Source organism: Vigna umbellata, chromosome 1 (genome assembly GCF_029865625.1).
Source record: "Vigna umbellata cultivar VRB3 chromosome 1, Vumbellata_1.0, whole genome shotgun sequence".
NCBI classification, from domain to species: Eukaryota; Viridiplantae; Streptophyta; class Magnoliopsida; order Fabales; family Fabaceae; genus Vigna; species Vigna umbellata.
In genome coordinates this window covers 59,221,386-59,286,826 of record NC_142165.1, presented here as the reverse complement: position 1 = coordinate 59,286,826, position 65,441 = coordinate 59,221,386, and the positions used below count along the sequence as shown (strand labels likewise).

The following is a 65,441-nucleotide window of genomic DNA, read 5'->3' as shown; positions in this document are numbered from 1 at the left end:
TTTCTTATAAGTTACCATTAGACGATACTAGTTTAAATGTACCATAAAAAAAATAAGACGATTCATCCATAAGCATAATAAGATTGAAGCTTTGAACAATAAAGATATCTACGATTGACTCTCGCAGCATATTGGATGCTCAAAAAGATTGTTTATAGGTTTTAAAAAATTAAAGTCACAAACTCCAAAGAAGATCTTGACACACCGACAACCTAACTGTTAAATAATATACGCTCATTCCTATGAAATCATCATAGCTGCTCAAACAAAACATTAGTATAATGGTGAATTTGAGCCAAATGTTTAGCATATATTCTAAATATCTTTACTAACAACAATGCACAATGGGCCACAATGGATCTTTTTATTTTTTATCAACAAAGACTTAACTAGATATTCACACAAAACTCATTCTACATAAATAAGTTATCACTCTTTTGTTCTTTGAAACTTCTAGTGTTTGAGAAACATTGTTTGTTAAATGGCTTGTAATTGAATGATTTTTCATTATCTATCATTCACATATTTGTAAAGTTGGATCTAGACGTGGATTGATTGCATTTCATATCCACTAGTTGAAGTGTTGAATGTGAAATCTTGTAAAAATAACTTTAATGTCGTGTAATGTGGAAACTTTGTGTATTTACGAGAGATGATATGTACTCATTATTTCTAGCTAACTTGTTGAACATGAATAATTGATTTGATGACTTCCACCTCTTTAGATAAATGTCATGATAAAGACTTTAGGGTTTATCCTTATTATTTTTATTATTAAGTTATAATTCTTACACTTTTCAAGTGATTAAATAATGTTTCAGTATGTCTTATTTTATTTTTTTTTTCAAATTGATTGAATTTATTTAAATTAATTTCAACTAATTTCAATCAATTATAACTTCATTTTAATTAGTTCGTAACCTTGTGAAAATCCAAACTTAAATATTTCAAGATAAAAATCTTCATGGGAAATCCATTTTAATCTTTGCAACCAATTGAAACAAGAATCAATCTATTGAAAATACTAAAAAGACTGTTGTAAATAATTTCAACCAATTAAAATAGTCTTTTGAAATTTTAATATTTTATAGTTCGACTTGCTAAATTATATTTCAATAAGTCGATTATATTAGTTCAACTTCTCTAAGTTTACATGTTTTTATATAAATACAAAAGCACAATATGATTAACTTACATTTGTTAAATGGCAAAAAAAAATATCCTACTTCTAAATCGAATATACTTCTTAGAACTACTTTTGTAAAAAAAATTTCTAAATCAAGATTCAAGAAGTGTCCTACTCATCTATTTGGTGAAGCTCACCTTGAACTATTTTTTACTGAGAGTTGATTCCTAGGCATATTGAACCTAAAAGGTTTTATTCTAATCTTTACTTTTGTTTATTTACTATATTGTAGCTCTCTTGACAAGGATGATAAAGGTTGGCTTGTGGAAGTGTTTCACAATTGTGTAAAGATCTTGTAGGGTTCAAGACCTAGTGCTTGTTTTATTTTTCTCGTAGAGTGCATGTAAAATCTTGAATTTTGTAGATTGCCTTTATCAGTGTGGTTAGGCTATTGGACATAATCATAATTAGAAATGAACCAGTATAATTCTTTTTTTTTTCTTCTTGAACTCTTTATATCTCTCGTATTTCAATACTTGGTCATATTGCTTGTTTATTAAGAACATAAAGAAATTGGTAATACATCTTATAACCTTGATCAAGAGTTTCTTCTTGAGTTAATTGATTCAAAGAAAATTTGAATTTTTTTTTTTAAAGATTGATTAAAAGTTTTGAAAGTTCAACTCACCCTTTCTTGAACTTAGCTCATTTTTCTAACATAACCTACAAACTTTATATACCCGTGTAAGTCAAAACATTTAATGGTTAGTAAAATTCTTTGTAGTTTACATTAGAGAACTACATGTAACACAAGTTAAAGATGAATCATTATAAAACTAAAACGTTCATTATCTCTTTTTATTACTCAAATGGTTCTTCTCTTAATTGTCTATAAAATCTTTTAGAAAACCTTTATAAACATTTTTATAAAATCGTTAAACGACTTCATTTAAATGTTTAAATAAATTACTTGTCAAATTATTCTCTGTCATGTTTTTAGCTTTATTAAAATTCTTATCTCTAAAGCTAACATTTTAACTATGTGTTTCACTCAAAATCACAATGAAAAAATAAAACTCAAAAAGGTTTGAAATCATTACCATAATTTATTCTAAAAAAAACTATGAAAAAAAAATCAAAGCTAAGAGTATAATTTATGAAAACCGAATTCAGGTTTCAGAAGTCAATTATGTGTAAGATAGATGTCAGCATCCTACAACCTCCCATGATAATATATTTAATTAAATACACAAAACAAAAGTGATTTTTCTAAATATTTATTTACCTAAAAAAAATAAAAATTGTATTGAAAATTTTGAACTGACCCTCTAAAGACTAATCTTGCTCTTATATTTCCATTCACAATAAAAAAAAAATTAGGGGATACGTAGTTCTTGAAAACTACTTGAGAAATCTTTTTGGATAAAAGATTAGCCTGTTCGTGCATATTTTCATGCACAGTTAAAAATCATGGATAATGTAGTTCTTACAAAGAATAAATTTGTTTGAGAGTTAATTTTTTTGTTTTTGAAAGTTTTATATTTTTTTATTTTTTAATTGTTTGAAAAAGGTATCAAACTATGCAAACAACGTGCAAACACCAAAAATAACAATGCCAAAAAACTATTTTTAATCATTTTCATTTTTTATATTTTTATGACTTTTGTTTGTTTTTATTTTTTTTTCTTTAAATGAGTATATATGGAAATGTTGTGTGTCAAATAGTAAAGATGTATAAGGTATGAAAGGTGAAACAAGAATTTTAAGAAGTAAAATAGAAGCCCAAAACCTTAAAATGTGAGACAATAGAAAATATGAGTGTATGGGTAAAACATGGTGCGTAATCAACAAAAGGCCAAAAAATAGGATACAAGGGGCAGCGGTGCAGGAATAAACGCGTGGCTGCATACAGAAAAAGTGCAAAAATAAAATAAACAAATAAGGGGTATAGTCAGAAGATCATCAGGGTGCAACCAGAACGATGTAAAACAAAAAAGTAGGGTTGCAAAAGTGAATAGCGTAGCGTTGGATATGTGAGACAGTCCTGACCCAAAACAAAATAAATAACTTTAAAAATATAAATAACTTTTAATTTTTAAGTATAAGTTTATTAAAAATATAAATAACTTAAAAATTTATTTAAACAATGTGAATGAGAAAACTATTTTTGAAAAAAAAAACTATCTAATCTTAAAGAGAAAAAATGTAAAACAATGTATGCCAATTTGAGTTGGTAAAACGGGTCACTTAACCTGATCCAACTTGACTCATTTTGGATTGACTACTTAGTTAGTCAATCTAATCCAGCTCATTATGAGTGGGGTTGTCATTCACTTAATTATGAATTTTTCTTTTTTTATTAAAAAAAATAACAAATTTTTTTTAATTCAAATCTAAGTAAAGGAAAAATATCTTAAATTAGATTTATAATCAATCAAACATAAGATTTATTCACACAAAGATATCACAAAATCTCCTTAACAAAAATTTTAATGACTTCATATAGATTTATAGATTTTTCATGTTACCTAATTATTTCATACAAAAGTAATTTCACTCAGAGTCTTATTTTAATATTTTTGTAAAATAACTAACTCAACAAAAAATAGTTATTAAAAAAATTAGGTGGATTGGTAAGTCAATCCAGATGAATTAGATTCAAAATTATCTTATATTAAAATTTCAAAAAAAAAAATTCAACCCAACTCTACTCAAACTGATCAGGTTAATTCATAAATTCAAAAATATTTTCGACAACATTAATGTCAATTCATTCTGCACTCAATAAATTATCAAAGACCAATTTTATCCGTCAGTCATTAGTCAAAATCCTAACCCTAATTTCCCATTCACGTTTTCCCTAAGCCCATATGATTCTCCAAGGCTAAAAGCCCACAAAAGTGTACACTCTTTAATTATATATAGAATTATATAATTAAGGTTTAAACTCTCGGATGGTCATCGTATTTATATGAGAATCTCAAATGGGTCATCGTTTTTTTTTCGGTCTCAATTGGGTCCATAGACTTGTAAATTTGAGTCGATTAAGTCATCTCCGTTAACTTTTCACTGACGCCGTTTAACTGTGCTGAGGTGTATTTTTTTTTACATGAAGTGGCATTCTATATTAAATTGAATGGGTGATTTGTTGTACAATCAACAATTCGATGCAGCGGCTTCTTCTCCTACTTCTTCTACGGCCACCAGAAACCTTCCCATAATTGCCCCACCGGCCGCAGCGACCAGCCGCTGATACCCGCCGACCTCGACTGCAAAAAGATTTCAATAGGGGTAGCGTGAAACAGGGGTTTGAGATGTTGGAGGGGATGGTTGGGTAGGGTTGGAAGCCAAATGTGTACACGCACACGACTTTGATTAATGGCCTGTGCAAGAAAGGTTGGACTGAGAAGGCGTTTAAACTCTTTCTCAAGCTTGTTCGAAGCGAGAATCACAAGCCTAATGTAGCGACAATAATGGCCTGTATGTCACACCTTCATCTCTTCTCTGTCACGATATCGTTTTGGGGAAAAAGACTAATGCTTTCTTTGTTGGGGGTGCAGGAATTGAAGGTGGGGTGGAGAGTTGCGTTGGCCACGGTTATTGGGTTTCTTGGATCAGCTTTTGGGACCGTTGGAGGGGTAGGTGGGGGTGGCATTTTCGTTCCCATGCTCATTCTTATTGTGGGTTTTGATACCAAGTCTGCTGCTGCTCTCTCTAAATGTAATTAGGCTCTCTGCTAAAATTGATTAAATGATAAAATTGAGGAATTCTCTGCTAAAATTTTCGTTCGACTCCACTGCAGGTTTTCCAATTCAAAGACAATTCTCTGCTAAAATTGATTAAATGATAGAAATAAAAAAAACTATTGTAACATTTATAGTAGCTAAAAGATGGAGAAATTGTGGAGGTCATTGGATGAGATAAGTTTAGTGTTGCCTCCGTGCAGTGTCTCACGGTGGTGTTTAATGGCGAAGGCATGGCGTCCTGATAAGGAGAAACGTGATTAGGTTTATGTGCTTTGATGGAGGTGCGGAGCGTTCTGGTTGTGGTCATGGAAGCACGACTTAGGATTTTTTAGTGGCGCGATTCGACCGTGGTAGCGTCTTTGCGGCGGCTTTTCGGGACTAGAGTTTTGCAAAGGAGATGACGACAAGCATGATAAGGGCAGTGGCGAGGGTTCAAAGGGTTTTTCAAATTGGGTCTATGTGATTTTTCTGAATGCAAGCTATTTTCCCCCTTTTTTTCTGTTTGTATAATTTTTCTACTTTTTTTTAATTCATTAAATTCCACGTCATCACTGTCAGCATATTTTTTTTAATAAAATATCCACCTCACTATATCCATCTCAACACATTTTAACACTGTTTGTGACAATTTAACGGTTATGGCAAAATTGGCTCAATTTTACAAATATTTGGACCCAATTGAGATATTTTACAGATATATGGACCTAATTGAGACAGTTGAAAATATGATGACTCATTTGAGATTCTCATATAAATACGATGATGTTCCGAGAGTTTAAACCTATAACTAAATATCAACTATTACATAAAATGAAATAGATTAAAATAATAAATCAAAGATAAATTATTGATGTTGTGAAGTGAAAGAAAGAGGAATGAAAATAAAGGTACGATTGATTAAAATGTTTTGATGAATGTTTTTCTCCATTCAAGTGCTTCCTTATTACCCCATTTCCGTGCTCCGTTGTCTTCCAACATTGTGTGTACAATGGCCTGCACATCATTCACTTTACACTTTAATCTTCATCAAATTCATCTTAAACAACACTTCTACTAACTTTCAATGACTTTGTTTATCTTCTCAACTTTTTTTTCTGATTCAAAATTTAAAATTTAAAATTCAAAATTCAAAATTCATGACTAACCTTGTAAAGAATCCATTTAGCTATCACCACTCTCCTTGACCCAGATTCAAAATCATTGTAAAGGTTTAATAGTTCATCACATTTCTGAGATTTACACAAAAATAAATCTTAATTACTATTTTTCCTTATGTATTTATTTTCTTCTATTTTGTCTTTATATAGAGTCAGAAAAATAACTATAGATTAGGTAAAATTAAATTATAAAATTGTAAACTTAAGTTTATTAAAAAAATACATTTAAACTATCATTAATTTAATTTTTAAGTAATATGAGACTATTTGATATGTTAAAATAATAAATATTTTAATTTTAATTATTTATGCATAATTTGATATATCTCTTTCTTTTACGAATATCATGCATATCAAGATTTAAGTCTTCACTCCGACATGTGAACATATGCTAAGAAAAACCATACTAATTACAAGTTAGCATTTTCTTTATCAATTCATAATGATTTTAACTGCAATTCACTTTATGCATTTCTAATAAAAGTATTCATTAATTCTTTAGCTAATATAATTAATTACTTAATTAATAGGATACAATTTAACATCAGCAATAAAATGGTAGAGGGAGTATTTTGAATGTCCTATTATAAAATCCCAATTTTGAATCTTACAAATAAAAAAAAAGTATTTTACTAAAATTAATTGATTAATTTTTTTCAATATTAAGAGATTCTTCATGAATAAATTATAAAAGAAAAATCATATAAACCATCACAACACTATCTTTAGTAAAATAAATCTTAAGAGTATATTCTTTTCTTATATATTTTTCATTTTATTTGCTTATATATATATATATAAATAAATAAATTAGGGATAAAATTCACTAACCTCTTTTGGGGTTACCTTATTTTTAGGCTCGGATTGAAGCTCTTGGTTGATTTGGGCGTCAAGTATTTTACGGGCCTCCTCCAAATTTTCCTACAATCAAGTACGATTCCAACTATTTTATAACTGCACACTCTTTTTTTCTTCTTAATATTTGCTTTTCTATCCAAATATTTTTATTTTATGTATCGTATAACATATATGATAAAACATAAACATATAAACTATAACGGTAAACTTAAGTAAATTTATGTATAAATTAATTTTAATTAATTAAAAAATTATTTTATTTTATCCTTTTTCTCTTAATCAGTCAAATTCTTTATCTTACTAATTTATTTTTTTATTTCATTTGACTATTCAAAAAATTTATATTTTTTAATTGAATTTTTATCTTTTTAATGTTTTTGTTAATTGACCTTTTCATCTTATTTTCTTATATCCATATGTTATTAATACAAAATAATAGGAACAATAATAAATTAAGAGATTCAATGTTGATTAATTATAAAAACCTTCTTTTTAATATACAGAGACAACTAAAGAAAATGACTGACAATTAAAGAAAAAAATTAAATAATGAAAATTCATTAAAGAATATAAAAAATTTTAATACTCAATTAAAAATACATAAATTTATGAGAGATACTTAATATTCTTTCTTAAGATACTTTTTACGTTTATTTTTGTCTATCTATAAAATATTTTTAAAAAAAGTAAATGTAAAATATAATTGGAATATAAAATTAACACTAACAAATATTTATAAATATATAAATAAAAAAATTGAGGGAGTATAATATTTCATAAAGGTGGCTTTTATTTTAATAAACTTTTCATTTAATTATAAACAAAATGAGTAAATAATCGGTTTACTATAACAATTCGTAACATATTTTGTGATTAGTACAATAGAAAAAAAAATATAGTCAAAATTTAATTTTATTAATTTTGTTTGAATTGGTTAATACGAGATGTGTTTGATGTTTTTGGTGTTTAGTAATAATCACATCGATTTATTAAAATAAATAATGTTAATATACAATTAACATCTAATCATTTAAAATTTTAATTTAAAAAATATTAATAAAAATAATTAGTAAGAATCAAATAAATGTTGAATTACTTTAATCATGGTTCTTACCTGGAACTTGAGCTGCTTCAAGAAAGAAAAATACATTTATAAAAGATTATTCGATACTCAAGTCAATAAAAGAGTTAAAATATTTATGTATATCAAAGTTTATCACAGTATGTGAGTATTTAGGAAATAAATATTTCTTAAAAAATATTAGTTATGTTTATAAAATCAAAATAAATCATGAGTATGTGTTCCTATTATAATATTTACCTAAAAAATATAATAAATAATAAATAATAAACAATAATAAAAAATATTAAACAATTGAAATATAGTTATAATATAATAATACAGCCCAAATAGATATAAGTTATTTCTTAAAAGAGACTTAAAATAGTTTTATTAGACCACAAGAACAGACACTCATATTTCGGGATTGGACCGCACTTTTTAATATGTCTAGATCAAGTAGAAATAATTACCTAAAACATTAAAAAAATTAATGAAATTAAAAAATTTATTCTTTATTTATATCAAGATTTATCATAATATATATGAGTATTTATAAAATAAATATTTCTTGAAAAATACTAGTGTTTATAAAATCAACATAAATAATGAGTTTACGTACCTATTACAATAATATTTACATAAAAATATAATAACAATATAATATATAATAAATAATAAACAATAATAAAAAAAATATTAAACTACCAAAATATAGTTATAATATAGTCCAAATATATATAAGTTATTTCTTAATAAAGAAATTTAAAATATTCTTATTTAGACCACTGCACTCTTTAACATGGGGTCTATCGGATCGAGTAGAAATAATTACTTAAAAAGGCAAAATTAATGAAATTAAAAACTTTATAACTAATTTGTATAATATCAAAAATATAAGGTAAATTATGTTTTCTGTTCATACCTGGAGAAGGAGGAAAACTTCTACCAAAGCCGCTCCAAGGTACTCTCGTGCCTCTGGAATATTCTTGCACTTTTCGTATTGTTCTTGCAGTTTCTTCAGTGCTTCACGTCCCTTCTGAGATTTGCTTTCACGAATAGCAATACACTGAAAATCAGAAAGAAGCAAGACACATTGAACAAAAAGAGATTATCAGGTAATAATTAACAAATTAGTTTTGACGTTATTGCTCTTCATTGTTTTAAATAAAGCAGCATCAAGCTTCAGTGTTTCACTTCATTCACAACAAAATCTAGAAGCAGTACTATATTACAGCAAAAGAAGAAAACCTTAAGGGTGTTAACTTCTTGTTGGCTAGGTCCAAGCTTGCTAAACTGGGAAGGTATCTCATTCTCATTTTTAACTTGTGCATCTTTCATTATTTTCAACAATGACTTAAGAGCATCTCTTCCTTTGCCCTCAAGGTGAGATGGATCAACTTCATTCTCAGACATGGATGAATTAAAATAATCTTCATACCGAGAAGCATGAGCAGTGGTGAGTTTTGGATTCATCTTAAAGTTAAACAATCCAAGAACACATGCCAGCAAAAGAGAAGCTCCTGTAACCCCTCTCAGAATTTTGCTGCCTCTTCCCTCCTTCTGGGTGGGCTGGGAGAATCTTTCAAACGTGCAATTCGCATGCCAAACTGAACGTGTAACTGGGTGTCTGGTGGCAGAAAATTGAGGAGCACAAAGAGGTGTGGCATGGTTTAACCTGAGATGAAATCTGATAGAACTTGCACTTTGAAATCCTTTGGAGCTGTAGGGAAAGGGACAGTAACGTAGGGAGATAGCAGATTCCATCTGATGGAAATTATTCAAGGACAAATAATGTGTAAGCAGAAGCAGTGTATTACTACTAGTATTTATCATGCAAATCTAAAATGCTTCGGAATGAAATTTGTACATCTTTGAAGGAAAGTTTGAAGGGAGGTATCTATTTTGTGCTTTGAAAGAAAGCTGAAAAAAAGAAGGTGGGCATAATTTCTTTGCTTCTTTTTTACACATTAGCCTTTCGTTAACTTCACTATAGCCTCACCTTGCTAATCACGTGTTGGAATAAATCTTTGCTTAAAACAAGGGAATGGTTGGACACAAAAAATTGAATTTCTTTGCCTATCTACCAGGACTAGAATAGAATCATGAGTATGTTTGTGTGACACTTCAGAAACCTTTTTATATCTTTTAGTTTTTTGTTTATGCTCTTAACTCGTGAGGAATACTCATTTAAATTAACCTTGTTCTTTGTCATGGACCAACTCGCAGAAAAGCTAGCTTCTGTATGTGGAAAATTTGGTGAAAGAATTGCAGGAATATGGATCAAAGTGAAGCTTCAAGCTCAAATAGGGTTACTACTATATATATATTATATATATGGAGCTTTTCCTAGGTTTACTGCAAAGATAAACGAAATCAAACAACGTTATAGATGTTGAGATTCTTGTAGGATTTACTTTATTAGGATTATATTGATCTAAGGCTTTCATCACAATGCTGAGAGATTCATTGATACCCAGAGACAACTTTAAATTAGAAGCCCCCACCTTCTTTGCAAAAGAGTAAAGAAATATTAGCAACACTAGCTAAAGCAACATATACCTAACAAAAAAATCATGTTCGAACCTTGGTAGGGAAAAAGTTGGGATTGTACAAGTTTTTTTAATTTTGGCCTTTGACTCTTTGGTAGAAGATTACTTATTTTATATTTTTATTATCAGTTAAAATATCTTAAAGGTGACTCAACTCTTATATTTCATCAAAATATTGACCAGTGAAATACTACCTTCTGGTCTAAATCACCTACAAGTCCTACCTCTACAATAGAATTCCTATTGTGCTAACTATGTTGTTATACAAAACGTTAGTAGCCATTTAGCAGTATTAAATGCTAGTTCTTAACACGTTGATATCTCATTTTCTTACCACATTAGCTTATCAATTGCAAATGGCTCTAGTGTATTTCATATACCTATAGTAGAGGTCTTTGAATGTAGATATTGGTGACGAACAAATTATCATGGCTACTTCTTAAATGTTTGTGGTTTTTTTTTTTTTTTGTAAATGTTTTGGTGTCTCTCCATGTGGATCTACTAATAGCTAATCATATAATAATTTCAAATGTTCCCATCTCAGCTTTATATCAAATTCAAAGTCACCTAAAGTGTCACACCACCGAAAATCATTGAAACCGCATTTGAGCTTGATTTACACCAGCCGAATCCTGTGAAATTTTTGGAGTCTGAGAAACTAAAGATGGTGGCTGAGTAGCCGGAGCCTCGACCGTGACGAGGAATCAGAAGACCTAAATAGAGAAACCATTATAGATTGCAACAATGGTAATAAAGTTAGAGACTTTACGATTATTATGGTTTTTTTTTTTAACGAGCACCGAAACATTTGCCTTTATCAACAAGAAAAACTATACTAAATAATGGGACAATTGGGTTATCACAAAACTTTTTACAAGCAATATTTACATTAACTCTGGGTTTGGAAGATGGATTCAACCAAAACTAAAATATACAGTATCTATAAATTATTTAAAATTAAATTTTCTTCATTTTTTAAATAGTTGATGTAGATGAGTAATTCAAAATATTTTAGATTTTAATTTTTTAGATAAAATAATTTATTTTCTTTTTTAAAAAAAACTCTATTTTAAAGAAATTTTAATAACTTATCTTATTTTTTGGTTTAAGTTGACTTAGTTCAATTTAACCTTCAACCTATGTTAATTTATCTTGACCTTTAACATACGCTGATTCATTTCAATCTTCAATCCAATCCACTCGTCCCAATTTTTGTTGTAAGAAAAATTCTCTCAAACTTTGGTCCAAGTTCGACTCGACTTGACTTTCGACTTGAACTTGAAATCCTTATCTTGCTACATGCTTAACTTGGCTTAACCTTTGGTCTTGGCCGACTCGACTTAACCTTTTTCTTAGTCCAACTCAAGCTCAACCTTTAGCTCGAGACAACTTGGCTTTACTTTCGGCTGAGTCCACTTGACTCCATATTCAATATGGGCCACTCGATACGAGCTTCGACCCGAGTTTACTCGGCTCGATCTTCGATCCGGACCACTCGGTACGACCTTCGATTAGATTCTAACTTGACTCAACCTTCCCCCAGACTCAACTTGGTTTACCTTCAACCCGGGCCTTACTTGACTTGACATCTGGTTCAAATCCGACTTAGCTCAACCTTCAATCTTGTAGGAACAATCGGTACCGATTTTTGTGCAGCGAAAATATCAAAAACAGAGTACGATACTAATTGTTATAAAATAAGAGCTTGTTCGGTCAATTTTAAAAATGGTTCCTTTAATTTTCTCTTAAAAGTTTTATCAAACAGTTGATGTACAGAAAATATAAAGAGTGCAGGGAGTAGAAAAAATCACACAAATGATTTTTATCCTGGTTCGAATCAAAAGATTCTACGTTTAGTTGTTAATCACTATGAATAGTGATTAACTTTTTCACTAAAAACAATTTTACAGATTACAATATAGTAAATGAAATAAGAATGATAAAACATTCCTTCGACAGACGAACCGGAAGGAAACTTCCTTTGACAAACGAACTGGAAGCAAGCAGCGAACATTTTCCTTCGACAAACGAACCGGAACAGTGCAGCAAATATCTTCCTTCGACCAACGAACCAGAAGAAAACAACTCTGCCAACTTGAAGAGAACTGCTCCGACCTTTGACACACAAAACGTGAGCTTCTCCTATTCACAAGACTTGACAAGAGCAATGAACTAACACTTGAGAACTTCCTCAGATCATACTGTATTCTCAAATGACTTAGATACCTTTCTAAAGTGTTTGGCAAAGGTATATATAGCCTACTGGTCCGAAACTGAAGAGCATTACAACTACTAGTGATAAACGATTATTATAAGTGATAATCGATTATCTGTGAGACTTGAAATAATTTAGAATATTTATTATTCAACCGATCGGTTCCAGTTCTTCACCCCCTTCTATCGTTCGGTTTGAGCCCTGATTACCTTCTATCGTTCGGTCTTCAACTTGTGTTCGGCCAGTGTTAGTGACCGTTCGGTATTACTCAGTTTCACCAATGTTCAACTTCGTTCGGTCCTGAACTGTGTTCGGCCAGTGTTCACCCTGTGTTCGGTCTTGAACTATTATACATTGTCAAGCCTTCAACTACTACATACCGTTCGGTCTTTGATTGATAGTGATCGTTCGGCTGTTGACATATAGGTACCGTTCGATCTTCTAACTGTGTTCGGCCATGAACAATATTCGGTCTTTATCGACAATTTGGTCTTCTAGCTGTATTCGGCCATGAACAATGTTCGGTCTTCAACTGCGTAGTGACCGTTCAACCTTAATCTGATATGACCGTTAGGTCACGGTCATGCCTTCCACTGCTTGGTTTTGGTCATGAAGTCTACCGTTCGGTCTTGATGTCTTCTCTTGTGCAGAAATGCTTTTAAAATCTCATACAATAGAAGTCTTCTTATTCTTCACTTTGTAACATCATCAAAATCATTATCTTCAAGATACCAATGCTCCTCATTGTAACAATCTCCCCCTTTTTTATGATGATAAAAAATTCCTTGTATAAAAGCATCTTTGTGTATCTGCATAGAATACAAACTTACAAACAGGTTAGTAGTAATTGTCCTAGGAGTTTGTTCAATTTGTTCTTCTCCCCCTTTTTTATCATAAGCAAAAAGCAAGTAGAAGTACTCCCCTTCAAAATGTTCTCCCCCTTAAAAAATCAATTTATGCAAGAAAATATAACAAGAGAAACTAAATCTACCAAATGAACCGTCCGGTTTAATTAAAAGAAAGAAAAACCAATTACTGTGTAATTCATAAAAATCGTTCGGTAACTAACGTACTTCTCCCTGTGTACCATATGAACCGTTCGGCTGCCTAGGTTGTCGTTCAGTCACTATTCTAGACCTCATCTAGCCTATCCTCTATATTTTAAAAAAAATCAGTTTTGATTGAACTCGAGGATAATCGATTATTCGATGTAATAATCGATTAAATACGCTAGACTTACGAAAAATTAAAACTCTTATGAATTTGTTTTTACTTCTAAGACAGTTATTTCTCCCAATTCTCTTCAAAAGTCATAAAGTAAAGACACCCCCTTAAATATGCAATTAAAATTCAGTTTTCAGCATACTCAGTTAACCCATGAAATCGACAATCACTTTTCAAACAATTAAGATATTAATGATTCAACAACCAATTTATAAACTACAATGAATGCAATAGTAGCTCAAATGAATATGATCACATCACAGCTCCTTCAAGTTTAACATGAAGCATTACAGCTAGCACAATTAGTTCAAAACTAGCTTTGACATCACAATTTACAACTTCCCAAATAACAAATATGATTCATGCACTCTCATATCCCAATTTGTTCAACCTCATGAATTCAGCTCTGCAAATCAAAACATCATATACGAAAATTAAAACAACAATATGCAGTAATCAGATTTAATTCAATAAAATTATTTATCTTGGTTTAAAGGATTTTATCCCCCATCTTAATCAACTACACTCAAGCTTTTCTTGAGAAACTGAGGATACATTAATGAAAAGTTTTGAATGGAAATTCTTCTTGGCAGTTTAAGGCTGAAGAATCTTTCAAACCACCACCACCTCCAATGCTACCAAGCACATAAACCTTTCTTTCAGATTTCAGAAACCAGAATGAAGCAGCTTCTTAAACAAGATTGGCATGTCTAAGCAATCAAACATTAGATACAAAACAGGACAACCACAAATTGATAAATAAGAAACAAAAATGCCAATTCAATCGTCAAATGACTTAATCATTCAAAAATGCCAATGGAAATCTGTCAGCCAGCTCATCCAAATGAATCTTTCATTGCTTTTGAAGCTTGACAGATATTACACCAAGGCTAACTTCAAAGTTCTCGTGAAATTGAATACTAAACCAGTTAAACACATATTCAATTTTATAATTAAAAACAAAGCACTAAAATAACAATTCACATGACATAACAAAAATGAAATTCAGTACATGAATGTCTCAAATAAAAGAACTTCACTGGTTAAAATGTGTAAACAGACAAGAACACACAACAGGATGAATGAACCAGTGATGGACATATCATTTGCCCAAATAGAAATGAATATAACAATAATCAAATAATGGAAGATCAAAAAGATAAGCCGAACAAAGTGCAACAACACAGTTCAAACAACACTTAGCTCAAACACATGGAGCTCGAACCAAGGCTTTGAAGGCCATTTGATGGAGTCACTTTCTGGCCTAGAGCATCAATTCCAAAAGCAAAATACCATGGAGCTCTCCTCTCCTTTTGAGAACTTAACCTGCAAAACCAACCAAGAGAGGTTTGGTCCCCACAATCTCATTTGGGTCCTTGGGGTTAGTACATGCAAGCAAACATCATTTGACAACTTTAACCCATGCATATTTTTCATTTGAAATTCCATAATGTTTTATTCTACATTTGTTTGAAGTATGTCCCTTTTTCATACAATAGAAGCAACAAACACCATGCAGTTTGGTTTTTACAATTGTTCCTTTTTTAACCCAAACTCTATGTGTTCTCCTATTTTGTGGTTTCTTATGTTGATGCATGCTTTTGTTTCTAAAATTATTTCTTTTAAAGCTAGTTGGAGCATATGAGTTAGACTTGGTTGCTTTAGCAAGTAAGTTCTTAAGTATGTCAATGTCAAACATATAAGTCTTACAAGATAAACATTCAACAAGTTGTTCATTTGCAATAGACTCAAACAATTTAATTTCAAGATTAATAACTTTATTTCTTAGTATGACTTCTTCATCTAATGCTTTTCATATTTAATTTTTAATTCCTTAAACTCATTTTTCAAATTTTTATGAGCAGCATCCAATTTTTCAGATTCATTTAGCAATTCAAGAAAAGCTTTTTGCAAATCAAACTCACTAGTTTCAAAGCTAGAGGAACTTACTTGGCTTGCAGTGTTGATAACGATTGAAAAAATGTTATTTTTATACTTAATTTTGATATTAAAAACACCCTTTTTATGACTTAGAAACTAGCTTGAAATCATGTTTTTGATTAAGTTATGATAATAAGAGAGTTGAATGGGTTTTATACTTATTTTTCCTTATTCTGACAGAAATTAAAATGAATTGGATGAAGAAGTTGAAGTAGCAAGGAGCTGGAGTCATGAAAGGTTGGAAAAATGGCAGATAGAAGAACCATTGTTTCACGCCTAGGCGCCAGCGCTAGCGCCAGTCTGGAAGTGCAACCACTGTTTCACGCCTGGGCGCCACCTCTGAGCGCCAACTTAGTTCTGAAAGCACTGTTTCACACTTGGGCTCCACCGCTGAGCGCTAGTTTGGTTTTGAAAGCACTGTTTCACGCTTGGGAGCCATCATTGAGGCTCAAAAGAGTGTCGCAACTACCTCTAAGCGCCCTTTTGGGGCGCTGACGACGTGGGCTTAGGCTTATTTTTTGTATTTTTAATGAACTATTTAAGGTTTTGGATGTTCTAGGGTTCATATCTTTGGACAAAAAGAGGCAAAAATACACTCCTTTCACCCCTTGGAGGCGGATTTTGGATGCGGAAGCTCCCATCTTCAACTTTTAGGGTTTTATATTCCATTATTTTCATCTAGTTTACCATGTCTATGGTGAACTAAACCTCCATTGTTGTTGGAGAAACAATGTAATCTTTTGAAACTCTTATGTATTGAATTGATTCTTATTATAAAATGCTTTACTTCATTAATTGTTAGGTTTTTCCTCTTTACTTTATGCATACTTTGTTTAACTCATTCAATTGCATGATTATTCATTTTGTCGCTATGGACACATACGAGAAAATCTAGAATTGGGGAAATTCTTTCAAAAGCAATATTACCTAGACATAGGGATAGGAGTGTTGGTTGCCTTTAAGCTTCTGTGCGAATGTAATGCATGATTAATTGCTAGGGATACAAGACATTATGAACTAGTAATTAGGAGTAGGCTTTCTTCACCAAGACATCAGGTTTAAGGTAAATTAGAAAGAGGCATTAACATTAATGAAGAAGATGAATTCGTTAATACATGAGAGTGGATAGGATAAGTTGGAAACCCCAACAACATAATCATTCCATATTTTATATCAATCATTTTTTCATCTTTCAATCCAATTGATCAACACTTGCATTCATATTTATTTTCCTTACTATAAACACAATGACTTCGGTTACAAGTCCTAATTAATCAAGAAACCATATGAATGTTTAGGTCGTGAGTCTCTAGGGAAACGATACTTGGTCTTACCAATTATTATTACTTGATACGATTCGGTACACTTGCCGAAGTGTTAACAAGTGTCATCAGTAATAATCGTCAAACACAAGTTTGCTTCTTCATCTGAAACACTTGAGCTAAATGAGTCATTATCATTCCAAGCAATGTAAGCCTTCTTCTCTTTGTGAGTTTTCTTTTTCTCTCTTTCTTTACTTTTCTTGATGTTTGGACAATCAACTTTCACATGGCCTCTTTCACCACATCAATAACATTTAAAGCTTGATGGGGAGCCTTGATTGTCCTTCTTTTTCTTCAAGAATTTGCTTCTAGATGATTCATCGTTGGCCATCAAGCACAAATTTTTGTGCTCATTAGAATTGCTTGAGCTTGAGGAGTTTGATGTAGAGCTTGAATTTGAACAGGTCAACTTAGCCACATTTGACACTTCATCATGAGTGACTTCTAAAAATTCCCATATTTCCTGAGCACTTTTATAAATAGAAACCTTAAAGAATTCCTCAAGGGTTAGTGTAGATAAGATTATATTTTTGGCCTTAACATCATATTGTACCATTTTGTTTTCATCCACAGTCCACAAAAAATATGGTTTTTCTACTTCCACACTATCAACTGAATTTTTAGGAATATAAGGACCATTTAGTACAGCTTCCCAGATGCCTCTGTCAACAGACCCCATAATAATTTCCATTCTGACTTTCTAGAAGGCATAGTTATCACTAGTAAAAAGAGGTGGTATGTTGATGGAAGCACCCTCAACATATACTTGATTCACTACTGGAAAAATAATTATTTCCGAGGGGTAATTACCGAAGGCCTTGTGGCCTTCGGTAAATGTATTTTACCGAAGGCTTTTCCGAAGGCTTGTGTAGTATCACTTTTCCAAAGGGTAATGGCCGTCTGTAATGCACAGGAGTGATTACCGAAGGTAAATGACCGCCGGTAAGTGAATGATGTATATGAAATTAGAAAGTGAAATATTTCCCTCCCCTCATTTCGCGAAAACCCCTTCTTCCCCAATATTGAGATTGTGTGCCCTTCCTCCCTCGACGAACTGAGTGTGTCGCGTGTGCAGACTGATTCCCACCCTAACCATCATTGGGATACGATTCTTCCCCAGTCCTCCATTATAGGTGAAGTCTCCCATTCTCCCATCTCATTTTCTTTCCCTGTTACTGTTTTCGAGAAGGCGTCAGTGGTGGAACCTTTCTTCTTGTAGCGTTTTGCAGTGTTCTGAGCTGAGGAAGGTGGTGGGTGGTTCAGTTGAAGGCTACCATTGTGGAGGGAAGATATTGGAGGAGGCGGCGTAGACGAGGCGGCGCAACCAGGGGAGTGTCGCTCTGTGAGAAGGTCTTCCACTACCGCTTCAGAGGCTATTGAAGGGGCTACTGTCGAGGTAAGTTGTCATTTTCATTGATGAACTATGAAAGCTAAGAAGAATGTGTTCTGACTTTGTTCAATGTATGCTCAGAATTAGTGTGTGCAATACGAATTTTTATAGAAAATATTGTTCAAAGTAGTCATTTTGATTGCTAATGTATGTTGATTATGAAACTGTTATCTCCATTTCCTGAAGCTTCTTCTCCACTGCTCCCATTCTTTCACACTGTTTTCATTCATCACAAAAACCAAACAAACCATGTCAGTTTCCTTTTGTTCAGTCATTTTGTCAAACACTAATTAATTTCAAGTAATGCTATGAAACAAATTTCATTTCACACTGAAACCTTGCCTGGAATGGTATGTGATTATCTTTCGGATTAATTTCTTTCTTTCTTTGAATGTTGCTGGGGTCCTCTACTTGAAGCAAGTGAATTCCAATTCCATATCCGAATAGCCTGTACAACAATGACTAAGAAGGAACAGAGTGAGGAGAATTTACCCCAGAAGAAAATAACATAAAAAAGTTTGATTCATTTTTTTGACATTTTTGTTCAACTGTGTTGATGTGTCCCTTTCTAGCTAGGGTGAGACAGGAAGGATAATGAGAGTTTGTTTTCTTGGGATTCAAAAAATGAACCCACTATTCCTGCTTGGATATGGACACTCTGCCCTCTTAAATTATGATGTCAGGTTCTGCTGACATTATTTTCCTATCAAACTGCAAAATATTTTGGTTTCATTTTAAACCCTGAATGCTATTGTTTCTTTAGGTTTTCGTACATATGAGTTCTTGGCTTGCATTTTTATCTCCATGTATCTTTCTTCCTTAAGGATTATTCAGCATGCTGGATTTAACAATCATCAACATTAATCACCTTGTTCTGTTGTTGGATACATATAATATGCTCAAAATTTGTTCAAAAGTGAATTATTTAATGTCATTTGATTAACATATTACTAATTTCCATTAACTTGTTCTGGTTTAACATCTGACTTTTTTTACTGATATAAATAGTTAGCATCCCTTCTTCATAACATGTTTTATCTCATTTGATACATCTCATCTTTTACAACAGTTACTGTCTATATTAATGGTTGTTTCTGCATAAAAAACATAATAAATTTAAACATTAATGGGTTTTTCTGCATAAAAAAAAACAAAGGGCTGTGTTGGGGACCAGTAAATGTTTACCGTGGGTGTAGTACTGAGACACTGACCAATTTTGGATTTCTGGAGTAGTGTCTAAACAGTGTGGGGTATTTTAATTCCCAAACTCAGTGCTCTAACTCATAACCTTTTGCTGCCTGATTCCAAAGCTCGTGAAGTCATCATGAAATTTTAACGCCATGCCTCATGGTGGAAGTAACTTTACATGTTCGGATTGGTTATTGATTTGAGTTAAGTTCATATGTATGTGTTTTTGTGAATTGGTTATGAAAATAATTGTATGTTCTTTATGGTGCTATAATGTTGAGATTGATTTCTAAGAGAAGAGTACCGTGTGAATTCCATTGTTAGATATATAGTACCAATTTGATCATTTGATGTAAAAGACAATTTTTTGTGTTAGTGTAAGGATAATTCAATTACAAAATATCATTATATATACATCTAAGTTAAACACTAGACACTGTAACTTGTCACAGTCAAGGACTTTGTTTTCTTATTTGGATTTAGTGAAACTAGACATATGTATTCATAAGTAAAAATGTATGCAACCAGAGGAAGAGAAGTGATAACAACTTGTCTGGTTTCATTGCTTTGGCAGAGATTAATTGATGCTACTGTTTGATTAACTTCTTTGGATATTGAGTTGTCAAATATCAAAGAATTTGGTTTGTTGAATTATGGTGAAGTATGATAACCTTAAGTACACTTCTATTTGATGTCTTAGGTCAGTTTTTAAAGGATTTGGGGGCAGAAGGGGAGGAAGACAGTGTAGAAAGAAGACTTGATCAGGAAAGGATAACAAAGGCCAAGGTATGCTCACCTAAACTGAAATTGCATGATTATATGTGATATGTTAAGTTATGTTGAATGGAGGTTACGATGTTGTATACATTGAGTTTTGTGAAACTTTGTTTTGTATTGTTTGAATTTGATTGTCAAATATGTAAGAGTATTTAGACTTAGAACCTAGAACCCAAAAATTGACTATAGGAGTTGTCAATTTTGACAATCTTGGTTGCTGGACAGCCCCTATGAATTGAGTAAGACCATATACGTTTACATAATCCAAATCATAAGACATACCTAATTTATGTATAAAATCATGATATAGTTATAAACTATATAGATTAAAGAAGTCAGTAAAGAAAAAAGAGTTCTATTATGGAACATAAGCCTCCTATTATGCCTTGTTTAGTTATACAAATTACTTTTATCAACAAAAGAAGAGTAGAGTTTCTACTTTTCCATTCTAATGTCGCCTGTTTCATTTGTCTTGGTAATTTACCAAAATAAAAAAGAGATAACAGAGAAATTGTTTAGATCAGATATGAGATACCAATAAAGGAGAAAGTAGATGATACATTTATTTTATCCAAATTCATGTTATCTAAGATGGAAAAGTACATGAATTGCCATTATTTTAGTCCCCAAGAACAGAGACACATACAACAGTACACAAAAGTATTCCTATTGATGAGAGTAACTAAACAGAAACAAATTGAATACTAGAGCCCATCCAATTTGAATCTGTTCCTGGAATCTTGAAGTGGTTTTTTGTTCCTAATTAAGCTGCACCATGAATTGACAATTTGTGCTCCTTCTCCACTTCCTAAGATGCCACCTATTGAATGAACACAGAAATCATGAACACATATTATTGAATGAGAAGGCTTGCTTCTCCTCTTACATTAGCATTACATTTATAAGGGAAATAAAGTAACTACCCATTTCCTTTCCAACTCAGTTTGGCTGGAACACAACTCACACACACAGCCCATACTGACAGCACACACACAACTCACACTAATCATTCTAACAATAATTCTAACACCACCGTAGTTGGAGGATGTTTATAAAACTGGACTGCACATTATAGAGGCCTTTTTGTATCATGTTTGATCTGTGAAGGATATAAAAGACAAAGAAAGTGAATACAATTGAATTGTATTCTGGTTTCATATTGTTAAATTTGTTTCAGTTATTGTCCTCTGATTCTGAACCTTTGTACAACATTTTATAGTGTTGTTGAAGGTTGCTTAAGGTGTAGCCAACCATAATAAGCAATGTAATGCAATCTGCATACTTTGGTTGCTCAAAATCCTTTCCATTTGACTGTTTCAGAATTTCATTGTACCTTTTCACCTTGCTGAACTTGTTTGAATTGTTTATTCTGCACTATACTAGCCTAAGAAACTTCACACAAACTGTCCTAACAAGTTTAAGATGGTAAATCAATGCTAATTACAAAGTCACACTACAAAAACAACTTAGAACTCAAAATATGACACCCTAGAACCTAAAACTAGTTAGTAGAATACACTAAAAGTGTTCATAATGCAAACTGTATTAAAGTAGTAACCAAAACAGTAAAAGAACTATGTACACAAGTTTTAAAACATAAAAGAAAGATAGAAATGAGTGGACAATTCGAAAACACAAAGAAATAGAAGATTTGACTATTTAGTGACCTAAAATTACACTACACCATGGTAAATTTGGTAAGAATGATGATGAGCAATCTGTTAAACAGGCCTAAAAGTCTGTACACAAGTTGTTACCTCCTAGAAATGACTAAGAATGGACTGAAGAACTGATTCCTATTACAGTATCTTGAAATCACCAGTAAAACCTCAAAAAGGCTACTACAAATGCACTACAATGGTCAAATTTTGATGCCTGCACTAAACTAGCCTACGAAACTTGAAACAAACTGTCCTAACAAGTTTAGGATGGTAAATCAATGGTAATGAGAAAGTCACACTACAAAAACAACTTAGAACTCAAAATATGACACCCTAGAACCTAAAACTAGTTAGTAGAATACACTAAAAGTGGTCATAATATTAAAGCATTAACCAAAACAGTAAAACAACTATATACACAAGTTTTAAAACATAAAAGAAAGATAGATATGAGGGCACAATTCGAAAGGGGTAAAGTATACAAAATCAAACAGCACTAAGAATGTATGCTGCACCAGAAAATGGACTTTAAAAGTGTGCTTTCAAACCCAAAAATGATTGGCAGTGTTTGTAAAGCTTAAGTGATGATGATAGCAACTTTATATCATCAATTTAAAGGTGTTTAAACATTGAAACAACAAGGAATCATAGTAAACTCGAAAATCACTAATTCACTTCCAAATTTAAGCAAAATTAACGGATTTGGAATTGATTTTGCCCTTGATGGCTAAAATGTGACCAAATGAACAGTGCACACAAGTTTAAAATGGTCAAATAAACTTTTTCAAACATTCACAATGCACACAAAGGAGCAGATGCTTCAAGTCACTGCTGCTATAGCCAATTATGCAGCATTTTTAAACCAAAATTAGCACTAGAAGTTTCATTTTTTAGTACCTATAAAAGTGTACTTATAAGGTGAGAAATTGTCATTTCACCTAATGTAGACTCATTCTAAGGTATGTAAACATCCTAACAAGTATAACTTAGTGAAATCAAGGTAGGAAAGTACTGAAAAACAAATAATAACCTAAAACTAAAAGTTTTAGTATTTAGCACCTAATAAGTGTGTTCAAAGGGTGAACAATTGGAAATACAACTAACGTAGACTAAATTTAAGTAATGTGAACATCCTAACATGTCTAAAGTAGTGAAATAAACCTAGGAAACTATTTAAAAGCAAAGAATTAGGTATAACTAAAATTTTGAGTAGTTGGAAGGTATAAAAGTGTGCTTAAAAGGTGAGAATTTGCAACCACACCTAATGTACACTTATTTGAAGTAATGTGAACATCCTACCATGTGTAAAGTAGTAGTGGAATGAAGCTAGGAAACATGTCAAAAGCAAAGAATTACCTTAAACTCAAACTTTGAGTTTTTAGAACATAAATACTTTGGGTATTTTAACTAATGTGATTGTCAGTACATACTTTTAATAGCTATTTCATTGCCTCAATTATGTTTATATGTATTATATATCCATGCTTCTATAGATATTTGATTGCCTAAATTATGTTCATCTTTATATTGTATGTTCATGTATATTGTCTTTCATTCATTAGGCTACAACTTGATTAAGTTAAGTAGTCATTTAAAATCCTATGGTACTACCAACTTTCTCAATGAAATGAGAAGGGTAAAAATAATATAAACACTTAGAACGTACAAAATATGTGGAAGTACTCTAGACAAGAGAACTTCAGGTGTAATAAGTTGTCTCCTCCAACTTTAATACACAACCCCTTAGGATGTTTAATGCATTTCAATACTGAGGACTTGTCTTTGCATGCCCTTATTGAATGCCTATGACCATAGTGTTGAAATTGCCTTCCATGTTCGACTTCAGTAGTAATAGGTTTATTACTTATGTCACATGGAGTGTTGCTGTTTTGGCTAAGTTTATATTTGTTTGGCTTGTCACAGAACATGGCCCATTTTCCCAACCATCGTGGATGGATGTACGACCGTTGTTATAGTGGAAGGAGAGGTTTGAAAGAATCTTTTGTCATGGGAGTTGAAGAGTTCGTGGAGACGGCACGACGATATCAATATTATGCCCTTGATGGAGGGATTCGATGTCCATGCATCAAGTGCGAATGTACAAGCATTCTGAAAGATGAAGTCGTCAAAGTTCACCTTTACCAAAAAGGGTTCATGCCTAATTACACGGTCTGGACATTTCATGGTGAAGAAATTCCTTCGACCTCCACTGCAGCTGAAAAACGGCTTGCATCAGGTTCGAATACTGTTGTACATACATGTGAGATAGATCAATTTGCCTACATGCAAGAGATGGTCGACCATGCTCTTCGTCACCATGCTGCAGAAGCAGACGATAGTCATGATGAAGAGCCTCCCAATGAAACGACGCAGAGGTTTTACAATTTACTGACAGAGGCAAATCTACCTGTATTTGAAGGTTCATCTGAGTCAAAATTGTCAGTGTGCATTAGACTCATGGCTGGCAAATCTAATTGGAACGTTCCCATTCAAGCAGTGGACTTCTATACAAAACTGATGTTAGATTTGACACCACAAAACAATTTGATGCCAAAGAATTATTACCAAGCCAAACAATGTGTTTCAAAGTTGGGATTGGATGTGAAGAAGATTGATTGTTGTGTTAATGGATGTATGTTATTCTATGACAATGACAGTGGCAAAAATGATGCCACATTGGTGGAATGCAAGTTTTGTGGCTCACCTCGATATCAGACAATGCATGCTGGACGGAGGCAAAAAAAACCAATTCCATTAAAGTCCATGTTCTACTTACCTATAATTCCAAGATTACAAAGATTGTTTACTTCAATGCAAACAGCAGAACACATGACATGGCATGATGGTAACAAAACTCCGGGACTTTTGCGTCATCCTTCTGATGGTGAAGCTTGGAAGCACTTCAATCGTAAACATGCATCCTTTGCTAGTGAACCGCGTAACGTCAGACTTGGTCTATGCTCTGATGGGTTTACCCCGTACATTCAGGCGTCTGCATCACCGTATTCATGTTGGCCCGTGATAGTTACACCATACAATCTACCACCTGAGATGTGCATGACAAAGCCTTACATGTTTTTATCGTGTATAATACCAGGTCCATCTAATCCCAAATCATTGATTGATGTTTACTTGGAGCCTTTGATTGATGATTTGAAGAAGTTATGGAATGGTGTTTGGACGTATGACGTTTCAAGGAGGCAAAATTTCCTTATGAGGGCAGCCTTGATGTGGACTATTAACGACTTCCCAGCGTACGGCATGTTATCTGGTTGGAGCACACATGGTCGATTAGCTTGTCCACATTGCATGGAACATACAAAGTCATTCCAATTGAGTCATGGCCGGAAAAGTAGTTGGTTTGACTGCCATCGACGGTTCTTGCCCATTGACCACCCCTTTAGAAGAAACAAAAAGGCATTTCGAAAAGGAAAAGTTGAAACGGATATGCCCCCGCCAAAGTTGACTGGATCACACGTGTGGAGAAGAGTGAAAGACTATCCAAAAGTCACTGAATCTGGTCAGAATAGGCTAGAAGGGTTTGGGGAATGGCATAATTGGACTAAAAGAAGCATATTCTGAGAACTTCCGTATTGGAAGGACAACTTGCTAAGACACAACATCGATGTGATGCACACAGAAAAAAATTTCTTTGACAATGTCTTCAACACAGTCATGGATGTTAAAGGTAAGACAAAAGATAATGAGAAAGCAAGAAAAGATTTACCTTTGTATTGTGGACGAAAAGACTTAGAGTTGAAGGCACAAGGTAACGGCCGATTATTTAAACCAAAAGCAAATTACACCATGTCAAAAGACGAGACAAGAATAGTGTGTGCATGGATCAAGGAGCTTAGAATGCCAGATGGATATGCTTCTAACTTGTCCAGATGTGCCAATGTTCAGAACGGTACTATTCAAGGGTTGAAGAGTCATGATTGTCATGTATTCATGGAGACTTTCATCCCTCTTGCGTTCAGTTGTTTGCCAACACACGTGTTACATCCACTGATAGAAATCAGTAACTTCTTTAAAGATTTGTGTTGCACGACACTAAAGGAAGATTCCCTTAAAAAGATGGATGAAAATATCCCGATTATTCTCTGCAAATTGGAAAGAATATTCCCTCCTGCATTCTTTGATTCAATGGAGCACATTCCAATTCATCTTGCATATGAAGCTTGGCTTGGGGGACCCGTGCAGTACAGGTGGATGTATCCCTTTGAAAGGTTTATGGGAGAATCCAAACGGTCAGTTAAAAATAAAGCTAGAGTGGAAGGCTCAATTGGTGCAGCTTACTTGCACAGAGAGACAACTTATTTTTGTTCACATTATTTCAAGAACTTCATGTTGTCTCCCACTCATGTCAGAAATGAAATGCAATGGCAAGTTCAACCACGTGAAGGTGCATTATCAGTTTTCCGACAATCAGGCCGTCACGCAGGGAAAGAATTCACTCATTGGTTAACTGATGCTGAATTCAACTCCGCTCATGTCCATGTCTTGATCAATTGCAGTGAAGTCAAGCCGTACCTTGAGTATGTCATCATCCATCTCTAATCTATCAAAAGGTTTAATTGTTATACACTAATTAATTTCATTTCTACCAGCTCATTTGTTGTGGCTGAGCAAGTCACAGAAGGAAATACTTCTGCTAGAATACACTCTGAGTTTCCCCATTGGTTTAGAAATCAGGTCCGTAGTTTTGTCCTTCGTTTAGAGCAAGGTTAATTTGACTGTTGTAGGTACTAATTTTGTTAGTACCTTTGTAGGTTTTTAATCAGGCATTAACTCCCACGGTTCAAGAGTTAAGACATCTCTCCAATTGGCCAATGAGATGTGTCAAAGAATGGCACACTTACTTCATCAATGGTTACAAATTCCATACACATGAATGGTCTAAAGGAAAGAAAACATCAAATTGTGGTGTGTATGTCAAGGGCCTAACAGAGGGGTCTTATGATGATTTCTACGGCATCATTCATAAAATATATGAGTTAGAGTACAACAGCACTACTTCTCCAAACAGAGTGGTACTGTTTTATTGTGAATGGTTTGATCCTTCTAGAGCTGGTACTAGAGTCGATCCACGCTTTAATATTGTCGAACTGAACCAGAGATTAAGATATGGGCCTTTTGATCCTTTCATTCTACCATCTAATGTCAGACAGGTTTATTATGTGCCATATCCACCATTTCGCAATATTGACAAGCGTGGTTGGGCCGTAGCAATACAAACGAAGCCTAGAGGTCGCATAGACTCAAATGAAGTTGAGGAAGATGTAGCCTACCAACTTGACCAAATGTCACAATCACAAGAAATTATCGAAGTTGAACGTATAACCGCATTGGTCGACCCTGATGGTGATGGAGATGAATTAGAAGCAACAATACAAGGTGATGAAGAACAAGAGGAAGAAGAAGAAGAAGAAGAAGAAGATGAAGAAGAACAAGAAGAAGAAGATGATGGTGATGATGACGATGAAGAAGAAGAACAAGAAGAAGAAGACGATGCTGAAGATGAAGATGAAGATGATGATGATGATGACGATGATTGAATGTTGAACATCTATTGTAGCAAATTGGACTATCATTTCATTACCATTATCTAAAATACCATCTTTAACTTGTTTGCAATTACGTATACATTGACTTTGAAAACAATTCATCCTTTATTTGTTTATATTTTTTTCGCTTTATTTGTAACCATTTGAGTGCAGTAATGACAGGACAAGGTTCAGAGCGTCCTGATAAAGGAAAAGGGGTAGCAAGGCCTACAAAGAGGCAACGGCAGGCACCAAAGTATGTACTTAGGGTGCCTGCTAGACTACCTACCCCTGCTCCCGGTACTACATCATCTGTGGGGCCTTCTCCTACCCCTAGTATACAGACTCCTACACCTGCAGTAGCCCCTACTCCTCCTCCTGCAGTAGCCCCTACTCCTCCTCCTGCAGTACACCCTTCTACTACCACTGCAGTAGACCCTTCTCCTCCTCCTGCAGCACACCCTTCTACAACCCCCACTCCTCCCCCTATTGTTATTACCCCCACTCCTCTCTCTGACCCTACTTCTATACCTTCCTCATCTTCTGTACCTCCTTCTGAGACTGTCACACCACTTGGTCATCCAGATTCAAGTGGTGATGCTGAAGATCTTGATCCGCCCCTCCATGATCGACCATGGATTGAGCCCTATGGTAAAGGGTAAGTTTATAATCTGTTGATATCATTTGATGTTTAAACCATATTGTAATTGAAATGAGTTTTGTTATGCAGGTTTATTCCATCTAGGGTTGCTTCCCAGGCCATCACACGTTCAATAAAGCAACAGTTTTTAAGTCCATGGCCTACTTGGGGAGCAATACCTGACGACGACAGAAAGGCATTCTGGGAGCGTTTTCAGGTCAACAATCCACTAAACTAATTGTCGCTCTTATTTTAGTATGTTGCCTAATCAATGTTTGTTCTCTTTAATGTTACAGATGAAGGTGCAGTGGAAACCTGAACATGAAACTCAGATACACAGAAATTTCCACATGAAAGCATCTCATCGGCTGTCAGAGATGTTTAGGGATGCCCGGAATGCAGCACAGCGCCCTAACTGGCTGGGTGAGCACATTTGGAACTCTTTACTGGCCCATTGGAATACAGTAGAGTTCCGCAATAAGTGTGCTAAAGCCCAGCGGAACAGAGCGTCTGAAAGGGGTGGCACCCTGCATACTGGTGGGTCGATCACCATTCATGAGCATGCCATTCGTATGGTATAATCTCATTACATAACTTTTTCCTTCATACACAAGTTATGTATATTGTATTTCATATGTACGCTTGTAATTCTTAATTATGTTACAGGCACAGGCTCTAGGACGGGCGGTCCATGTTGATGAGGTCTTTGCACAGACTCATGTTCGGAAGGGAACTAATGAATTTGTTGATGAAAGATCTCGGAAGACTCATGTAAGCAAATAATTACTAATTTTTTATTTCTGTTATACTATCGTTATCTGACATTGCTTTTAATGTTTCAACAGGAAGACTTTTCTACGAGACTTTCACAGGTTAGATCTGAACATGAGTCAGCTCCTACACCGGATGATGCCAGTAATGCAGATGATGACATCCGTAGGACACAGTGCTGGATCGACATCGTTGGTGGGAAGAAAAAGGGACGAGTATATGGTGCGGGACAGCTTGCTGCAAACTATACGGCATCCAGAGGAGGTACTCTGAAGCACCAGCCTTCTTCTTCCACCACTACTCCTGAGGAGGTTGTTCGCCTGAGGCAGGAACTCCATCAACGTGACCAGGAGATCACTGATCTCAGAACAGAGTTTACGAACTTCAAGGCCCTGATCATGAGAGTCTTGCCTGAAACCTCACAGGAAGTACAAAATCTCCCTCTGACCCAGCCACGAGCCTCCTCATCACCTGCTGCCACTCAGCAGCCCACTTCAGTCCAACCCTCATCAGTCCAACCCACACCAGTCCAGCCATCAATAGAGGAGCAGGATGATGAAAATCATTCTGATGATAGTTATGTACATTATTAGGTTTCATTTTGTTATTACTTGTTAGACAAACATTTGGATATTAGAATATTTTCAGTTGATATCATTTCAATGTTAGATGTACTTACAAACTTTGGATGTTACAACATCCTTGTCTTACATTGTTTTATATTTGAACTACCCCATACATTATTTATACATTGATGGATGTCTTGTAGATTATTTGATGTGCATTGGATATTGATCATTGATTGGATCTTTGAGATGCACATTATGCATGTTTGTATATGTTTGAAAACTGTTATGCAGGTCTGTTTGTAATTGAAATTTGTTATACAGGTCTGGGTTGCACAAGAAAAACAATTTTGCTGAAACCTGCCCTGCATTTTACCGAAGGCTTTTGCCCTTCGGTAAATGCCCTCGTATGGCCATTACCGAAGGCTTTCGCCCTTCGGTAAATACCATCGTATGCTCATTACCGAGGGCTCCTGCCCTTCGGAACTTACCGAGGGCTTTCGCCCTTCGGTAATTACCGAAGGCTTTTGCCCTTCGGTATTTACCGAGGGCTTTTGCCCTTCGGTAATTACCGAAGGCTTAAAGCCTTCGGTAATTACCGAAGGGCAAAAGCCCTCGGTAATGGTTAGCGACAGGGGATTTACCGAAGGATTTTTGGCCGTCGATAGGCCTTCGGTAAACACCCATTATCGACGGCTTTTGGCATTTTCCGAGGGCTTCTGGCCTTCGGTAATGCCCTACTTTTTTGTAGTGATTTTGATGACCGGTCATTTTCGAAAAAATTGAAATAATATCAAATCAAGCTCTCATACCAATTGTTGGAACAACTGGTACCGATGTTTGCGCAGCAGAAATATCAAAAATAGAGTACGATACAGATTGTTAAAAGGAAAGAGCTTATTCGATCAATTTTAAAAATGGTTCCTTTAATTTTCTCTTAAACGTTTTATCAAACAATTGAAGTGCAGAAAATGTAAAGAGTGTAGGGAGTCGAAAAAATCACACAAAATGATTTTTATCCTGGTTCGAATCAAAAGATTCTACGTCCAGTCGTTAATCACTATGAATAGTGATTAACTTTTTCACTAAAAACAATTTTACAGATTACAATATAGTGAATGAAATAAGAATGATAAAATCTTCCTTCGACGAACGAACCAGAAGGAAACTTCTTTCGACAAATGAACTAGAAGCAAGCACCGAACACTTTCCTTCGACAGACGAACAGGAACAATGCAGCAAATATCTTCCTTCGACCAACGAACCAGAAGAAAACAATTCTGTCAACTTGAAGAGAACCGCTCCGACCTTTGACACACAAAGCGCGAGCTTCTCCTATTCACAAGACTTGACAAGAGCAATGAACTAACACTTGAGAACTTCCTCAGATCACACTGTATACTCAAATGACTTAGATACCTTTCTAAAGTATTTGGCAAAGGTATATATAGCCTACTGGTCCGAAACTGAAGAGATGCATTACAAATGCCAGTGATAATATTTTTAACACCGAAAACGATGCCAAAAACTTGTTAAACCTCAACAAGTGTGACCGTATCGTATCAAGTAATAAACTTGGTAAGACCAAAGGACTCACGGCCTAGTTAGTTATATGATTGTTTGATTATTTAAGACTTGTAAAACAATTACTTTGGGGTTTCTAATGCAAAATACAAAAAGTAAACATGTATGCATGAATTTGATCAATGGAAAAGAAGAACAAAACACTTGGAACGAATTATATGGATGAGTATGTTGTTGGGGTTTATCAATTTCATCTTATCCACTCTCATATATTTAGGAATTCATCATTTTTTTCATCAATGTTAATGCAACTCTCTAAATTACCTTAAACCCGATGTCTCGGTGAAGAAAGGCTAATCATAATCACTAGTTTCCAATGTCTTGTCTCCTTAGCAATTAATCATGCATTATAATGAACAGAAGCTTAAAGGCAACCAACCATCATACTCCTATGTCTAGGTTTATACTACTGTTGGGAGAGTTTCCCCGGATCTAGATACCCCCGTATTTGTCCATATCGACAAAACCAATAATCATGACATTGAATGAGTTAAACAATGAATGCTTTGAGTAAAGAGGAAAAACCCTAACTATTAATGAAAGAAAGCATGTATCTCAAATAAGATGTTTAAACACAAATTCCATATATGAGAGCTTCAAAAGATTACATTGATTCCCCAACAACAATACAAGTTTAGTTCACCATATTCATGGTGAAACTAGATGAAAAATAATGAAAGAGTGAAGGATAAAACCCTAGAAAGTTGAGTAGGTAGCCTTAGCATTCAAAATCTTCCTCCAAGGGGTGAAGAGGTGTGTGTTTGCTTCGTTCTCTACCAAAATTACTAACCCTATGTCACCTAAAACCTTATATAGAGTTCTAAAAATTACAGAAAAGTAGGCCCAGGCCCAAAATAATGGTGCTCAGCGGCACCAGCGCGTCATCAATTCTTCCCCTCAGCTGCATTTTTACCCCTCAGCGGTGCCAACGGGTCTTCAGAAGTGTCGCTTAGCGGTAATTGGCGTTGAGCGATACTCGCGGCTTCTCTTCTTTTGCACTTTTTGAGTTCTTTTCTGATTCCATCTCTGTCCTACTTCACTTCTTTCCTCAAAATCATCCTAAAACCTGCATAAAACAAGGAAATCAAGCATAAATCTGTCCAACTCTCTTATTTCCAAAAATATAAGCAGAAGCATGATTCCAAGCTAGTTTCTAAGTCTTAAAGGTTGCTTTTGGTATCAATTTTAAGCATAAAAATAACAGTTTTTCAACTGTTATCACCTATTCACAAGACTTGACAAGAGCAATGAACTAACACTTGAGAACTTCCTCAGATCACATTATATTCTCAAATGACTTAGATACCTTTCTAAAGTGTTTGGCAAAGGTATATATAGCTTACTGGTCCGAAACTGAAGAAATGCATTACAACTGCCAGTGATAATCGATTATTATAAGTGATAATCGATTATCTGCGAGACTTGGAATAATTTAGAATATTTATTATTCAACTGATCGGTTCTAGTTCTTCACCTCCTTCTACCTCGGTTTGAGCCCTGATTGCCTTCTGTCATTCGGTCTTCAACTTGTGTTTGGCCAGTGTTAGTGATCGTTCGGTATTACTCAGTTTCACCAATGTTCAACTTCGTTCGGTCATGAAGTGTGTTCGGTCTTTAACTGCTATACACTGCCAAGCCTTCAACTACTACATACCGTTCGGTCTTTGACTGATAGTGACCGTTCAGTTGTTGACATATAGGTATCGTTCGGTCTTCTAACTGTGTTCGACAATGAACAATATTCGGTCTTTATCGACCACTCGGTCTTCTAGCTGTATTCAGCCATGAAAAGTGTTCGACCTTTATCTATTATATGTCGTTCGGCCTTCAACTGCTTAGTGATCGTTCAACCTTAATTTGATACGACCGTTCATTCACGGTCATGCCTTCCACTGCTTGGTCTTGATCATAACTTTACCGCTCGGTCATGAAGTCTATCGTTTGATCTTGATGTCTTCTCTTATGCATAAATGCTTTTAAACTCTCATACAAGAGAAGTCTTCTTATTCTTCACTTTGTAACATCATCAAAATCATTATCTTCAAGATATCAATGCTCCTCATTAGTAACAAGTTTGAGCTGACTTAATATGACCTTCAGCTCAAGCCAACTCAACACAAGCTAAATTAGCCTAAATGAAAGGTCAATATGAATCAACTTTATTGAACTTTTTTCATTTTGACCAATAAAAAATTTCATAATTTATGGAATTTCAATTTTCTTTTTTTTAGTCAATTTCAAATTCTATTTTAATTATTTAAAATAATTTTCTAAAATTTCTCAATTTCAATTTTTTCTAATTTTCTCATCCAAACAAATCATTTTATTCCAAAAAAAAATCAAATTCTATGAATAAATTAATTACTCTATCAAATTTTCTCGACCAAACACAATAAACTGAGTGACAACATAAATACAGTTTAGTTTAGTTCAAGTCACATTACTTTAAAGTTAATTATTAACCAATATTTGATGATTGGAAGGTCCTTTAAATTATGATAAAATTGTGTATAGAAATGATAAAAATGGAGTGTTGGATTAGACTATAAGAGTGTATATGGGTTTGTTATGAATGGAATCTGGTTGATATTGACAGATATAAAGTTATTCAAAAGCACCAAGGAACACTCACCCGACCATAATCCGCATAACTGGCTTGGCTACGTATGATTGAGGGCTAGCGAATGAACAATCATGGAATTGAAATCAGCAAACTTGATTCTCAGTAAAAGCTAGTTCCTTTCAGCAATCAGATAGCAGTTCTAAAAACCTGTTCAAACTGGTAAGTAAACTAATTTTTAATTCTACATTTAAAACTTTAAGCTATGTCACTTCTTTTAGTTTTTAAAAGGTTTTATCTTCTTGTATAGTATGGTGAATGTATAATTTTGGTTGCTATAAAAAAAAAGTTAATTTTACATATGACTTCTTTTTTTACAGTAAGTAATTTTGTTATACTATAATACTCTTCTTCTTTTCTTTTTTTTGCTTAAATCCACTTTTTGGTTTTTGTAATTTTATAAATACATGATTTTTCTTCTGTGTCTAAAATTTAATTATTAGTTTTTATTAAATTAAGCAATTTAAGTCCATTATTAATATTTTTCAATTTGATGACAATTTTAATTACTTATTTACATAAAATATTTATGTCAAATTTTAATGACAAGCTTTAATATTGTTATTACAAAAGTATGTTATGGTAGCATTAAATCATATATTATGCTGCACCAAAAAAAAATTAATTTTGCGAACCTAGAAGATCAAGTGAACTTAAGTCCACATTTTTTCTAAATTTCTAACAACAAAAATGTTAACATATCTATAAATTATAACAATACTAGTTATTCAAATAAAATATTAGCAATAATGCTTATTGATAAGTTTTAATATCGTGATCATGAAAAATGTGTTAGTATTTTTTGTAATTAGATTATATATTACACTACACTAAAATTGCTTAATTTTGAAAACTTTTACTATTTTTAAAAAAAAATTATAGGCACCAAAATTACAAATTGACAAGACTGTGTGATCAAAAGTAATTTTAAACCTTTTTATAATTTAAAGAATAAAAAGTACAACATCTCTAAATAATTTTTATTTCCTTCCTTTTAGTTGCACTTTTTTTTTCAACTCTATTATCTAAAACATGGTTTTTATAAACTAGAAAAAGAAAACAAAATTAAGCACTTTTAAGTCAAACATATAAATTACATTTCAATTAAATTAATAAAGTGTATATGTGCTTTTACTAATTTACATCATTATTTCAATTGAGAACATTCTTGGGTGATAAAAGTTGGTGATGAAGTACAACTACCTTACAAAGAAGGTCCCATAGCCCATGAATGAATGTGTGTGGGTCTTAAGTTAATGGAACAATGAATATCTTATCATCACATCACTCCTTTATCAAGTTCCATAAATCAAAGCAAAAACTCAAAGCAATCCATGGAAAACCTAATAACATTAACAACTACCAAACATCTCTTCCTTTGTTTCTCTTTGTTCTATCTCTTCTTCACCTATCTTTTCCTTGCTCTTTACGTCATTTCCTCTCAATCCAAATGCCTTTTCAGATCAGAACCTTTTCATCTGATTAAATCTTCTTCTCTCTTCTCCTACCCTTCTTCCTATGGACAGCACAAGTATGCCATTTCAACCTCACGTTCTACCTGCTCTTCTCCTCTCAATTTTTCAGGTACTATATATGGACCAATGCCAAGGCTTGTAATGACCCTACAAAATTTTGGCGACTATTTTTTTGTTTTAGGATGAAGATAGCATCTTTTTGCTAAAGGGTGTTGGTTTCTGTGTTCAGATTACTGGGATGTATTGAAGGAGATTCAGAATTTGAGCAGGAACGCTGAATGTTCCACAAGAAATGTGAGGTACATGCAGATGCAGGGTGGTGGTGATAGTTTCGGTGGGAATCTGAGTAGCCATTTAAGGTTTTCTTTTTTTGATCACCAAAACGATAGCAGTGAAGTGCCTTGTGGATTCTTGAAGAAATTTCCAATAAGTGATTCTGGTCAGTTCCTCTCCCTCCCTTTTCATGTATGCATGAGTTGAGTGAAAGATAAGTGTATGCAATTGAGCTGGCAAATATTAAGACTTGGTTTGGATTTATGTTCTTTAGTAGGAGGAAATCTTAAGTTCAAAATATTTACTTTTAACTTTTCTTTATGTAAATTTTATTTTGGATATGGATCAAGACAATTTCATTATCCTCATTTAATTTATTTGTTTTTACTGGAAAAAAATGAATGAAAAATGGTGAAGGCTCTTAAGCATTAGTAAAGTATTAAGAAAAATGTTATGAGATAGATTGAAGAAAAAATAAAGTATTTATGCAACTTATGCTGAAGTTATATGGAATATGTATGATACAATAATGATTAAATGAGAAATTCTAACAAAAGTAAAAGAAAAAAAAAAATCTTTTAAGACTAGGTGTACATAGTCTTGTGTCCTTTTTAATAAAATCTTGAATTAGTTTATTAAAGATATAATAAATATTATTTTTATGAAATATTTTTTTAATGAACAAAAAAATAAGAAACTAGTATTAAACAAAGATTAATTTCTGACCAATAAACCGAAAAACAAAGTGAGCTTTGGATTTGAAAATATAATGGATAAAAAAGCATTTGAAATGAAGGACTTTGTTCTCTTAGAAATGAAACAAAAATGCGCGCATTCGAATTTTAACAATATATAAGGGAAGCCAAATATATACGAATGACTTGAAAGTATAAATTAGAGAAGATGGCTAAACATATGTTTACAATATAAGTATATATGACCAAAATTATAAAGTAACGAGAAAATTAATAATAAAAAAATGCATGATAATTAAAACGAAGGAAATAACAGAGAGTAATTTGTTGTTATAAAGTATTTAAACTTCTATTACTATCCAATTAAACATATTTTTAGGTGGTGAATATTGAAGTTTAAAAGAAATATTTAAACTTGAAAAAAGAAAGTAAGAATTATTTATATAAATGAGTATGATAAGATGAATTCATAATAAAGATAACAAATATGAAAGAATTATCCACCAGAACATATTAATGTGACACTTGGGGAGAAGAAAGAGAAAAAAAATTTGATTTAAGTTTAACTAAAAGAGATGGTCTAGTAAATAATTTCATGAGAACTATGTTTTTAACTAAGTTTAAGGATGTATATGATAAATAAATGTATCAATTCCAATTATATAAATAAACATTATCAATTATATAAATAAACATTATCAATTATATGAATATGATTATGTCAAACTTAAAAATGTTTTCGTTAAATTATTATGTTAGGTATTTATATGTTATTAGTATTGTGTTTATGTGAATCTTCTCAAAAGGTGTATCATAATTCATGTTGTATCCTTTTTTTCTTTCTCTGGATGCAGATAAAATAGCCATGGAAAAGTGTGAAAGTGTAGTTGTAGTTTCAGCAATATTCAATGACCACGACAAGATCCGACAACCTAGGGGTCTTGGGTCCCAAACACTAGAAAATGTCTGCTTCTTCATGTTCATAGATGATGTTACCCTGAAAGGGCTTCAATATCATGGCTTAATCTCAACATATTCCAGTGGATACAAGATAGGTGTGTGGAGAATTGTGAAGGTTACGAAAGAGGATTTGTATTATAACCCAGCGATGAATGGTGTTATACCAAAATATTTAGTTCATAGGCTTTTTCCAAATTCCCAATTCAGTGTTTGGATAGATGCAAAACTGCAACTGATGGTTGATCCGTTGCTGCTCATTCATTCACTCGTTATATCTGAGAATGCAGACATGGCTATATCAAAACACCCACATTTTGTTCATACCATGGAAGAAGCAATGGCCACTGCCAGATGGAAGAAATGGTGGGATCTGAATGCCTTGAAGATGCAGATGGAGACCTACTGTGAAAATGGATTGCAGCCATGGAGTCCCACCAAAATGCCATATTCCTCAGGTTGATTGCATCTTATTTTTAAATATCTTTATTCTTTTGTTTAACAACTATTATTGACATGTTCAACATGTAAAAAAACATTATAAATCTCCAAACTTATAAAAAAAATTGATAATTTCATATATATTAAGAAATACATTTTAAGTGTAACTCAACTGTATAAAATTGACTTATACATGAAAATTTATATATATATATATATATATATATATATATATATATATTAAATTCATTCTATTTTTAGTTATTATGGATTTTTAATACATTTCTCTTATCAAACCATAATTTTATAGACTACAGGATTAGACATTAATTGATCTTCTAATGATCTTAACACAAACAATGAATTTTACTATAATAAATTTCGGATAATTTTGATATTATTTTACAAATTGAACTTTAAATCTATCCCAATTTTATAAAATCGTAAGATAAAATTTATATCAACACGTAAAAATGCACTTATTTACTCATTAAACTATTTGTTAGGAGAATTAAGCTAATTGTATGACCCACAGTGTCATGAACTTTAGAAAAGAATGTACTTTTTCATTTATGTTTGGAACCTTCATAAAAATAATTATTAAGGAATGAATATAATTGGCAGATGTACCAGACAGTGCACTGATCCTGAGGAAGCATGGACTAAGAAGTAATCTATTCTCATGTCTTATATTCAATGAGTTGGAGGCTTTCAACCCAAGAGATCAATTAGCTTTTGCATTTGTTAGAGATCACATGAACCCCAAGTTGAAGCTGAACATGTTTCAGGTTGAAGTTCTTGAACAAGTGACTGTGGAGTACAGGCACAATCTCAAGCCAAGTGATGTGTCCTTTGCCAAAAAATCATCTATGACAACAAAAACTATAAGGGCACGACCACATTTGTTGCATCAAAATGGAAGCTGTAGCAGTAAGTGCCAGCAGTATCTTGCCACCATGTGGGGGTCTCACCAATAATGCCCCAAAAGCAAATAATGAATAATTATTTGATAAAGGAGGTTCAAGCAACAAATCAAAGAAAAAATAGAACTTCATAATTTGATTTGTCTTCTAACACAATGTTGTCGACAAAAAAAAAAGGAAAAGAAAAATTCTTCAATTATGAAAGAAAAACTGATAATTTGTTACAGTTTAACGAGGACCATTGTGCTCCTTCTGCTTCCCTTCCTTTTAGAAATAAATCCATTTGATTAATGTCTTTTACTTAATGATGTTATTGTTTGAAAATTTGTGAAACTTAAGAACAGTGGTGATATTTTTAGAAAATCCAAAACTAGCTAAGAAGGAAGGGAAGAAAAAGATTCTAACACTTAGCAGCAATATAATTAATCGGGAACTTTTTTTTGGAATACGGATTTATCGAGAAAAATTAATATAAGTTGGGGACAATTTTGATCCTATTCCTCATAAGTTTTATACGTTCTCATATGAACAATGTGGATGAAAAAGATATTACTCTTGTCTAGAAGATCAGCAGGAAGCTTCAAAATTGTTATTTGAAACCTGAAATTGTCTTCCTCAATGCATAAAATAACAAAATAATTACTAAGATCCACATTTTGGTTCTATATGATAATTTCAGTTATTATTGAAGCTTTCAAGCTTAGTTCTACTTATGATTTATTTTTTAAAATAGTTTGTCATCTTATCTGTTTAAAATATACAAGATAGTTTAATTTCTCTTAATATTAAAATCCATACATAAGTAGTCAATAAATTTCAATAAATAACATCATAAGGATTTTGGATCAAATAGAAATTAAAATTAAGTCATTTGATCCCCTATAAATACTCAACCGCAATCAACAGAAACTCAAACCATTAATTAAATTTTAACGTAAATTAAAATAACATTCTCTATATTTTAGAGAGAAAAAATCGAATTCCCTATGATAATTCTATTTTATTAACTTACAACAATGTTTTTGTAAGGATATAAGTAAGAGTATTATTCAAAAAATTAATGTTTGGTACGATATATGAAAAAGCGTCAATACAATGCTAAAATAATTAACAAAGTTTTCTGTAAATCACAGAAACAAAAATCGAGCAAAATTTGAAATAAAAATAAAAATGCAATTTCCTCTATATTTGAAGCTATTACACACACCTAAAATTACTTGTGGAGTTGAATATTAATTCTGGAACCAAAATTTAACGACTTGGTACTTTTAACAGTCGACTAATACAACACAATATTGTTGGAGGATTCAAGGTGGGAAAACCCAAGTCATGTAAACTATATACAATAAAAGAGTACAGAAAGGGGTATTTAAACTGTTGCAGGGTCGTTGATCACACCCAAGAAATCATCTTTTATGGTACCTATGCAGAACTGCCAAAAGAAGACGCATTATATCAGATAAGTGAGTTGAAAAAAAACACATTCAAATTTAAAACCACATAAATATTCAATATGCGAAGAAAAAGTGATTTGTGTCTGAACAGTTGCAAAGTTCATATCTATAGCACTACAATTGAAGGGAAGGAAAACATGGACCAACACGTGCAGGAGTAATAAAACTTAAGAGCGTTCAACCTAGTATCATACGCTTTCTAAAATGATATTAGTTTTACAAGGCCATCAGCATCATTAGTTCTTTCACACAAGGCGTACAAATAAACATGGCGGGAACAATACAGGCAACAAGTGACATCAAGGTGGTTAAAATAATATCATTCTGATTGCATTCAGTAACTGGAAAATATCTCTACTCATAATTTTCTCCCGACATTCAAGAGTTTACTTTGCAGCGTGGAGTGCCAATGCTTATTTGCATACCACAAATATGGGCGTAAATTTATAAGACCATCCTGGTAGCTAGAAACATTGCTTAGTAAAATTCCTCGTTTGATTACTTTGGACAAGGGTTAAGTTTACCAGCAAACAGAGCATAAATTAGCATTCCAGAGACGTAAAATATCACCAGTTTCATGATATTGACAGACTAATGCAAAGATAGTGGTCATGAGATGAACTATGCATTAAAATTAGCAAAAACTGAAAGGCTCTTCTCAAAGGCATTTGTAATTGTGAAAAATTATGTGGGAAAAACAAAAGCTATATCCTTTACAGAGCTAAAAATCTTTCTATTATTTTAAATTTCTCAAAACAGAATTTAGTATAAAACTGATGGAGCTTAAGTTAACAGCAATCAACAAAATAAAGTATAATGCATAATATATGTACATACAATTTCAGTAGCATCCACTCGAGTCCCAATTATCTTTAGTCTAACTTCACTATCTTTTTGAATCTTAACCTGCAAAAGACCAATTTACTAAAATAAATACATAACCCATAATCATCAAATAAGGCATGACAACAAACAGAATATAAATAATTTGCTCTCTTCTTTTCCATTGGGGAAGCAATAAATGATACATACAGATCCATCTGAAGTAGTGTAATTTGGCATGTCTCCAGACTGGAACTCCATATCATCCGGAATCAACTAAAAAGGGGACAAAAAGGGTCTCAAAAAACAGATCTATGTATAAAAAACTACAATTACATTTTGTAACTTTTCAGTTTCAAAGTAATGCCGTAATTTATTTTAATTTGATGAAAAACAGGGAAAGTTTTAATGGGTTGAGATGTATGGTAAAACTAAAGCATACCCATTATGATTTAAAATTATAGATGCCACCAGCGATCCCATTATAAACTGATGTTAGTTAGTGTTAGGTTCCTGGGTTTGGAACCTAACAAGAAAACACTCAAAAGATAGAAACAGAAATAAAAGAATGAGTTTTGCTATTATTCACCGTAAACGAATCTCTTTACAAGGACTGGGTTTGGGAGCATAACCTCCCTCCTCAGGATGACAAACCCTGATAAACTACAATCAAACAATCGACCCCCCACTACAATTGATTATTTGCTATTTATACAACCAATAACCCCGCTCTTCCTAACTGCTAAGGCAGTTAAGGCAGTTGGGCATTTAATGTTTTATTCCCTCACTCGTAAACTCTCCATCCCTAACATTACACCCCGCTGCCGAACAACCTTGTCCTCAAGGTTGGAAACGGGAAGCTTGATCTCATGGCTCCTCTTCATCCTCGTGTACTCATATGAATGGAACCCTCTGGCAACTGCCCTCCAACTCAAGTCTGGAGGTTTGGGTGGTGGCAATTCCTCCTCCAATGACTTCCATTCTTCTTGGATTTTATTAGCTTCCAACATTCTGGTCACCTCTTTTCCAGAATTATAAGCTTCCAACATTCTGGTCACCTCTTTTCCAGAATTATAATCCCTGAAGAAATGGTCTTCGATGTCTTTCAAAGCTTCAAAAAGTTCTCTCCCCTCTGCAGGTGCCTCACGAACGGCAAGGCCCTTCTTTCGTTCGCTGGTCCACCTCTTCACAAAATCCATCCTTCTCTCCCGACCATTGATTCTTCCATCCACCTTTCCCTCCTTAGCCTTCATTCTAATTGTAAGCCCGTTCGGCCAATTACTAAGAGATTGTATGGACTGTAAGACTGTTCGGCCTTTGAATGTAACTGTAAGACCGTTCGGCCAATGACTAGGAGATCGTTTTGAGTGTAAAACCGTTCGGCCTTTGACTGTAAATGTAAGATCGTTCAGTTCCTCCTGTCCTTTCACGTTCGGATTCGGCAATTCTTTCCTGTTCGTTTCCGGACCGTTCGGTTCCTTCAGTCCTCTCGGGTTCGCAGCTTGTAGTGCTAACCCGTTCGGCTTCGTCAAGCCTCTCCCGTTGGGTCCAGCAGTCTTCTCTTGTTCGGATCCGACCGACCGCTCGGCCACTCTCGATCGACCTGGGGTATAGCGCTTGGCCTCCGACCGTTCGGTAACTCTCGATCGGCCTGGGTTATAGCGATCGGCCTCGGACCGTGTCACCTCACCGTTCGTTCGTATCTAAGACGACTTGTCTTCTATGGCCTCGGACCGCTCGGCCACTCCCGATCGGCATGGACTGTAGCACTTGTCCTCAGACCGCTCGGCAACTTTCGATCTGCTTGGTTTATAGCAATTGGCCTCGAACCGTGTCACCTCACCGCACGTTCGTCCCCCAGACAACTGGTCTTCTATGGCCTTAGACTGCTCAGCCACTCCCGATCGGTATGGGCTATAGCACTTGTCCTCAGACCGTTCGACAACTCTCTGGAACTCCTCAACATCCCTTGCGATCCGCATCGCCACCATCCATTCCTGCGGTTCATGCTGTCAGACTTGATTTCGGATGTCCCCTTTCAATCCCACAAGAAAATATCCCAACAGCTGCTCGTCCGATACCCTCTTCGTTCGACCCGCCAATATCTTGAAGTATCGTACATACTCGTCCACCGTCCCCGTCTGTCTCAATGCTGTCAACCGCTCAACAATGGTTCCAAACCTTATCACCAAGGCTTCCTTCAAACCATCCCATGAACGATTCTTGGCTTTCTCCTTCCAAGCTTTGAACCAGTAGCCAGCGCTCCCCTCCATGCTCACATACGCTAATCGTACCTTCTCTTCCGCTACTCCTTGAAATTCGAAGAATCGCTCCGCCCAATTGATCCAGTTCAATGTATCTAATCCTTCGAACACGGGCAACTCCATCCTCTTTCTCCAATTGAACCGCTCACCTTCTCCACCCCCAATTTCGTCCTTGCGTCTCGTACTCCTATTGGCGTTCACAGGAGCCTGACTGTCGTCAGACAGTTCCCCTTGAATGCGGTGCCGTCCCCCCGATAATCGCCTTACTTCTTGAAGATCCTGGCGTGTGGCTGCCGAGTCTTGTAGAACTGCCGCCGTTTTCACCTTCATTTCCTCCCTTGACGACTCCATCTCCGCCTTTCGTCCATCCATTGACGGCTCCATTGCCGCCATTCGTTCCTCCATTCTTCCTTCTAGTGCGTTTAATTTTTCCCCCCTTTGTCTTCGCTCTCGTTCCTCCCCCGAGCACTCCCTTCTCCTTCTCTGATTCTCGTTAACAGTATGTTGATCTTCATCTACAAACCCTGGACTGCCTTCTAATCCCTTTTCCTGGTTCCACACCCTTCCTCCAAGAACTCGCAAGAGTTCTCTGGTTTCCTGCCGCATTTCTTGCATATTTCTTCTCCATTCTGCTAGGTCCCTTTTCTGTTTGCTGATCCTCCTTTCCCAAGAATTGTCTCTTCCTTCCATGCTTCCCCTTTCTTGACCACTTCTTGATCCGTTCTTGACCCCTCTCCTAAGGATATCCGGCAGGTCGGACCAATTGTTAGGTTCCTGGGTTTGGAACCTAACAAGAAAACACTCAAAAGATAGAAACAGAAATGAAAGAATGAGTTTTGCTATTATTCACCGTAAACGAATCTCTTTACAAGGACTGGGTTTGGGAGCATAACCTCCCTCCTCAGGATGACAAACCCTGTTAAACTACAATCAAACAATCGACCCCCCACTACAATTGATTATTTGCTATTTATACAACCAATAACCCCGCTCTTCCTAACTGCTAAGGCAGTTAAGGCAGTTGGGCATTTAATGTTTTATTCCTTCACTCGTAAACTCTCCATCCCTAACAGTTAGTATCAGCAAACAGAATGTAAAAGAAGGAAGGCAAAAAATATGTAGGGGAATTTAAGCTTTGATTACAACTTAAAGTTGGCAAAATCGCCTGAATTATAATCAGTCCTCCTGACCCTCCTTAATTGCACCCTCTTTAGGTAGCCTGCTGAACAGCCTCCAGCACTTCCAATGTGTTGGGTGTGAGGGGATGCGCTTAGTAACACATAACCTAGTGACATGACCTAAATAGTGCATACTATAAGGATTGGGCAGTTCTCACTTTACAAACCAATTTTGTGGAGATGCGTTATGTCCTAAAGCCCAATTTCTAAGAGATACCATTCATATGTAAAAGAAACATCAGATGGTTATATCACTTTTATTTTTCACTCCTGCACTTGTGCACCTTTACATAAAGAGGAATTAGGAAATAGCTAGAGAATACATATTAAATAAAATATAGATTAGAAATGAAGTTATCTATAGTCATCCTGTCCTAGCCCAAAATAATTCAGGCATTCTCTGATAGGTTTAGGGGGAAGGTTATGTAAGAAGAAATAAGGGGATAGACAGTTATAACTGTATGGGGGTTAAGCTGTTGTAAACAGACTATTTAATATAGTCTGGACAAGGTTGTTTTCTTCAGTTTTTCAGTGTTATTTTAGACAAAGGGAAGAAGAGACAAGTCCCTCTCAAAAGACCTGGTGTTGTGTGCGGATGTTCTACTTTCTGGGCAGACCAAACTATCTGGTCCCTTTGCAAGATCATCCAAGAACCTGTCTTGGAGTTCTTTGAGGAAATAATAAAGTATGGGTACCTATCATTGGTATTCAGAGCCTCTTTCCTGGTGTTGTGGTGGTTGTGAGGCATGGTAAATATGCGAATGGAGGCAAGATTGGATAGGTTGGAGCGAATAGTGAAAGAACATAAACATGAAAATCAGAGAAGGTTCCAAAGATTGGAGGAGATGATTAAGGGGCTGACAGTGGTGGTACAACGAATCACATCCTCTGATTAAGGAGATGCATGAGTCTCCTACAGGAGGACATAGTGGTTATTTTCCAAAGGGGTCCTTTATTGGGAGGGTATGAAAAAAGACATTAAAGAGTGGGTTCAGTAGTGTAAAGTTTGTCAAAGGAACAAAGCTGAAACAATTGCTCCAACAGGCTTATTACAGCCTCTACCCATTCCAACTCAGGTCTGGTCTGACATTTCTATGGATTTCATTAGGGGACCTGCCTAAAGTCCAAGGGAAAGACACAATCCTAGTGGTGGTGGATAGACTCACTAAGTATGCTCATTCTTTGGCCCTAGCTCCCCCCTTTACAGCAGCAGAAGTAGCTCAGTTGTTCATTAAAGAAATAGTAAAACTTCATGGGTTTCCCTATACGAGTGTCTCTGATAGAGACAATATTTTCTTAAGCAATTTTTGGAAAGAGTTGTTTAAACAGGCCTCCACAAAACTCAAGTTCAGCACTGCCTATCATCCCCAATCGATGGCCAAACAAAGGTGGTTAATCGCTGCCTAGAGACTTATTTTCGTTACATGACCAGTACACATCCTAGGAAGTGGCCAAAGTGGTTGTCTTGGGCAGAATTCTGGTTTAATACTAACTACAGTGCTTCTACAAAGATGTCCCCTTTTAAGGCCCTCTATGGCTGTGACCCTCCTCTGCTGCTAAAAGGTACTACTATCCCATCCAAGGTAGTGTGAATCAATTACAACAAGAATGAGATGATATATTGAGGGAGTTGGAAGAAAATTTATGCAAAGTCCAGGAACAGAATAAGGTGCAAGCAAATAAACATTGGAGGGAGGTGGAATTCCAAATAGGTGATTGGGTGTACCTTAAGTTGCAACCTATCGTCTGAAATTGTTGGCTCACAGACCTAATGAGAAGCCCAGGCCCAGACTTTACGGTCTTTATACAGTCAAGGAATGCTTAGGGGTTGTAGCTTATAAACTGGATCTCCCTACTCACAGCAGAATTCATCCAGTCTTTCCTGTTTCCCTCCTCAAGCGCGCTGTCCAACCAACCACTCCAGTTCAACCTCTTCCACCTATGCTTACAGAAGATTTGATGTTAAAGGTCTATCCAGAGGAGCTGCTAGACGTTTGCACTTCTCCAATGGAGATTTGGAAGTTTTACTTAAATGGCAACACCCCCATCCATTGAAAACAGTTGGGAAGATGCTACAACCATCAATACGAAATTTCCTGCTTTTCAACTTGAGGACAAGGTGAAACTTCATGGAGGGGGTATTGATAGGTTTAGGGGGAAGGTCAATGTAAGAAGAAATAAGGGGATAGACAGTTATAACTGTTTGGGGGTTAAGCTGTTGTAAATAGACTATTATATATAGTCTGGACAAGGTTGTTTTCTTCAGTTTTTCAGTGTTGTTTTAGACAAAGGGAAGGGAGAGACAGGTCTTCTCAAAAGACCTGGTGTTGTGTGTGCGTATTCTACTTTCTGGGCAAATCAAACTGTCTAGACTCTTTGCAAGATCATCCAAGACCCTGTCTTGGAGTTCTTTGAGGAAATAATAAAATCTGGGTACCCATCATTCTCCCAATTAGAAGTCTCTATTGGATAATTTTGGGGTTACGAAGTACTTTGGAGGGGGTGGATATCCAAAAACCTCATTTGCAATATTTTGAAATATCAATAAATGAAAAACATAATTTTAGCATTCTAAAACATCCATGGCATTCCAATGACAACAATAATAACGGACATATAATTTTTAGTGTTTAGCATGAAGAACAATAGCAAGAATCTTTTAGATATAACACATTATAAAAGACAAATTCCAAAGACAGGAATAATAAAGGACACACAATTTTAGTGTTTGACATGAAGATCTATATATAATATCACATTGTAAAGCACAAATACATACGTGGTTGGAAACAAAGATTTGTACAGGTCCAGCTTCAGCAAAAAATCCCATCTGCACAAAACAGAACTCAACCGCCATAAACCACAATCTCCACAAATTCGAGTTACACAGCGTAATTACTCTAAAGAGAAAGGAACTGTCCAAACCTTGTTCACCATGGTGACGACAGCTTCCAAGATCTCCCCCTTAAATGGTCTGAAGACAACACATTGGTACTTAACTGGAAATGTCACAAACCCTGTTCCATCACGAATTAGCCCTTTCCCTATGTTTTCTATCCCTGTAACTGCCACCACAAATCCATGTCGACCACTGCAGAATAGTTGAAAATCCAAATGTTAAATCCATCCAAGGTCCAAAACAGTCAGTTAGAGAGAAATGCTTTGTTGTTCCACTATCTGAATTACATACTTGGCATGAAATCTAATCACAAAATACAGTTACAACTAACATTCCCAATTATCATCCAATAATTAAAAATACATACTTTTCCTTTTTCCTTTTTCATTTAATCACGATGAAGAAAAAATATCAATGAAGAACAAAACACCTGCAAGTGCCTTCCACATCTTTCATTAGCTTGGAAACAAGGTTATCACGAAGGTTACGACCAAAGTAGCGTGGATGGAGCTGCATATTTCGCTCCAGCACTATGTGGAAGAACATTTTCGCGTTTCTCCTTTTCCTCCCTTCTTACCCAACCTTGACAGTTACTTCTGGCCACAAAAAGCAGAACAAGAATAGACTCCAACTATAAAAAAACAAAAAACCAAATTCTAATATAAAAATCCTAAAACCTAATGAATATTATGTTCAATCCTTCTCAACAAAGTTCTAAACTTCGATTGTTATACTAAATGCGAGAAGCAGGAGCATACCGAAGTAGAAGAGCAATAACACTGAGTATGCGAACTTCAATGGTCAAAGTGAAGTAGGATATGCTGAAATTTAGAGAGAAACAACGTCATATATTAGCCTCTGTGATAAACGAAAAAACAAACATAGAACAGTGTATCGCAACTAGGTAATCAGTGTGATTGTGATTCCTAATATTAGGGTTTTCAATGGAAGAGTTTGATGGTGTAACGGACCATAATTAAGATTAAAAAGTGACAAGAATTAACTACACGTTATTTATACAACAAAGTCAGGATGGCCGAGTGGTCTAAGGCGCCAGACTCAAGTTCTGGTCTTCGAAAGAGGGCGTGGGTTCAAATCCCACTTCTGAAAAAAAAATTTTGATAATTTTTTTGTTGAAAAAAAATTTTGATAATTTTTTTGTTGAAAAAAAATTTTGATAATTTTTTTGTTAATTTGATTTAACGGAGTTAATTTTTTGCTGAGGTTGAAGGTTGACGTGTAAATTTTTTTAAACGTGGCATGTTGAGAGTTGAATACGTGGAATTTGGTGATTAAAAAATCTGAGAGGAATGTGCTTGTGAGAGTCTTGTGAACCTTGCGCGAGACTAGGTGATGTTGTTCTTCTTTCTTGCGGTGCACAAAGGTGGACAGTGATGGAGAAAGGAGATCTTGCGATTTTGATTTTCGCTTGATGGTTATGAGGCGCAGCACAATGAAGATGATTGTGGCTGGTGGTCTGATTTCGCCCAATCTTCATTAGGGTTTTTCTGTGATTGGGTTTTCCTTTACAGATTGAGGAAGACGGTGATGGCTCGCGCAGGAGGAGGGAGAACTGTGGCTGATGCAATTCGCGATTTGAAGCTTCTACAATGGAGAAGTTTCTACATCTTTGCGATTTCTGGCTCTCCGGGTCTGATGATGAACGCGAGAATGAAGATGCTTCCATGGTTGACGTCTTGCCCTTGCGGTGGTAGTTTAAACGGCGCTGTTGCAGCGCGAAAAGGAAGCTCTGGGTGGCGACAGTCGTGACGGCTTGCAGTGTTGGATGGTGTTTGAATGACGGTGAGGGAGGTTGATGAAGATGTTCGCGAACTGGTGGAGAAATCGAACTCGGGACAACGTTGCGATTCGCGTTCGAGGGTTCTACTAGAGAAGATGAAGATGGTTGCTGGAATGTTGTAAATTGATTACGCGAAGGCGGCGCAAGGTGGTCTTGCGGCAAGGTGGCAGGGTGTCTAACAGCGGCCTAGGGTTGCCCATGGTGCTGACAGCGGCACAAGCACATTCCTCTCAGCATGCCACGCTTAAAAAAATTGACGCGTCAACCTCCAACCTCAACAAAAACTTAACATCATTAAGCCAAATTGACGACAAGGACTCAATTGATTGAAATTAGCACCATTTAGGACTTAATTGAGAATTTTAAAAAAATAGGATCAAAAACCTAGACAACTAAATGAGTTTAACCTAAAATTTAATATAATTGCATATTAAAATTAGTGAAAAAACATGTGCTATGTGTATTTATTTTTTTTAATTCTAATAAAAAATAATCAAATTATTATTGTTATTATATATATATATATATATTACTTCACAGAAAATTGAAATAAAATGAAAATTTTTATATTAAAAAGAAATTGTATTTTTATCATATTAAATTAACTATTTGTCCTAAAATATACTATTTATAATGAAACCTATTGAAGCTGGTTGAACTCCCTTTAGGAGGTATATTATAATCATTATTTGAAATTCTAAAATTTCCTTTTATTCTGCTTTTATAAATTAATCCGCAGAGGATTAAAAAATTAATAAAATGCTATTATTAGAAAAAAGAAAGAAAGATAAGAATCTAATTTTTACGTATTGTAAATGTAAACATTTTGGTACGTTTAAAACATTTATACTAGTTCTAACTTTTGTGTAAATAACAGTATGTAATTGAAATATTATATAAAATAGGCTTAATACCCTATTGTTGAATTAAGTGAGAAAGGATTAAAAGGTAATGCGGTGAGCGTGGATCGAACACGCGACCTTCAGATCTTCAGTCTGACGCTCTCCCAACTGAGCTATCCCCGCTCGTTAAATATATAACCTAAACTTTATTTTATCTATAAAATATATATATAAATATATATGTATTTATTATTTTACTTTTAAATTAATCTTATTTAGTTTTTCTATATGAAGAATGTTTATGAGAAACTTGCCTAATAATTTAATAAAAGAAGATAGCCTCTATGAGTTATGTCATCAATTTAAGCATAGTTATAAACAGAGTGCTTGAGTTGAAAGTATTCATGATTGCTAACTGGTGAATAAGCGAAGGAACCAAGGCTTTCGTTTGAAATACTGTGATTCTGTGACCCTTATTTATGTTGCAAAATCTAAAGAAAAGAAAAATATGTCATAAAGATTTGCTTCTAATCATGTATTCCAAAATCATATTCAAATATTCAAAGACTGCTTCCACAACTGTCTATACATTCTGTGGTCAGTGTCCACACGCACACTTATAATATTCGTAATACATGTGAAAGTATGTGCATAGAAAAAATACAAGAAAAGAGATAACATACACCAATCAAACTTCACCTTTTGATGAATGCACTCTATCTTCATAAAATCAGCTCCCACTTGCATAAAGTGCAGGCACCAAAAACCAAAGTGAAAACAAACCAATACCCTCTAAAAAATGTAATCTAAAGAGAGAGAAAGAAGTGTCATTAGTCAAACAAATTCTCAAGTGCATTTCTCTTTCTTCCACATGCAACCGGTAACAACTCCTTTTGAGTTTGGCTTTGAGGAATGTCTTGGATAGATGACAGAATTGACGACTCACTTCCTATAATCACTCCTTGCTTTTTCATATATTCCACTTTGTCTTGGAAGAGGTAAACCAATCCAATGATAGTGACTTCCACAGTGAAAAGGATAGTCCAAAGTGTGGTGCTTTTTAAGGTTCTCTTATGGTAGGCTTTCAAACCAGTGTAAATGTTGATGACCCCCGCAAGAGAAACTATTGTTCCCAGTATCCAATGTAGTAAGTACCAATAACTCCTCTCTTTTTTTCCCCTGCAAACTCAGTTACAAATTATATAACATTACTATACTAGGCAAAGTTTGCTGTTTGGAATAATGAGCTTAGCAGGTTTGTAAAACCAAGTGAAAATTTTGATGAATGAACCTGTGTGGTCTGAAAAATCCAATCAAGCCTTGCACCAATATAGCACCATAAAGTGCCAGGCCTAACTTCTGATGGTTGTTATCAAATGAATTTTCAAACTTTTTCAGGGACATTGCAGCTCCAACTGTGGCAAGAAGTACTGAAAGCATCTGTTCGATGAAATGTTAGACTGTGAACAATGAAGAATTCAAGGAAAAAAAACTGTATGTTTGTATATACAATGCATCAAAATTAGAACAGAAGCCCACAGATAATATGAATGTATGTTAATTCTTGAATAGTTAAGTTTGTTGATGATCAAACTTGTTAACTTAAAGGAGCCAAAGTAATATAAAGCCTGTGGTCTGAAAGGGAAAGAGAGAATAAGAAAAAGCACTTTGTGCACTAAGGTAGAAAGGCACATAGGTATAAAAGAACAGAAAATTCTCTGCGACTTTACATGTATAACAACTCCTAATTAGCTCAATTCAAATGATAATCATGACATAGTGGTTAACTAAAAGAAATAAAAAAAGCAATATGAAGGTGTGGTCGAAAGGAAAATAGATCATCGAAAAAAGCTCTGTACACCCCACTACTAAAGTTAAAGCAAGTTATGATTATGTTGTAAAACAAAAATCAAAAACTTAATGATGGCATGATGTAACTTTCAAGAAACATCTCATACTCTAAGTCTACTTACTATATTGCCACTACTCCTATTTTTTGAACTTTCTACAGCATAATCAACACTTCAGCATAATAACGTGAGAGGTTAGAGAAGTAACATCAAATCAATCTTATGGTCAAGATTTGGCATGAGTAAAACCAATTTTGACATATAAATGGTAGAAGGGTGAAGATCAATTAGCTCCACTCATGGTACTATACTTTCCCTACATGTATGTGACGTGCATGCTAAAGTATGAATAGCTTTTACGAGAAGAAATAGAAGAGAAATGACCTGAAAACCAACATGGAGATAGAAGAGCACTTTACTCCTTCTAGATCCGGGTTCTGCCTTAATGGACCCTCTGATGAGAAGTATTCCCAGTGGCATTAAAAAACCAGTTGAAGCCCACAGTAGCAGTCCATGTACTGCAATATCAGATGTCTTCTGTCGATTCATCTGATATAGTAAAAGGTGGGGTGTTAGCCAAACAAATGAAGTTTACTAGTTTGTGATAATCATGTATGTAATCAAGGGGCATTGGTTTGGTGAAGAAGAAGCAGATGAAGATGATGAAAAGTTATAAATGAAACTACAAAGAAAGAGGTACTACCTTGTAAACTTTGTTATTTGTGTTGTTGTGACTACTAGAGTGATTGCCCTCCTCATAGGCCATGCAGTCACTGAATAGAAGAGCAGAAACATAAAATGAAGCCAATGGTTTCCAAAGGGTATGCATTCTCACAACCCAACAAGAGGGAAAAACTGAGCCTACAAATGGCTACCCTTAAGAGCTCTCTCTCTCTCTCTCTCTCTCTCTCTCTCTCTCTCTCTCTCTCTCTCTTTGAGTTTTGATGATGGTTTAGGATATGATTGTTTTTTGGGATGGCTAAGGGAGCTTTTAAAGTGTGGTGAAGGACTTCATTCCTCTACTTTTTGTATAAGAAGCTTTACAAAAGTATGTAATATGAATATACTAATTAAAGTGCAATGGTGCTTTAATTGACCTAAATCCAACATGGGTTAGTTGAGTGTAAACGTTGGAAGTATTAAGAAGTGAGTAAAATCTAAAAAAGGTTAAAGTTTGTTCATTTGAAGGTGGGGTTGGTTGAGATTTGCTTACATTGTCATGGACGAGTTGAATTGTGAAACGAAGAGGTCAAAAACATACAGGAATGCACTTGACTTGAGAAACTGACACCAACATTTTGTAAAGGTAACATAAAGTGGACAACATAAACCGGCATCACCACTCCATACCCATTGTATTCTTGCTTTCAATTATTGCTTTCTTCCATTATTTTGAAAATCCTTATTATATGCATAATTATTTATAATTTTATTATAATAATATAATTTTTTAAATTTCATTACGAATTGTATTGTTATAAGATGGTTGTTTATGGAAACGATATTTTCAAAATACCACCCTTTATTAATGGCAAGAATCCAACTTCTTTCTGAATACAATATAATGCTCTTAGTCCATCTAAAACGTTTTGTAATATTGTGTCATAGTGTTGACTATGTGTTTATTATTTATCCTTAGTTTCGTAACATTGTTGAGGATACTAAATTGTAGTGATTTTACATATATTTTATTTCTCGTTTCCAAAATTTGGCCACCAAGAGGTAAATTATCAAAGTCCAATTTAGAACTAAGAATATATATATATATATATATATATATATATATATATATATATTATAATTATAAGTTGTCACAAAGAAAAACAATACAAAGCAATTCAAGAAATAAAGCGTCATATATAATAATTCGGTTAAGAAGAATGTCAAGCATGGGTGTGGGGAGAGATTGATCTGAAGTCCAATTGTCATCAGATCTTATTAAAAAAATGAAGATGGACATAAAACATCATTCGGTACCCATAATGAAAACTATGAATGACTTCTAATGACATTTGGTTTGAAGAATGCTGCAATCACATTCCAATTCTTAATGATTGAAGTTTTTCAGGAGATGTTGAAAAAATGTCTTTGGTTTTTTTATTATGATATATAGGTATATAGTCTGACGTGATAATCTCATTTAAAACATTTAAAATTGCTGCTCAATTTCAATGGCATGGTATGCATAAAGACATTGCTAATTTTGTTAAATAGTACCTCATTTGTCAACAACTAAGTATACCAATGATTTTAATGGAGAGATAATGTCACAAAGAAAAACATCACAAAGATAATTCAAGAAATAAGTGTCAAAAAGAATAATTTTGTTAAGGAAAAGGACGACGTACAAGAGAGTCAATTTCAAATATGGGAGAGTATGATACAACAAAACAATTGGTTATAATCTCAGTAGTTGCTTTAGAGTATAGAAATATTCTTCTTCCATTGTAATGAACTCATAATGCCATAATGCATACAAAGACTTGTCCACATTTTCATTTCTTTGCGCATTATCTTTTAGTGTAAAAGTATTAAAATAACTTCCTTTGAATTTGTCCGCTTTTTGTATAATGAGATGCAAACGTAAATTACAAAAATAGGGTAAAAGGAATACAATTTACAGAACTGGATGGTGTCTATCGATGGGGGATTTTGAGTATTTTCTATGAATGTTTAGAGAAGAATTAAGAAAAAGTTAAAAACATTTGCGACGCCCACCATGTTTTTTTTTTTTTCATTTTACTTATATTTGTCTTCTGAAAAGTGTTCATAGCTTAAAAGTTAGATATTTTTATTATATAAATAACAATAGTAGTAAATATTTTATGATGCGTCGATGAATGTGTTCAGTGTTTACATGTGCAAGAAATGGTTTGTTTCAAAAGTCATTAATTTGCACATAAAATTAGTTCAATTATAAATTATTTCACTTTTACCTTCTGTTTCAATAGACAATTTTGTCGTTTGTTTTAGAAATTTAAATATATTAAATTTAAATTATTTTCATTTCAGAATTATATAGTTTTCTAATATTTTATTTGAATAATATAATTCAAATTTATTACATTTTAATTTTAATTATTATCAAATACAAAAGTTTATATTTCAACTTTACATACATTGATTAAAGGTTTAATCCTTTTTGACGTCCCTATTTGTGTAGGAATGTCTCAGATAGGTCCTCGTTTTCTAAGGTGTATCAAAATGGTCCTTAATTTTGAAAATTGATATCAATTGAGTCCTTTCCGTTAAGTTGGCTGGACGGCGTTAAAAAAATTGATGAGTGGGATGCTGAGATGACGAACGAACGCTCGTCCACCACCGAACGAACGCTCGTCCACCAGCGAACGAACGCTCGGCGACCACCGAACGAACGGTCGTCCAGTGTGGAACGAACGGTCGTCCAGCGGTAAGAGGTCGAAGAGCGTTCGTTCGCTGGTGGACGAGCGTTCGTTCGTGATCTCAGCATCTCACTCATCAATTTTTTTAACGTCGTCCAGCCAACTTAACGGAAAGGACTCAATTGATATCAATTTTCAAAATTAAGGACCATTTTGATACACTTTAGAAAACGAGGACATATCTGAAACATTCCTACACAAATAGGGACGTCAAAAAGGATTAAACCTTGATTAAAAAACCACTACAGACTTCAACATAACTTCCTAAATGTTAAATCCTAAGTGACACCATCTAAAAGTAATAATTGTTAATGTTAACAAAAGATGTTTGAGATCAGGAAAGAAAAATATTGATATTGAATAAAAAAGTGTATGAATTGATAATTAACTTATATTAAAAAAAAAGTTTAATAATAAAATAATTAAAAAATACCTACGATCAACTTTAATTTTAAAAAAATATTTATAAACATTAATAAAAAATAATATTAAATTGATGTCGTCTTGAGCTTGATTATATCTACAAAAAAATTGTACTGATTTTGAACGACTTTAATTTAAAAAATATATATTATTAACATTAATAAAAAATAATAATATAAGTGATCATGCCCTTAACTTTGGTTAAGTCTATAAATCTGGACTTCTTTTGAGCAGTCATATCAATATAAGAGATATGGATTTAAAAGAAAAAAATATAAATAATTTAAAACTTTTAACATTTTTAAATGAAATTTAAAATTAATTATTTTAAATAATTAAATTAATCTCATAATGTTGTAAAATTTTATATCTAAATAATATGTTTTGTCCTTTTTTTATAATTAAATTACGTTTTCTTAGTCAATGTCTATTCTATAATAATTAGTCTTTTCTTCCTAGTTCGCATTAAATCTCAAATTGCTGGAATCGTGCTAACGCAGTAGAATGACATGACACCAACACCTATTTAACAAAGTCTAATTATCATTTAACATCACTCAGTTTCAATACAAAACTCTCATCACCAATATAAATAAGTAATCATTAAACCATATTCTTTTTCCCAGAAATAATACAGGGCAATCAGGTCTATTTTGGTGTTACTATATTATATATGTGATCGGGATCACGGACTCGACAAAGTAATATATATTGGTAAGAGTATCTCGACCGGTACCAACGATGAACCATTAGTAGAGATTAGGACAAAAAAGGACTAACCATAATTAACAAAAAATTAACAAATAAAATGAATTAGCAAAATTTTAAATAAATTAAGGAAGGTAATCATCTCGGCAGTCTAGACCTAACTAGACAAAAGTACGTAAAGTCAATATAAATATCATTGTTATTGAGATAATTAATTATATATTTATTATAACTTTTGTTATTACTTGATATATTTACCTGATTTAGGTTTCAAAGTATTTTTTACAGGCACACTCCTTCCTGAATGAGAATGATATTTGTATCTATGAACATCTCATAATACCTAGAAGCTGAAAAGAGATATTTCGAATAGAAGCCTAATAGTGTAAATAACCTTTTGTGGAGTCCTTACAGTGTGATTTCGGTTTGATAAGAACATTTAACGCCCATCATGGGATCGAGATATGCTCTGTGAAGAAAAAATGGCCCTATTATTAAAGATGTAGAAGGAGTTTGCAGAGTTCAAGAAAAGGAGTGCCGAAGAGATGGATGCGTTGACGGAAGAGAATGCAAGAATGAAGAGAAAGGTGGAAGAGGTGAAACATGAAAAAAGCAAACGCGTCACCACCCCAACAACAAACAAAGTATCTTGTCCTCGACCAACACCTAAAATGGCGGAGAAAAGTGGTTATGCCACGAATCAGCAAACAGATGGCACCTTAAACACTTTCACAACCCCTAGAAGGAGCCATAAGCATCCTTTCATGAGATAATGGAAACTCTATCAAGTAATTGGAAGTCCCTGACCATAAACGATTGCGATTTACTCTCAAATGAACGCATTGAAATTTATGTCACACAAGTTAGTTTGTACAGTGATTTTGTTATGTGTACACTTTTTCCTACCTCCCTTAAAGGAACGACCTTGAACTAGTTCACTCGACTTCCTCCTTTATCTATTAATTTCTTCAACACCTTGGTGACACACTTTAGTACTCAATTTCTACAAATAGATCTCACTATTGCACATCCATAGCGTCAGTCAACATAAGGCAAAAGAAAGGAAATCACTGTAGGACCCAGAAAAAATAGTTATCTAGAAAGGTGATGAGCGTGGGTACCATGAATTAAAATAATAGAAGATAAGTATTATTGAAGTGAAGTATATCATAGATGATTAGAATACCTTGTTATAGGTTGGTGTTCATGGGTTTAATTCTTGGTGTGTGCATAAAATGTGTTTAATTATTTTATTATTATATTAAATGTTTGTGTGGTATATATATATATATATATATATATATATATATATATATATATATATATATATATATATATACACACACACACACACACACATATATATATATATATGATTTGTTGTGCATGATTGTAGTAAAGATAATTGTGATGGTGGGTCTGGTTTGGTGTAATTGTTTAGAACTTATGTGTGATGTGTTCGAACATAGACTAGTCCATATCTATATTGGTTTTGTTTTGGCAATAGGCATTATAAACATGTTTTCTTAATTTTGGGCTTGTGAAAAATAGTATTGAATAATATTAGTTTATTTTACTTCATGTGGGGATTTAACCATTTTTGCAATTACTGTGAATTTTGGGGTTCAAGGCATCGAAACTATGATTATGGTGTTATCATTATACTTGGGTTATCTTTGAGTTATTTGTAAGAACCTAGAAAATAGAATATTAGAATAGATATGTGTTTTAAAATAATGAGACATAGTATTTTAATGTTAAAATAATTCAATAATGTAAATATAATTTCATAAATGTTCATCATCTAAAACACTCACCATTTCTCTAAAACTCGTTCTCTGAGTTCCCTCTCCATTCTCTCTAAGATTTTTTACTCCTGAGATATCTATTCGACAATCAAGAAGTGTCTAGGAGATCACAACAGTGAGTTCTTCATCCTCTATCGATCAATTTTCCTTATAGAGAAAGTAAGTTTCTACTTCTTTTTCTTTAATTCTTAGTTTAAGACACATGCAATTGGAATTTCTCGCATGTGTCATCTAATCTCTCTTTCTAGCTCCTTGTAGATTGATGGTCCTAAAGACTTACTTTGATCACGATGTTGTGGTTTGTAGGACTTTTTAGAGTTTCTAGAGTTAAGGTAGGGGTAGTACGTTGTTTAAAGCCTTGGAAGTTTTCCTAATCAGGAAAGGAAGCTAGTTACCATTTTTAATCTAAATTATGAAGCTTGAAATTGTGATAATAGTATTTAAAAGTTAATGTATGTTGAGCTGCTTATAGTTAAAATGATCGTTTAGTGTTAATCATGTTTTGATGAGTGTGCTTAGTTAATTTATGTATAATGACATTGATGATTCTGGTTTGAGAATTGAATGAGCTTGTGGATGTTGTTGTTATGATGTATATATGGTATAAAATTGATGTTGTATTTAGAAGTGAAGAGTAGGCTGAGTTATAGGTTGATTTTGAAGCTTAAGAGGGGGTTTTGATAGGCAATATTTTGAAGTAAGGGTCGAATGAGAGGAATTGAGTTTTTGAGTATGTTGTATGATCATGTTAAACTTGTTTGAGCTTTGAGATAGTAGAAATATGGTGTAGAACTATGTGGTAGTTAATAGAATGTGTTTTGTATGATTTTTAGTTCATTTTAGAGGTTTTGAATAGGAAGATTCTAAAGTAATAGATTTGTACTTAAGAAGGTTTGGGGTCTATTGATGGGTTATTTCTAATTTCTTTAAACCGCTAAGTTGTCATGGAAACCTAACTCGAAAGATGCACTTAGTTTTTTGTTTTCTCAACTTCTTAATTCAAAAAAATGAGCTGGATTTAATTACAATTTTTCCAATTTACATGTTCCGTCATTAAAAGAGTACTATCAGCAAGCTAAGTATATGTCATTAAAAGAAATGTGAAGTGAATAAACCAATGAATAAATATTTGTATGAAAGAGATAAAAAGGGATTTTGTTACTATCTAATCTAAAAACCTCGTCGAGAAAGAAAGATATAAAATGATTGAATGTTGACGATTAAATTAATCATAGTCATCAAAATGCAGTTAATGTCAAAGTTTTATTGTTATGTATGCATCAATTAATTATATTTTAATAAGGGTGATATATACAGAAAGACCCAAAATTATGAATAAAGTTAACTTTTTTGGTCTATTTTAAAACTAAGTCGTATTGTTTGTGGCAGACCATATATTCAATCAATAATTCGAGTAGGACAAATGTTGAATAATAATTGCAATCATTACAGTGCCATAGTTTTCAAGATTTGGCATAAAGTCAATATCACCATGAACGTTAATTATAATTCATAAAAATTCCCTACACTTTCTTTTCCTTTAATAACGTATAAAGTATGGAAGATTGGGACTAAAAGGAAGTGGAAATAATGCATTTTTCTCAAAAAATATTTCAGTACATATTATATTTAGACGAATTTCTTTATATGAATTTTCAAAAGAATAAGAAAAAAATTATAGTATTTAAATAGATTAATGGCAAACTAAATTGTAAGAAAAATATTTAAGTTTTCTAAATTTTCTTTTTGTTCTCCTATATTTAAACTAACTTTAACTTTTAGGGAAAAATATTTTTTTTTCTCTTAAAATTCATAACTTTTTCCAAAAACAAAAAATCATGCTCAACTTCAAATAATTAATATATATTTTACTCGGTTGGAAGGAATTTGGATTTCATAACTGTACGCTATACGGTCGAGTACTTTTTTACAATCAGATCATCGTTAAACAACTGTACAGATTATAACTGAATACATTTTAATGTATGCATTTAAATATATATATATATATATATATATATATATATATATATATATATATATATATATATATATATATATATATATATATAAAAGGTGACTTAACCAACTTATCTATGAGTTTATCAAAACTAACCGCGTATCAATTACTATTAGGTTTAATACCTCTTTTGGTCCCTAGAAAGGGGCCAATGTTCAATGTGGTCCCACCTTTTTCTAGAAGTTCAATGTGATCCCATCTTTTGTAAAAAGTGTGCAATCAAGTTCTTTTTGGAAACGGCGTTAAGTTTTTAACGGAGCAGCTGACAGGGTGGACTGAAGTTAGCTACGTGGCTTTGTGTGGGTAATACGTGGCAGTGAGAGGGTGATACGTGGCTGTGAGAGGATAAATTTGGTAATATTAGTGAGGTTAGGAAATCAGAAGTTAGGGTTTCAGGAGTTTTAGAGAAATTGCTAATTTGGGATACGAATGGCTTCTTCTTCTGAAGGGTGTTCGTCGTGTTCGAGAAGTTGGGGCAAAGGATCTTCTCGGTGGTCCCATGGTTGTGGTGTGAGAGGAGGTGGGATAATCCCTACTTGTTACTGTGGTGATGTTGCTGTAACCAAAGTGGCGAGAACTACGAAGAATGCTGGGAGAAATTTCTGGGGTTGTCCACGTTACAAGGTTTGAATTATACCCTTTTGAGTTAAAGTTTTTTTGAATTGATGATGCATTTGTTGATAGATTCCATAACTTGGTGAATAACAGGGTGGATCTGCAATTGGCAGCTCGTGTAACTTTTTCAAGTGGTGTGTTGAAGAGAAAGTTGATGAAAAAGATTGCACAATGGTGAGGAGGATAAGTCAGCTGGAAAATTCAGTGCAGGACTTGCAGAAAATGATGAAGATCTTAGTTGTAGCTTTGTGTGTGTGTATTGTGGTGTGCCTTGTTCAGGTTCTGTTTAGGTTCATTTAGTTAGATTGTAAGGTGTAAGATGAATTATGCAATTCAATGTATTACGTATTGACTATTTTAATGAGTAAATTTTAGTGATTAATGTTCAAATCAGTCCCCCTGATGTTTTAACAATGTTTAAATCAGTCCCCTGATGTTTTAAAAATGTTGAAATGAGTCCCCCATTTGCTTTAAAACTGTTCACAAAGGTCACCCAAATAATGCATATGATGCTGAATATTGGCACATAAAACAAATACATAAAACAAATACATAAAACAAATACATAAAAGCAGTTTCATTCATTACGACACATAAAAGAAATACAGAAAATCAGTTCAGTAAGTAAGTTAAGTATGTATTACACCACCATGTAACAAATAGTACATATTACACCACCACGAAATTTAAATATCTAATAACCCAATTCTTCTGACTTTGCATCTAAGTATGTTTTCTTCTGACTTTGCATTTTGTTGGCCGGGATGATTGGGGACTTGATGGCTGTGATGGTTCAGGGGTTGGGGAACTTGGAGGTGGCTGTGATGGTTGTGTTGTTTCTGCTGGCTGGGGCTTTAAAGGGCAGTTACTCTTGTTGTGCCCCATCTTACGACAAAGACTACATTTTTTCTTATGGCCACCAACACGCATTTGAGTCTGATCTTTAGTTAGCTCCCATGCTTCCAACCTCCTTTTTTTCTTTGGCCTCCCAGGCATCTTCCTGATCAGTGGTGGTAGTACATCATTGAAATTTGTGGTTTCCCATAGTAGGTGGCCATTGAGTGGAAAAATGATGGACGCATAGACCTCTTCATAGGTGGATCTTGTGAACACATTGGGGACAAAAGTCTGTGGATCAACGTTGGAGAAGTTCATTGCTGCAATTGCATGACAGCATGGAATGGCACTAATCATCCACTTTCTGCAGCTACACTCCTTTGTGTCCAGGTCCAGTGTGAACTTGTTCCCAACTGAAGAAGTATGCCTAACCTCAAAAATCTTTCGTGCAGACCAGCTGAAAGAAATGAAGCACATCAACAATGTAGATAAATAACTTGTATATAAAATAAATTGAGTTATATTACCTTGGCACCCAAAATCTTGACAGATTACATTCCTTCTCAAGTCTCTTCTTTATCTTTGGGCATATTGTGAACTCCATAGATGCCACCTTGGTTCTATTGGTGGCCCACCTTTTCATGAGATAAACTCCGATATCCTCCATCATGGTTATAATAGGTTTTCCTCTTGAATGAATAAGAACACTGTTGAAAGCTTCACTGATGTTGTTATCTAGTGTATCAGTCATTGCTTGACCTGTGAAGCGAGATCTTGACCAAAACCTGTTGCACACTCAAATGGGTTACAATGCATCAGGGATAGTAAATTGTATGTAATGGCTAATGGGTTACCTCGGGGGAATGGCTATGAGGTATTTATATGCTTCAATATTGACTTCTTTAATTTTCAGCATCTCTCTCTCCCAAGCCTGTGGATATGTGCTTGTGGCAGCTGTCCACATCAGGTTTTTTAAAATTTGACCACCAAACCTTTTTCTAAAGTTTGCATACAGGTGCCTCATACAGAATCTTTGTTCTGCCCCAGGAAGAAGCTCTTGGATAGCTGGGACCAACCCCTGCACAAATAATTTTAGTCATAAAACAAGATCCTTTAACAAAGCATTAACTAAAATTGAATATAAGGTGTATATTTACCTTCTGCTGGTCTGACATCCACGTGCACCCCCCACATACTTCACTACCCCCGAGGTCTTCAATTAATAATTGCAAGAACCATGTCCAGCTGTCTTTGTTCTCCACTTCTACTACTGCATAGGCAAGTGGTAGCATTTGATCGTTTGGGTCCCTACCAACAGCAGTGAGAAGCTCTCCCTTGTAATAACCTTTCAAAAAACATCCGTCTAAACATATTATGGGCCTACAACTTTTTTTACAAGCTTTCAGACAAACATACATTCTTTGGAAGATTGTATCACCATTATGAGAGTCAACTTTAATCTGCACTGTTGAACCTGGGTTACACCTCAACAACTCATGTCCATAGTCGTATATCCTTTTATACTGTTCTTTGAAATCTCCTTCAAGCTGTCTTGTGGCAATTAACTTTGCCCTTCGTGCCTTGGATATTGACACATTTGTATTCCATTTTCTTAATGCTTTAGTACGAATATCATTCACCTTTAAGTTAGGATTGTCAACTAAAGACCTATCTATTTCTTCACTCAACCACTGAGCATTCATTAGTTTGATGTTAAGTTGCCTACTACAACCGTGAGTATCAATTATCTTCCTTAATTGCCAAATTTTGCGTGATGGCAAGTACCCACAGTAAGCTACCCATGGGCACTTCCCTTGGCCACCCATGCAGCGCACCCTCACCCTACGCTTATCATTCTTCACAAATTTTAGATCCCTCCCAGCATGAACAACATACCTTCTAATAGCATCCTTAAACTCTTCCTTCCCACTGAAAATGGTGCCCACTTCCCACTTGTAATCTGCCATGGACTTCTGTTTTGTATATTTTGAGAAACCACCCATACATAGTCTATCCTCGTTGTCATCCTCCTCACTTGAACTGTTTTCAGGAGTTACAAGCATATCAGACTCCCAATCATCATCTGACAAACCCCTGCATTGTTGTTGGGTTTCTTCATCATTGTCTGCATCCACATACTCATCACCACTAAGATCATCCATTCCAGGTTCATCATCACTGTCCACGTCCACTTCCAATTCTTCTTCACTATGAACCTCCCCTCCATCCTCAATGTCTGCTTCCAATTCTTGTGCAGTATGAACCTCCCCTCCATCCTCAATGTCAACTTCCACTTCTTGTTCAGTAGGAACCTCCCCTCCATCCTCAATGTCAACTTCCACTTCTTGTTCAGTAGGAACCTCCCCTCCCTCCTCAATGTCCACTTCCAATTCTTCTTCACTTTCAACCTCCCTTCCATCCTCCCTTCCATCCTCAATGTGCACTTCCACTAATCCCTCATTCTCAACCTCAACATCTTCTGCATCCTCCTTGTCATCCTCCCAGACATTTTCATTCTCAGCATCCTCCTTGTCACCCTCAAGATGTGCTTCTCCTCCAATGTCACTACCCTCACCACTGTCTGCTGGACCTTCACATAGGTACAAAATCTCATTGTCATCATTTTCTACAATAGCTGGTTCGTCCACCCCATGCACAACATACAGGTTCACTTTCCCCAAATAATTAGCCACCTTCATCATGTTGATGGCTCCTTTATCATCATCAAGCTTATGTAAAACATGTTGGATATTGTAATATAATTCTTTTACTTCCATGTAACCCAGATCTTTAAGTGAACCTAATACTCCAAAATAACACCATTTATCGGGATCTACGTCCCAATAAACTATCTCCCCGCCCATATACTTAAAGGGGACTTCTTTGATCAAGGTCCCACCGTGATGGACCACAACCTGAAACATGTCATCACCCATCCCTACCCCAACCCTGCAAATGCAAACGGGGACCACTAATTTAAGTTAAACTAATATCTATGGGACCACTATCAACCATCAAAACAAGACAACTTTTCACCCCTACTTAATCCCCCTATAAAGCGACAACAGTGATAACATATACAACAAATACATATCATAAAATTATCAAACATAAACCCTAACCTGATTTGCGGTTTCCAATTTGAGCTTCATATTTGTGGTATCCAATTCGCGGTTGAGATTTCAACACACTTCCTCCACGATGATCAATCCCAAATTAGCAATTTCTCTAAAACTCCTGAAACCCTAACTTCTGATTTCCTAACCTCACTAATATTACCAAATTTACCCTCTCACAGCCACGTATCACCCTCTCACTGCCACGTATTACCCACACAAAGCCACGTAGCTAACTTCAGTCCACCCTGTCAGCTGCTCCGTTAAAAACTTAACGCCGTTTCCAAAAAGGACTTGATTGCACACTTTTTACAAAAGATGGGATCACATTGAACTTCTAAAAAAAAGGTGGGACCACATTGAACATTGGCCCCCTTTCTAGGGACCAAAAGAGGTATTAAACCTTACTATTATTAAGATATAATCAAACTCTTATTTTAATAAAATAAACAGATTATTAGACTTAAGCCCATGTCCATCCAGATAAAGATTTATAAATATTATAATTAATTTATAAATAACTTAATCATCAAAGTATTTTATTAAACTTTTAATTAAGATAGACATATTCACCTTAGCCAAACCAAACACAATGGAAGCAATTTGAGTTGGGTTAATGAACGATTGAAAATAATGTATGAGGTGCTTCAATTTTCTTTTATTATTTCTCATTATGACACATTTTTTTAAAAGAT

The 65,441-nt window shown here is 34.2% G+C and overlaps 6 protein-coding genes, 1 long non-coding RNA gene, 2 other non-coding genes and 2 pseudogenes across 14 annotated transcripts; 4 read left to right on the top strand and 7 right to left on the bottom strand.

Annotated features, from left to right (window-relative positions):
- Nucleotides 1-5,692: 5,692 nt before the first annotated feature.
- On the bottom strand, nt 5,693-10,015 carry LOC148205916 (uncharacterized). 3 transcript variants are annotated; one of them, XM_088112461.1, is made up of 5 exons: nt 9,199-10,015; nt 8,873-9,016; nt 6,876-6,950; nt 6,018-6,101; nt 5,693-5,865 (listed from the first exon to the last, which is right to left on the bottom strand). In XM_088112461.1, the coding sequence occupies exons 1-5, from the start codon at nt 9,781-9,783 to the stop codon at nt 5,770-5,772; spliced, it is 984 nt and encodes a 327-aa protein (XP_087968587.1). In that variant the 5' UTR covers nt 9,784-10,015; the 3' UTR covers nt 5,693-5,769. The 3 variants fall into 3 exon arrangements, with proteins under 3 accessions (XP_087968587.1, XP_087968580.1, XP_087968591.1); XM_088112454.1 differs by having other exon boundaries at nt 6,861-6,950; nt 9,199-10,012; XM_088112465.1 differs by lacking the exon at nt 6,018-6,101 and having other exon boundaries at nt 6,861-6,950.
- Nucleotides 10,016-18,003: 7,988 nt separating this feature from the next.
- LOC148205915 (uncharacterized) lies at nt 18,004-20,814 on the top strand. Its single transcript, XR_015786255.1, has 3 exons — nt 18,004-18,334; nt 18,431-18,597; nt 20,480-20,814. It is a non-coding gene; the product is annotated as an uncharacterized LOC148205915 (long non-coding RNA).
- Nucleotides 20,815-28,420: 7,606 nt separating this feature from the next.
- Nucleotides 28,421-29,941, top strand: LOC148205914 (uncharacterized). The gene is made up of 4 exons (XM_088112450.1): nt 28,421-28,620; nt 28,700-28,978; nt 29,070-29,174; nt 29,249-29,941. The coding sequence occupies exons 2-4, from the start codon at nt 28,700-28,702 to the stop codon at nt 29,765-29,767; spliced, it is 903 nt and encodes a 300-aa protein (XP_087968576.1). The 5' UTR covers nt 28,421-28,620; the 3' UTR covers nt 29,768-29,941.
- Nucleotides 29,942-35,278: 5,337 nt separating this feature from the next.
- Nucleotides 35,279-38,963, top strand: LOC148205913 (alkaline ceramidase TOD1-like; annotated as a pseudogene). The gene is made up of 4 exons (XR_015785862.1): nt 35,279-35,528; nt 35,649-35,858; nt 37,242-37,802; nt 38,410-38,963. The product of XR_015785862.1 is annotated as an alkaline ceramidase TOD1-like (transcript).
- An 887-nt stretch (nt 38,964-39,850) lies between these two features.
- Nucleotides 39,851-48,243, bottom strand: LOC148205910 (DNA-directed RNA polymerase II subunit RPB7). Of its 3 annotated transcripts, none has more exons than XM_088103932.1 (7): nt 48,084-48,243; nt 47,756-47,921; nt 47,352-47,517; nt 47,206-47,256; nt 41,195-41,260; nt 41,000-41,068; nt 39,851-40,140 (listed from the first exon to the last, which is right to left on the bottom strand). In XM_088103932.1, exons 2-7 carry the CDS (start codon nt 47,869-47,871, stop codon nt 40,078-40,080), a joined length of 531 nt encoding a protein of 176 aa, XP_087960058.1. In that variant the 5' UTR covers nt 47,872-47,921; nt 48,084-48,243; the 3' UTR covers nt 39,851-40,077. The 3 variants fall into 3 exon arrangements, with proteins under 3 accessions (XP_087960058.1, XP_087960059.1, XP_087960060.1); XM_088103933.1 differs by having other exon boundaries at nt 47,756-47,956; nt 48,084-48,242; XM_088103934.1 differs by having other exon boundaries at nt 47,756-47,918; nt 48,084-48,241.
- LOC148205912 (uncharacterized) lies at nt 41,285-42,238 on the bottom strand. The gene has a single exon (XM_088103935.1). It carries the CDS (start codon nt 42,235-42,237, stop codon nt 41,761-41,763), a length of 477 nt encoding a protein of 158 aa, XP_087960061.1. The 5' UTR covers nt 42,238; the 3' UTR covers nt 41,285-41,760.
- LOC148205911 (uncharacterized) lies at nt 42,688-45,174 on the bottom strand (annotated as a pseudogene).
- Nucleotides 48,244-48,351: 108 nt separating the features above from the next.
- TRNAL-CAA (transfer RNA leucine (anticodon CAA)) lies at nt 48,352-48,435 on the top strand. The gene has a single exon. It is a non-coding gene; the product is annotated as a tRNA-Leu (tRNA).
- Nucleotides 48,436-50,078: 1,643 nt separating this feature from the next.
- TRNAF-GAA (transfer RNA phenylalanine (anticodon GAA)) lies at nt 50,079-50,151 on the bottom strand. The gene has a single exon. It is a non-coding gene; the product is annotated as a tRNA-Phe (tRNA).
- A 328-nt stretch (nt 50,152-50,479) lies between these two features.
- On the bottom strand, nt 50,480-52,891 carry LOC124831020 (cytochrome b561 domain-containing protein At4g18260-like). The gene is made up of 4 exons (XM_088103931.1): nt 52,522-52,891; nt 52,203-52,367; nt 51,260-51,408; nt 50,480-51,147 (listed from the first exon to the last, which is right to left on the bottom strand). Exons 1-4 carry the CDS (start codon nt 52,645-52,647, stop codon nt 50,799-50,801), a joined length of 789 nt encoding a protein of 262 aa, XP_087960057.1. The 5' UTR covers nt 52,648-52,891; the 3' UTR covers nt 50,480-50,798.
- An 8,958-nt stretch (nt 52,892-61,849) lies between these two features.
- LOC148205908 (uncharacterized) lies at nt 61,850-64,566 on the bottom strand. Its single transcript, XM_088112441.1, has 6 exons — nt 64,221-64,566; nt 64,081-64,109; nt 62,788-64,038; nt 62,485-62,708; nt 62,158-62,415; nt 61,850-62,071 (listed from the first exon to the last, which is right to left on the bottom strand). Exons 1-6 carry the CDS (start codon nt 64,564-64,566, stop codon nt 61,984-61,986), a joined length of 2,196 nt encoding a protein of 731 aa, XP_087968567.1. The 3' UTR covers nt 61,850-61,983.
- Between the last annotated feature and the right edge of the window lie 875 nt (nt 64,567-65,441).

Excerpts from the sequence above, each read along its gene's own strand:
- LOC148205916 (XM_088112454.1), bottom strand. The coding sequence starts at position 9,783 with ATGATAAATACTAGTAGTAATACACTGCTTCTGCTTACACATTATTTG. Across the intron at positions 9,017-9,198 it reads AAGAAGTTAACACCCTTAAG|TGTATTGCTATTCGTGAAAG; the intron begins GTTTTCTTCTTT and ends TCTGATTTTCAG. Across the intron at positions 6,951-8,872 it reads AAGTTTTCCTCCTTCTCCAG|GAAAATTTGGAGGAGGCCCG; the intron begins GTATGAACAGAA and ends ACTTGATTGTAG.
- LOC148205914 (XM_088112450.1), top strand. The coding sequence starts at position 28,700 with ATGAAGGTGCAGTGGAAACCTGAACATGAAACTCAGATACACAGAAAT. Across the intron at positions 28,979-29,069 it reads ATGAGCATGCCATTCGTATG|GCACAGGCTCTAGGACGGGC; the intron begins GTATAATCTCAT and ends ATTATGTTACAG. Across the intron at positions 29,175-29,248 it reads AAAGATCTCGGAAGACTCAT|GAAGACTTTTCTACGAGACT; the intron begins GTAAGCAAATAA and ends ATGTTTCAACAG.
- LOC148205912 (XM_088103935.1), bottom strand. The coding sequence starts at position 42,237 with ATGAAGGCTAAGGAGGGAAAGGTGGATGGAAGAATCAATGGTCGGGAG.
- LOC148205910 (XM_088103932.1), bottom strand. The coding sequence starts at position 47,871 with ATGTTCTTCCACATAGTGCTGGAGCGAAATATGCAGCTCCATCCACGC. Across the intron at positions 47,518-47,755 it reads GATGTGGAAGGCACTTGCAG|TGGTCGACATGGATTTGTGG; the intron begins GTGTTTTGTTCT and ends ACTATTCTGCAG. Across the intron at positions 47,257-47,351 it reads TCGTCACCATGGTGAACAAG|ATGGGATTTTTTGCTGAAGC; the intron begins GTTTGGACAGTT and ends TGTTTTGTGCAG.
- LOC124831020 (XM_088103931.1), bottom strand. The coding sequence starts at position 52,647 with ATGCATACCCTTTGGAAACCATTGGCTTCATTTTATGTTTCTGCTCTT. Across the intron at positions 52,368-52,521 it reads CAAATAACAAAGTTTACAAG|ATGAATCGACAGAAGACATC; the intron begins GTAGTACCTCTT and ends TTACTATATCAG. Across the intron at positions 51,148-51,259 it reads GGATTTTTCAGACCACACAG|GGGAAAAAAAGAGAGGAGTT; the intron begins GTTCATTCATCA and ends CTGAGTTTGCAG.
- LOC148205908 (XM_088112441.1), bottom strand. The coding sequence starts at position 64,566 with ATGGGTGATGACATGTTTCAGGTTGTGGTCCATCACGGTGGGACCTTG. Across the intron at positions 64,039-64,080 it reads AGGTTGAGAATGAGGGATTA|GTTGAAAGTGAAGAAGAATT; the intron begins GTGGAAGTGCAC and ends GATGGAAGGGAG. Across the intron at positions 62,709-62,787 it reads GGATGTCAGACCAGCAGAAG|GGGTTGGTCCCAGCTATCCA; the intron begins GTAAATATACAC and ends TTATTTGTGCAG.